Source organism: Bos mutus, chromosome 17 (assembly GCF_027580195.1).
Source record: "Bos mutus isolate GX-2022 chromosome 17, NWIPB_WYAK_1.1, whole genome shotgun sequence".
NCBI lineage: Eukaryota > Metazoa > Chordata > Mammalia > Artiodactyla > Bovidae > Bos > Bos mutus.
Window position 1 is genome coordinate 2,185,065 of NC_091633.1, and position 53,094 is coordinate 2,238,158.

General features: G+C 43.3%; 1 protein-coding gene, 1 non-coding gene, 1 pseudogene and 1 gene segment (V, D, J or C); 3 read left to right on the top strand and 1 right to left on the bottom strand.

The window, feature by feature from the left end:
• Positions 1-2,707: 2,707 nt before the first annotated feature.
• Positions 2,708-3,309, bottom strand: LOC102286622 (immunoglobulin lambda variable 5-45-like). The segment is given in 2 exon segments: positions 2,708-3,046; positions 3,229-3,309. Coding segments are annotated over 2 exon segments (420 nt in total).
• A 299-nt stretch (positions 3,310-3,608) lies between these two features.
• Positions 3,609-5,701, top strand: LOC102286915 (adenylosuccinate synthetase isozyme 2-like; annotated as a pseudogene).
• Positions 5,702-21,703: 16,002 nt separating this feature from the next.
• Positions 21,704-49,662, top strand: LOC102279891 (solute carrier family 5 member 4). 2 transcript variants are annotated; one of them, XM_005908503.3, is made up of 15 exons: positions 21,704-21,838; positions 22,551-22,622; positions 23,528-23,632; positions 25,831-25,890; positions 27,591-27,680; positions 29,724-29,829; positions 31,005-31,085; positions 33,243-33,463; positions 36,943-37,078; positions 40,485-40,592; positions 42,691-42,841; positions 45,513-45,685; positions 48,106-48,328; positions 49,097-49,179; positions 49,532-49,662. In XM_005908503.3, exons 1-15 carry the CDS (start codon positions 21,704-21,706, stop codon positions 49,660-49,662), a joined length of 1,875 nt encoding a protein of 624 aa, XP_005908565.3. The 2 variants fall into 2 exon arrangements, with proteins under 2 accessions (XP_005908565.3, XP_070241660.1); XM_070385559.1 differs by having other exon boundaries at positions 49,097-49,176.
• TRNAG-CCC (transfer RNA glycine (anticodon CCC)) lies at positions 42,901-42,973 on the top strand. Its single transcript has one exon. It is a non-coding gene; the product is annotated as a tRNA-Gly (tRNA).
• Positions 49,663-53,094: the final 3,432 nt, after the last annotated feature.

Here is a 53,094-nt window from a genome sequence, read left to right on the forward strand (position 1 = left end):
CTTTCTGCCACTTATAGCATATCCACTGGGGGATTTTTATTTCTGATTAGGAAGACGTGAAGACCTATAAGACCTTTTAGAACTAACACCCAAAAAAGATATCCTTTTCATTATAGAGGACTGGAATGCAAAAGTGTGAAGTCAAGAAACACCTGGAGTAACAGGCAAATTTAGCCTTGGAGTACAGAATGAAGCAGGGCAAAGGCTCATAGAGTTTTGCCAAGAGAACACACTGGTCATAGCAAACACCCTCTTCCAACAACACAAGAGAAGACTCTACACATGGACATCACCAGATGGTCAACACCGAAATCAGATTGATTATATTCTTTGAGCCAAAGATGGAGAAGCTCTATACACTCAGCAAAAACAAGACCGGGAGCTGACAGTGGTTCAGACCATGAACTCCTTATTGCCAAATTTAGACTTAAATTGAAGAAAGTAGGGAAAACCACTAGACCATTCAGGTATGACCTAAATCAAATCCCTTATGATTATAGAGTGGAAGTGAGAAATAGATTTAAGGAACTAGATCTGATAGACAGAGTGCCTGGTGAACTATGGACAGAGGCTCATGATGTTATACAGGAGACAGGGATCAAGACCATCCCCAAGAAAAGGAAATGCAAAAAAGCAAAATGGCTGCCTGAGGAGGCCTTACAAATAACTGTGAAAAGAAGAGAAGCCAAAAAAAAAGGAGAAAAGGAAAGATATCTCCATTTGAATACAGAGTTCCAAAGAATAGCAAGGAGACCTAAGAAAACCTTCCTCAGTGATCAATGCAAAGAAATAGAGGAAAACAATAGAATGGGAAAGACCAGATCTCTTCAAGAAAATCAGAGATACCAAAGGAACATTTCATGCAAAGATGGTTTCAATAAAAGACAGAAATGGTATGGACCTAACAGAAGCAGAAGATATTAAGAAGAGGCAAGAATACACAGAAGAACTATACAAAAAATATCTTCACATCCCAGATAATCACGATGGTGTGATCACTTACCCAGAGCCAGACATCCTTGAATGTGAAGTCAAGTGGGCCTTAGGAAGCATCACTACGAACAAAGCTAGTGGAGGTGATGGAATTCCAGTTGCGCTATTTCAAATCCTAAAAGATGATTCTGTGAAAGTGCTGCACTCGGTATGCCAGCAAATTTGGAAAACTCAGCAGTGGCTACAGGACTGGAAAAGGTCAGTTTTCATTCCAATCCCAAAGAAAGGCAATGCCAAAGAATGCTCAAACTACCACACAATTGCACTCATCTCACACGCCAGTAAAGTAATGCTCAAAATTCTCCAAGCCAGGCTTCAGCAATATGTGAACCATGAACTTCCTGATGTTCAAGCTGGTTTTAGAAAAGGCAGAGGAACCAGAGATCAAATTGCCAACACCCACTGGATCATTGAAAAAGCAAGAGACTTCCAGAAAAACATCTTATTTCTGCTTTATTGACTATGCCAAAGCCTTTGACTGTGTGGCTCACAATAAATTGTGGAAAATTCTGAAAGAGATGGGAATACCAGACCACCTGACCTGCCTCTTGAGAAACCTATATGCAGGTCAGGAAGCAACAGTTAGAACTGGACATGGAACAACAGACTGGTTCCAAATAGGGAAATGAGTACATCAAGGCTGCATATTGTCACCCTGCTTATTTAACTTATATGCAGAATACATCATGAGAAATGCTGGGCTGGAGGAAGCACAAGCTGGAATCAAGATTGCCAGGAGAAATATCAATAACCTGAGATATGCAGATGACACCACCCTTATGGCAGAAAGTGAAGAGGAACTAAAAAGCCTCTGATGAAAGTGAAAGAGGAGAGTGAAAAAGTTGGCTTAAAGTTCAACATTCAGAAAACTAAGCTCATGGCATCTGGTCCCATCACTTCATGGCAAGTAGATGGGGAAACAATGACAGACTTTATGTTTTCGGGTTCCAAAATCACTACAGATGGTGACTGCAGCCATGAAATTAATAGAGGCTTACTCTTTGGAAGGAAAGTTATGACCAACCTAGATAGCATATTCAAAAGCAGAGACATTACTTTGCCAACAAAGGTCCATTTAGTCAAGGCTATAGTTTTTCTGCTAGTCATTTATGAATGTCAGTGTTGGACTATAAAGAAAGCTGAGCACCGAAGAATTGATGCTTTTGAGCTGTGGTGTTGGAGGAGACTTTCGAAAGTTCCTTGGACTGTAAGGAGATCCAACCAGTCCATCCTAAAGGAGATCAGTCTTGAGTGTTCATTGGAAGGACTGATGCTGAAGCTGAAACTCCAATCCTCTGGCCACCTGATGCAAAGAACTGACTCATTTGGAAAAGACCCTGATGCTGGGAAAGATTGAAGGTGGGAGGAGAAGGGGAGGATAGAGGATGAGATGGTTGGATGGCATCACCAACTCAATGAATACGAGTTTGAGTAAACTCCAGGAATTGGTGATGGACAGGGAGGCCTGGCGTGCGGCAGTCCATGGGGTCGCAAAGAGTCGGGCACAACTGAGCGACTGGACTGAACTGAACCGAGGACAGTGTGTGTCACAACACGGCAGTCTGAGCTGTCAGAGCCGTGGGTGGGTCTCAGATCTGAGATGAGGGGCAGTACATGACAGGAGACTCAGAAGTGACCACAAGAGGTTAACCAGAGCGAGAGTGGAACAGCAGTGATGGGCATGGCAGGGAGGACACAGGGGCGCAGTGCCTGTTCAGCCTTGTGCAGTGCGAAGCACCTGGTAAATACCAGTGTTTTGGGGACAGTAGCAGTTATAATCAGCCTCATCCTGAGTCTGCAGCCCAGAGATGAGCAGGAGCCCTGTGTTGGCTGAGGCAGCCTTGGATCCAGAGAAGTGACTGGGGACCCCAGAGCCCTGGGGCTTATCCGAGTCTGACTTGAACATCAGGAGGTACCAGGGAGGGCTCCCTGCCTTCTGCTGGAAACAGGACATTTGGTAGCCACCAACACGGTACCCACTGCTCAGGGTGCAGGTGAGTCTGGCTGATGCTCCTGGATATGCAGAGGGGGATGCCGGCTGAGTCAGCACAGGCTGGGAGAGGGAACCCGCAGATACAGACACAGGGGATACGGGGCAAGAGCTGCAGGAAAGGTTCCCAGAGTCTGCGCCCCAGGGGCTGATGAGGCTGGGAACTGAGCCCTGCCCGGGGCCATCCCTACCTAAGCAGTGAGAGAGAAACACAAGAGGAGAGGAGTGCAGGCCATGGTGCTCACAGGACCCTGGTCCCCACAGTGGGGCTGGGCTGCCCCAGGCCTCCTTTTCTCCCCCTGACTCTGCCAGAGGAGGGGCGCCATGCAAATAGGGGTCCACCCAGGGCCCGCCCAGCCCATCTCTCAGCCCTAATGCTGGAGCTCAGCTCACAGCCCAGACTCAGAGGGTGCAGGGGAGTTGCCTCTTGGGAGCCCCTGGAGGAAGCACCTGCCAAGACCACACAGGTCCCTGCTCACGGGTCTCTGCACTCAGACAGGACACACTGCTGGGTACCCCCAGGAGCACAGGCTCTGCCCCCAGCCCAGCTCCTGGAGGGAGTAATGCTCCCTGAGCAGCTGTGCAGGGACCCCAGGGCAGTCCCACAGCGCCCCCTGCTGGTAACATGTGGGGAAAATTTGCAGAAAAAGGGAATGAAGTTCAGTTTTCTAAGAAGGTACATTTGTTGTAGTACAGAAAATAAGTAAACAGTGAAGATGCTTAGAAGAAACAGACTATTTTGTCATGAGATTACTCCACAAAAAGACATAATGTATCCTTATTTAGAATAAATATCTAGCAAACTTTAGGAGTTATATGCTTCCCATACATTGGATTTGTATTTGTTTAAGCATTGAAAAATATGTAAAATTTGTGGTTCTCTGAGAAAGCAGTTAAAGTGTTTTACATACAACCTATAAATAAAGCACATAAGAGAGGAATTTATAGGACTTCCCTTGTTTTCCTGTGTTTAAGGATCTGCCTGTCGATGGAGGGGACATGGTTGCAGTGCCAGAAGCAGGAAGCTCCCACATTCTGCAGAGCAACTCAGCAGGAAAGCCGAACTGCTGAAGCTCCATCCCCTGGAGCTGGTGCCCTGCAGCAAGAGAATCCACCCCAATGAGAAGCCAGTGCTCTGCAGTGAAGAGCGGCCGCGCCGCCCACAACCAGAGCCCAGGAGCAGTGAAGACCCCGCACAGCCATCCGTCAATCAACCAATAAAGTGTAAAAAACAACCTGACAACCAAACCAGTAGAAGGGGACATTGCAGACCACGGTCGTTAAACATCGATCCAAGTCCTCTTGACAAAATGAAACATTAGAAAAGTAGAAAAATCCTAATATCAGGTTAAGACACTGACAGTGTTACCAAATGTTATTTTTTTGAATATAAGTTATATTTTATATTAAGACTCTCAAACATAGATTTACAGAGCAATCCAGTTCACATGCTCCCAGCCGCCCCCGACCCCTTCGGGCTCTTCTCGTGTCTCTGGGGCCTGGGCGTTTGCCAAGACCAACCTGGGGGCATCCTCCTCGTCCAAGGTGACTGAGGCCGTCCCAGGGAGCAGCCTGGGGGGAACCTGGAGACCCTGGTTCTTGGCGGGCAGTGGGACCACGAAGCCAAGGGGAAGGTGCTGGGTCTGCTGGTGAGGACACCAGCACGCTGTGCCACCGCCAGGGAGGAAGTAATGCTGCCTGAACAGCTGCAGATTCTGTGGAGGGTGACTTTCGTCTTTTACCCAGTGGAATCATCACCCAGTGGAACAACTCAGGCTCCCAGTGGAGCCTGAATGTTACTGCATTCATTGGAAATGATGTGGTGATTCATCTAGCTGGATTGTGTGAGAAAGCAGAAAAAATGTTCAAAAAGGGAAAGGTCTGGAAGGCTGGACAAAGGCTTCTCATACGGGACAGATTGTGCTTGATTTTCATCAAACAGCTGATGGTATCCAGGAACAACAGAGAGGAGAACAAGCAAGAAAAAATTTGGGTACCACAAAAAGGGCATTTGCCCTGTTTGTTCTTCCCCAAAGGACCAGAGTGGACTTTAGGATATGCCATCTTATTTCCGACTTTGATGGCTTTTCTGAGAGGTTCCAAGTTCTGGCTAACCACTACAAATCTATAAACCCCACATCGGAAATAGACATTGAAGATGAATTCCAAAAATTCAAGGGTTATATACAAAGGATGAAACCAACTGCTAGATATATGGAGTTTATTTCCTCTTTCGAGCTTTCAAAGAAAGACCATCAAAGAAAATCTTGGTAGAAGGTGCAAATGCAGCACTGCTAGATATTCATTTTGAAAGTTATCCTTTCAAACCTCTTTGAACTGTACAGTTGGAGGTGTCTGTACTGGCTTGGGTATGCCCCCTTAAATGTTGGAGAAGTGTATGGAGTTGTGAAAGCTTATACAACTAGAGTTGGGATTGGTCCCTTTCCTACAGAGCAAGACAATGCAATTGGAGAATTATTACAAATAAGGGATAGAGAGTTTGGTGTAATTATAGGAAGGAAAAGAACATGTGTCTGGTTGGACATTGTTTTGATTAAATATGCTCATATGATTAATGGATTTACTGCATTGGTACTTAAAACTTTTGATATTTTGGACAAATTTATGGAAATCAGAGTTGAAGTTGCATACAAGTTAGATGGTGAGGTTATAACTCATTTCCCAGTAAACCAAGAACTCTTAAATAAATGGACTTAAATGTAAGACAAGGACATTTAAGGAACATTTAAGGACTTTTAAGGAACTACCTATTAATGCCCAGAATTGTTTGATTTATTGAAGATGAAGTTCAAATTCCAGTTAAATAGATTTGCTTAGATAAATCCAGAGTCTATGATTCAACTCTTTTAAGGATTTCCAGTGATACAAGAAGCATTCCTGGAGCGGTGGGGAAAGGACTTTCTTAAATATTTCATTTATGATCTACGAAATCTGAGAATAAAGACACTGAAATGAGGTTTAGTCCCAACAGTTGCTTCAAGTCTTTCAAGATGGATGACTGGTATGGAGATAACAGTCTGGCAATTTGTCAATTTCCATAGCTGGCATGATTGCCAAATCATTTGTTGCTCCTCCTGCTCATGGTGCCATATTTTCTTTTAATTTTAATAATAATATAATCAATGTTGTTTGAAATCTAAAATAGAATTACTTTCAAAAATGAAGTTTTCCTTCATTATTGTTGTGTGTTCATAGGTTTTATCTCTATTGAAAAGTAAGAATAATTAATGCAGTTTTGCACAAATATTTGTACATTCTGATCATTCAATTCTGTCACTGTAATCTTTGCTGTTCAAAAAATGATAAGAGGAATCCTGTAAATGTTTGTAGTGATATAAATTCTGTTTAAGTTTTGAACTGTTCATTTTCCTTTGAGACCGCTGCAAATTTGAACTTTGGTGGTAGGCATGCATTATACTCAAGGGTCCTTTAATTTGTACAAAACACAAAACGTGTTTCTCTCTTTGAATTATGTAACACATTGAACATTTAATTAAATGTTAAAAGGAAAAAACTGTCCCCTAGAATAACTATTGCAATGTTAAAAAAAAAAACTTAGTCATTAAAAGACTTGTTGTGATAAATAAATAAATATAACACCAATAATAGCAAAAACTACATCATATTGAAACACCTAGACATCTTAGTAACATCCTAGTATACGCTGAGCACGCACACCTAACTCCACACAGGTCACCCTACAGAGCCTCTGCCCACAGCTCTGTCTCCTCCTCTGCCCAGATGCTCCCAGGATCCACCCTCTCCTAGAGACACCTTCTGATTCTCAGCTTCCAGCAGCCCCTCCCCGACACAGACTCAGCTAAGACCTCACATGGACCAGGAGGTGGGAACCAAATCTGAACTATTGGGTACAGACCAGGAGTTCTGGGGGATGGGCCTCACGGGGATGAGGGTCCCCATCACGGAGGAAAGTTTCAGAGAGCCCTGAGTGGTTTCCCCACTGGTTGGCCCACCACCCATTCTGAGACTCAGCATTTTGGCCCGTGCTGGCCATGGGCACCTCCTCTAACCTCTGGGATATCCTAGCCCCCATTCAGAACGGCCCACTGTACAGCTGAGGGGCATTTCTAGGTCCACCCTGGGCACAGGGATATGCTTACATTGGGACTCTTGTCTCCTTGGAAACTGACCTTATTCCAAAATGTGCATCTCTGTTAGCTGTGGCCCCACAGTCCAGACCTGCCTGCAGTGCAAATCCTACGTGTATGTGAAAGGACAGTGAAAGAGAGCAGAACACTCGAGTGGTGACATGGGGTACTCTGTGAGCCATACGCTCAGGGTGAGGACAGGAGCTCAGGATTCAGGGTCACCTGCCATTGGTCTGAATTCCCCTGTGAGCAGCACGGCTGCCATCCCAGCTGAGCACAAACAGTCAGCCACATCCTCAGGCTGGAGCCCAGGGATGGTCAGGGGTCCTCACGGACCTGGAACCGGAGACCTTCTCTGAGATGATAAAGACTGCTTGTGACTCCTGTGGGTCAGGAGTTTGGGGACCTGGCCAGGGTATGGCTGCAGCCAAGATGCAGAAAATAACAGAAACTAGGACATACTGAGGCAAAATCTAAGAGAAAATAAAAAGAGTTTCTGAAGTAAAAATGTACAGAAAAAATTTAGTTTATGTGATAAAATCGGAAAGAGGTTCAGATGTAAAATCTCGAAGAAACTACAGGGTTCTGAGGAAAAACTCTGAAAGTAAGAGGATATGAGTTAAAATCTGTCAGTAAGAAACAGGGTCTGAGGAAAAATCTAACAGAAACTAGAGGGTACTGAGGTTAAATCTGAAAGAAATTAGGGTGTTCAGAGGTAAAATCTGACAGAAAGTAGGGGGTTAAGAGGAAAAATCTAACCCAAAACTAGGGGCTAGAGATAAAATTTGAGAAACTAGGGGGTTCAGGGGTATAATCTGAGAAACTACATAAAATTGACAGAAACTAGGGCATTCCAAGGTAAAATCTGACAGAAACAAGGGGGTTCTGAGGTAAAAACTCATAGAAACTAGGGGGTTCTGAGGTAAAATTTGACAGAAACGAAGGGATTCTGAGGTAATATCTGACTGAAACTAGGGACTACTGAGGTGAAATGTGACAGAAACTAGGGGCTTCTGAGGTGAAATCTGACAAAACCTAGGGTGTTCAGAGGTAAAATCTGACAGAAACTAGGGGATTCTGAGGAAAACTGATAGAATCTAGGGGGTTCTGAGGTGAAATCTGAGAAACAAGAAGGTTCTGAGGTAAAATCTGACAGATACTAGAGGATTCTGAATTAAAATCTGACAGAAAATCAGGAGATCTGAGGTAAAATCTTACAGAAACTCAGGGGAGTCAGAGGAAAAATTGGACAGAAACTAGAGGATTCTGAGGTAAAAATCTGAGTAACAAGAGGGCTCTCAGGTAAAATCTGACGGAAACTAAAGGGTTCTAAGTGAAATCTAACAGAAACCAGGGAGATCTGAGGTAAGATCTGACAGAAACTAGGGGATTGGAGGTGAAATCTGACAGAAATTAGGGATTACTGAGATCAAATCTGACAGAAACTAGGGGTTTCTGAGGTAGAACCTGAGAGAAACTAGGATTTCCTGAGGTGATAACTGACAGAAGCTATGAGCTTCTGAGGTGAAATCTGACAGAAGCCAGGGGGTTCTAAATAAAAATCTAACAGAAACTAGGGGGTTCTGTGGTAAAATCTGACAGAAACTAGGCAGTTCTGAGGGGAAATTTGACAGAAACTAGGGAATTCTGAGGTAAAATTTAACAGAAACTATAGTCATCTGAGGTTAAAATCTGGCAGAAGCTAGGGGGTTCTGTGATAAAATCTGACATAAACTAGGCGCTTCTGACATAAAATCTGACGTAAACTAGAGGCTTCTGATGTAAAATCTGACATAAACTAGGGCCTTCTGACGTAAAAATCTGACAAAAACTAGGAGGTTCTGACATAAAATCTGACAGAACCTAAGGGTTCTGAATAAAATCTAACAGAAACTAGGGGATTCTGAAGTGAGATTGACAGAAACTATGGTCTTCTGAGGTAAAAGCAGACAGAAAGTGGGATTCTGTTGTAAAGTCTGACAGAAATTAGGGTGTTTATGGTAAAATCTGACAGAAACTAGGGAGTTATGAGGTAAAATCTGACAGAATCTAAGAGGTTCTGTGGTAAAATCTGACAGAAAATAGGCATATCTGAGGTAAACTATGACAGAAACTACAGGGTTCTAGATGATATATGACAGAAGCTATGGAGTTCTGAGGTAAAATCAGACAGATCTAGGGGCTTCTGAGGTGAAATCTGATAGAGACTACAGGCTTCTGCGGTAAAATCTGACAGAAACCAGGGGGTACTGAGGTAAAATGTGACAGAAGCTAGAGGGTTCTGAGGTGAAATCTGACAGAAACTAGGTGGTTCTGACATAAAATCTTAAAGAAACTAGGGGCTTCTGAGGTAAAATCTGACAGAAACTATGATATTCTGAGGTGAAATCTGACAATCTATGGGGCTGTTAGGTAAAGTCTGACAGAAACTAGGGGTTTCTCAGATAAATTGTGACAGAAACTGGCAGGTTGTGAGATAAAATCTGAAAGACTTGGTGGTTCTTAATTAAAGTCCAATCGAAATAAGGAGATGGTCTGATATAAATCTGACAGACAAAAGTGATTCTGAGGTAAAAATTTACGGAAACAAGGAGTTTCTAGGTAAAATCTGACAGAAAGTAGGCAGTTCTGAAGTAAAATCTGACAGAAACGAGGGGGTCTGAGGTAATATCTGACAGAAACTGGGAAGTTCTGATTGGAAAACTAACAGAAAGAAGGAGGTTCTCAGCTAAAATCTTAGAGGACATACAGAGTCTTCCTGTGATCCGAAATGGCACAGGCCTATCAGGAAGCCACACGGCTGAGGACAGAGACTTCATGCCCCTCCCTTTGTGTGTAAAGTAAATTCATCATAGCAAGTGCTCTATCTGAACTATAAATGATCCCAGTGTTATTGAGTTGAAGCCCACTCTGCTCGTCAACTGACGGGCCAATGAATTGGAGGAGATGTTTTATGGCAAGGAATACGACTTGGAATGCTCGCTCATTGAGAAGATGACATGTGAATGTCTCAAAATAACCAACTCCTCAAGGTCAGAATGCCAGGTTCTTTTATATAACAAGAGGACAACATGGTGAGGAACTACAGTCAAAAGGCAGAATAGAGAGGGATAGGCTGTGAGGAAGCAAAGTAAATAGGGCCACCAGTCTTTAAAACATCTCGATGAAGGGCCAACCTTTGGAAGGACTGTGTTAATCTCTTCCTTTCACAGGTGAGCAAGGTCAGATTATCTCTCCGTGACCATAATAAAGGCACTGTAGTTTAACGATCAGTCAAAGGGGTAGGGTCTTCCAACTGTCACTTTTCAGTCAATAAATCATATCTGACTCTTTGTCCCCCAACAACTGCAGCACACCAGGCTTCCCTGTCCATCGCCAACTCACGGAGCTTGCTCAAACTCACGTCCTTCGAGTCGGTGAGGCCAACCAACCATCTCATCCTCTGTCACCCCCTTCTCCTGCCCTCAATCTTTCCCAGCATCAGGGTCTTTTTCAATGAGTTGGCTCTTTGCATCAGGTGGCCAAAGTATTGGAGACTCAGCTTCAGCATCAGTCCTTCCAATGAAGATTCAGGATTGATTTTCTTTAGGATTGACTGGTTTGATTTCCCCCAAGGGACTCTCAAGGGTCTTCTCCAACACCACAGTTCAAAAGTATTAATTCTTTGGCCCTCAGCCTTCTTTATGGCCCAAATCTCACATGAGTACATGACTACTGGAAGAAACATAGTTTGATTATAAGAAACTTTGTCAGCAAAGTGATGTCTCTGCTTTTTAATACGTTGTCTAGGTTGGTTATAGCTTTTCTTCCAAGGAGCAAGCTTCTTTTAATTTCCTGGCTGCAGTCACTGTCCACAGTGATTTTGGAGCTCAAGAAAATAAAATCTGCCACTGTTTTCACCTTTACCCCATCTGATTGCATGAAGTGATGGAACCAGATGCCATAATCTTGGTTTTCTGAATGTTGAGCTTTAAGCCAGGAAAAGGCTCTTTTCAAATGAGTCAGCTCTTTGCATCATGTGGCCCAAGTATTGGCGTTTCAGCTTCAACATCAGTCCTTCCAATGAACACCCAGGACTGATCTCCTTTAGGATGGACTGGTTGGATCTCCTTGCAGTCCAAGGGACTCTCAAGAGTCTTCTCCAACACCACAGTTCAAAAGCATCAATTCTTCGGCACTCAGCTTTCTTTATAGTCCAACTCTCACATCCATACATGACTACTGGAAAAACCATAGCCTTGACTAGACCGACCTTTGTTGACAAAGTAATATCTCTGCTTTTTAATATGCTGTCTAGGTTGTTATAACTTTACTTCCAAGGAGTAAGCCTCTTTTAATTTCATGGCTGCAGTCACCATCTGCAGTGATTTTGGAGCCCCCCAAAAATAAAGTCTGACACTGTTTCCACTGTTTCCCTATCTATTTGCCATGAAGTGATGGGACCGGATGCCATGATCTTAGTTTTCTGAATGTTGAGCTTTAAGCCAACTTTTTCACTCTCCTCTTTCACTTTCATCAAGAAGCTTTTTAGTTCCTCTTCATTTTCTGCAATAAGGGTGGTGTCATCTGCATATCTCAGGTTATTGATATTTCTCCTGGCAATCTTGATTCCAGCTTGTGCTTCCTCCAGCCCAGTGTTTCTCATGAGGTACTCTGCATATAAGTTAAATATGCAGGGTGACAATATGCAGCCTTGACATACTCCTTTTCCTATTTGGAACCAGACTGTTGTTCCATGTCCAGTTCTAACTGTTGCTTCCTGACCTGCATATCGGTTTCTCAAGAGGCAGGTCAGGTGGTCTGGTATTCCCATCTCTTTCAGAATTTTCCACAGTTTATTGTGAGCCACACAGTCAAAGGCTTTGGCATAGTCAATAAAGCAGAAGTAGATGTTTTTCTGGAACTCTCTTGCTTTTTTGATGATCCAGCAAATGTTGGCAATTTGATCTCTGGTTCCTCTGCCTTTTCTAAAACCAGCTTGGGAAAGATTATATAGAAGAGGATCTGACTCAAATCTGAAGCTACAGGACAGCCAGACCAAGGAGCTCGTGGTGGTGATAAGGAGGAATCGCAGGTGGAGAAAAGTCACACATCAGTGAGAACACAGTTTGCCCAAATCCCCTGGAGCAAGCTGAGTGGTTTGTCAGCCGTCTGGCACACCTGCAGTCTCAGGAACGGACGTCACACAGCACCCCCTGCTGGCCATCGGGGCTGCCCCCTCTGGCTGCTGTGATAACAGGACACGGAGCAGCGTTCTTTTTGTACTGCCATTTTTTCCTAATGTCACTGTCTCAGATTGCGTGAGTAGAGGCCTCAGAAGATCCACAGCTGGAATGCTGATGCTTTCACATCTGAAGTTTTATTTCGATAGAAGCATATTATTTTTTAACTGTCAATCTCTGTCAACTGTACCCCTACAGCTCCAACCTTGCCTGCTGTCTCCAGACACTGCACACGTATGTGAAAGGTCAGTTAAAGGGTACAACAGAAACACATGGGAAATTACCCTGTATGCATGTTTTTTTAAAAGACTTATATGGACCATTTTTAAAATTTTCATTGAATTTGTTACAACATTGCTCCTTTTATGTTTTTTAGGGGGTGGGTGGTTGGCACAGGGCATGTGGGGGTCCTAGCCTCCTCACCAGGGATCGAACCCATACTCCCTGAATTGGAAGGCAAAGTCCCAACCACTGGACCACAAGGGGAGTCCCCAGCCTGTGTGCATGTTGAGGGGCACAGGGAAGTTGGGCCAAAGAAGCCTCAAGCAATCTGATGCCTAGGTTTGGATCCGTAGGCTGTCAGGTGGTCTTCATGGCAGAGAGAAAGAAAGATCCCTGGAGTGAGCTGTCAGGCCAAGGGCAGGAAGAAGGCGACTGATGATCTTGGTGAATGGCCACTCAAGGTTAGAGAGGTGGACCCTCTGAGCACGTGACTCCAGCATCTCCCATTGGAACAGAAAAGAAAAATCTGGAAATAAGTCTATCCCCTTAGTTAAACCTTGTATTCCTTTTTACCAATTTTTACTCTGTGTAAATGTATATAACTTTAAGTTGCTGCAAATATATTCACAACGATAAGTATACACTTACCAATTGTGTAGGTCCAGTCACTTTTACTCATTATTTTCAATGCTCCTGAATAACACACACTCTTGTCAGTAGGAACTCACCTCTTGTCTTTTCATGGGCCAGTTAAACAGTGCTCTGTGAGTTTCCCCAGGTGACTGGTGAGGCTTGGGGAGCTCAGGGTTTGTGTCTCAATTCCCCCCTGGCCTGAAGCACTGTGTGAGCTCAGACTGCTGTTCCAGGCTTAGCAGGATTAACCAGCCTCCTCCTCCTCAGTTTGGAGCCCAGAGATGGTCAGGGAGGCCACCTGCCTGACCTGGAGCCAGAGAATCAGGCTGAGACCCCTATTATGTTCTAGTATACTGGGCTTCTCTGGTGGTCCAGTGGTTAAGAATCTGCTTGCCAATAGAGGGACATTCAACCTCTGATGCAGGAAGACTCCACATGCCGCAAAGCAATTAACCCCATGAACCACTACTGAGCCTGCTCACCGAAGAAACTGTGCTCCCCAACACAGGAAGCCATTGCGATAAGAAGCCCGGGCAGCCCAGCTAGAGAGTAGCCCTTGCTCTCCACAACTAGAGAAAACCCAGGCGCAGCCACGAAGATCCAGCACAGCCAGAAATAACTAACTAAATAAATTAAAATTTTTAATATATGCATAAAAATTATCACTTTCACTTTCATAGCCACTTTCCTAGTGGCTCAGATGGTAAAGAATCCACCTGCAATGTGGAGACCTGGGTTCAGTCCCTGGGTTGGGAAGATACCCTGGAGAAAAGAACGGCTACCCACTCCAGTATTTTTGCTTGGAGAATTCCATGGACAGTACTGTCCATGGGGTCACCACAGACTACATATTATAAATTGTATATCATATATAATATGATATGGTATAATGTAAATTATATATTGTATTATATATATAATACTATCCAATAATGATGCCCTTGGGGATCCAAAGAAATAAAATTCTGCACCACAGAAGACCACAGAACCAAGCTATTTATTTTAGAACAATAAATCTCAAGAAAAATTGAGTATGGCTCCCAGTCTTCTGCTGAATAATTCATAGATCATCACCTATGACTGATGTCCCTCCTCATGGGGACACAGTTGCAAAGTCCCCAGTGGGGAGCAAAAGTCTCCTGCCCTCAGGCTTGGGGTTTGTCCAGCTGGGAGCAGCTAAAAGCAGAGTATACACGATTAGTTCCACAGCACCCCCTGCTGGTTCAAGTTGAACTCCCTCTACCCACAGAGCTGGTAATCCTGGGACCTCTTGTTAAGGATGTTACTGATGCTGAAGCTCCAAAACTTTGGCCACCTAATGCTAAGAGCCACCTTCAGACCCTGATGCTGAGAAAGATTGTAGGCCAAAGGAGAAGAGGACAGCATAGGATGAGATGGTTGGGTAGCATCACCAACTTAATGGACATAAATCTGAGCAAACTCCAGGAGATAGTGAAGGACAGGGGAGCCTGCCATGCTGCAGTCCATGGGGTAGCAAACAGTCAGATACGACTTAGCAACTGAACAGCAATAATGAGACACTGCAGCTCACATCATTTTCATGACTCCAACAGATCAAGCAATGTCCTGGCCTTAATGTTGCAACAATAAATACATGACTCTTTATATGACTTTACATGACTCTGTTTGGTCTCCCAAAGGAGGAAGAACTTGTTCTAGTTCTAACAAGTTAGCAGAAAGAATGTTTTAAGGAGAGGAAATAGAAAGCATAAAGCCTCTGCTGCAGTTAAGGTCAAGGGACACCCAGGAGGTGGCAGAAGTCTGCGTTGTGTGCCATTTGCTGATGGTGGTAAGGGGGGGAAAGCCTAGGCAGATAAAGAAAGGAACAAGAGAGGCCTGTATGGGGGGAGGGAGGGGTGCTTTATGTGACAGGTAGCAGACAGAGGCATTGTGACTGCGGCAGTGAGGTGAGGACGCAGGGGGTGGAGGGAACCATTCCCAAGGACCAACCTAGACCCCTACATGCAAATGCAGGGCTTTTAATCGTTTGATTTGTTTATTTACTTTTGGCTGTGCTGGTCTTCATCATTGCACGGGCTTTCCTCTAGTTGCAGAGAGAGGGGGCTACTCTCTAGTTGCCGTGCACGGGCTTCCCATTGTGGTGGCTGCTCTTGTGGAGCATGGCCTCTCGGGTGGCCAGGCTTCAGTAGCTGCAGTGAGTGGGCTCAGTAGTTGCAGCTCCCAGGCTTTAGAGCACAGGCTTCGTAGTTGTAGCGCACGGGCTCAGTTGCTCCTCAGCACGTGGGATTTTCCCGGACCAAGGATCGTACCCATGTTTTCTGCACTGGCAGGAGGATTCTTTACCACCAGCCCACCAGGGAAGCCCCAAACAAACACAACTGTCAAGCCAACTCTTCTATATAGATCTCCCAGAGAAGGCAGGAGAACTCGCTTCTCTTCTAGGGTAATAAAGTAACAAAGTTCCTTTATTAATTTTTCAGACTGGTCAATGTTCAGGAACTGTAGACTCACAGGTCTCTGAGGTATCCTGGTTTCCAGACTCCTCCTCCTCCCTCCCCCTGGGCCTGAGATGAGAGAATGTGAGTGCACGGCTGCAGGAACTAGAGAGGCTGAAGCCAAACAGCTTCGAGAAGCAAGGGCTTCAGAAGGCCAGGATGTGGCACCTTGAGCCTCCGTCCTGCGCACAGGATGAGGTAGGAGCCCAGAAGGCAAAAACTCCAGGCCTGTAGGTGGAAGACAACGTGATGCCCAAGAGAAATTCCTTACTCAGAAAGAAAAATGATCCAAAGGAGACCTGCTGCTTGGTGGGTTTATTTATTTGGTGAAGGAAAGTTATAAACATGAGCTTTCCAAATCCTTTCCCGCATGCTGTATGAAGGTTTTAGACAGGTTCACCGGTCTCTAAAAAGCGACATTTTCTTACCTTACTCTAAGGTCAAAGTTTATTTTTTTTCCTAGTGAGATCCATCTTTTATGCTCAAAGTTTAGTTAACTTGCAACTTCTATGGTGGCCCAGTGGTTAAGGGTCCATCCCGCTAGCAGGGGGCATGGGTTTGATTCCTGGTCTGGAAACTAAGATTCCACATGCTTCAAGACAAAAAAAAAAAAAAACTATTTTTAAATAAATAAATAAAGTGATTAATTAAAGTGTGCAGTTTGATGAGCTTTTTTTTTTTTTTTAATATTTAGTTAACTTAGCTGTACTCCTATTTTCCTGTATGGGGGGCCCATTTGATTTCCCTCTTGGTTCCTACTGAGGCTTTTATTTCATCTGTGTTACTTCTTGACCTGCGTTTAAATGGTCAGAAATGCTGACAGATGTTGCAAAGGAAAGGACGGATACTTTACCCAGGATAGGGTTTCTGGGAGGGTGTGGGGGGTGATAGTAATGACCTGATGAGATGCCTCAGTCTACAGAACTCCACTATAATCATGAAATGGCCAGCAAAATGGTGGCCTAAGATATTGCAAGATTTCATTCCCCAACAGAAACATCAAAACAAACAAAGCAGAATGCTGTCTGAGCTCTGGAAAACAGTGAAAAGTTGACGGCAATCAAGCAAATGTTCCATCAAGAAAAAGTCATCTTTAAAATGGTACGGGGTTCATGAGGTGACATCAGCAAGACGATGGAACAGAAGCTCTCCAGCTAGTCTTCCCCCTCAGCAACAGAAATTCGGTATGGCTCCATGGGCAAACGTGCTTTTGGGAATCGTGTGACTCCCTGATGGAGTCCAGGACCAGGGAGGGGCACTTTTAGAAGGTGAGCCCACGCCAAGGTCATTGACTCACTGACTGGGGTCCCAGGTACAGACCTGAAAACAGATGCAGGAAAAGCATTTGACACCTTTTAATGATTAAAAACTCTCAACAAAACAGGTGCTGAAGGAACTTAACTCAACCCAACGAAAGCCATGTCTGACAAGCTCATAGCTAACATACTCAGTGGTGAAAAGCAGAAAGCTTTCCTTCTAAGATCAGGAATCAGACAAGGGTGCCCACTCTCACCACTCCTAGTCAACATAGTACTGGAGGTACTAACCAGAGCAATTAGGCAAGAAATCCTAAGAACTCCACACACACACACACACACAAAAGTTATTCAAACTAATAAACAAATTCAGTAAAGTTGTGGGATATAAAATCAACACACAAAAATCAGTTGCATTTTTAAACACCAACAATTAACTACCTGAAAAATAGATAAATGAAATAATCTCATTTACAATAGCAGCAAAAAGAATAAAATAGTAATAAATTTAACCAAGGAAGTGAAAGATCTGTATACTGAAAACTATAAAACCTTGATGAAAATAACTGAAGAAGATATAAATAAATGGGAAGATATCCCACATTCATGGACTGGAAGAATTAATATTGTCAAAATCTCATACTACCAAAGCAATCTAGAGATTCAATGAAATCCCCATTAAAATATCAGTGATATTTGTTCACAGAAATAGGAAAAAATATCCTGCCACTAAAGTTTTCAAATAGATAAAGAAATCTTGAGAAAGAAGAACAAAACTGGAGGCATGACACTCTGGGATTTCAAACTAAATTACAAATGTATAGTAATCAAAATAGTATAACATTGGGATAAAAAGAGATACATTGGCCAATGGACCAGAATCAACAGCCCATAAATAGACCCCAGAAAATGGTCAATTAGTCTTTGACAAGGATGCCAAGAACACAATGAAAAAGGATAGTCTCTTTAAGTGATCCTGGGAAACTGCATACCATATGCCAAAGAATTAAACTGGATCCCTATCTTTCAACACTGAAAATAAATAACTTGAAATGGATTAAAGATTTAAATATAAGACCTGAAACTATAAGTTTCTAGAAGAAAATATAGAGGGAAATCTCCTTGACCTTGGTGTTAGTAATAACTTTCCTGGATATGACATCAAAAACTCAGGCAAGAAAAGAAAAAAATAAATGTAAATGGGACTACATTAAACTAAAAGTTTTCTGCACAGCAAAGAGATCAATCGACAAATGAAAAGGCAACCTACAGAATGGAGAAAATATTTGCAAACCATATATCTGGTAAGGGGTTAATATCTACAGTATGCAAACATTCATCAACTCAAAAGCCAAACTAGGGACTTCCCTGGTGGCTCAGTGGTTAAGAATCTGCCTTGCAATGGAGATGCAGGTTTGATCCCTGGTCAGGGAACTAAGATCCCACATGCAGTGGAGCTACTGTGCCCTTGCACTCTTGAGCCTGTGTGCCACAACTAGAGTCCATGCACCACACTGAAACATCCAGCATGGCGAAGATCCTGAGTGCTGCAACCCAGATCCAGTGCAGCCAGATAAATATTTGTAAATGCTTTAAAAGAAAAAAAAGCAAAACCAAATAACCTGATTTTCAAATAGCCAAGGACTTGAATAGAATTTTTTCCAGAGAAGACATCAGATCAGATCAGTCGCTCAGTCGTGTCCAACTCTTTGCAACCCCATGAATCGCAGCACGCCAGTCCTCCCTGTCCATCACCAACTCCCGGAGTTCACTCACTCACGTCCATCGAGTCAGTGATGCCATCCAGCCATCTCATCCTCTGTCGTCCCCTTCTCCTCCTGCCCCCAATCCCTCCCAGCATCCAAGTCTTTTCCAATGAGTCAACTCTTTGCATGAGGTGGCCAAAGTGCTGGAGTTTCAGCTTCAGCATCATTCCCTCCAAAGAAATCCCAGGGCTGATCTCCTTCAGAATGGACTGGTTGGACCTCCTTGCAGTCCAAGGGACTCTCAAGAGTCTTCTCCAACACCACAGTTCAAAAGCATCAATTCTTCAGCGCTCAGCCTTCTTCACAGTCCAACTCTCACATCCATACATGACCACAGGAAAAACCATAGCCTTGACTAGACAGACCTTTGTTGGCAAAGTAATGTCTCTGCTTTTGAATATGCTATCTAGGTTGGTCATAACTTTCCTTCCAAGGAGTAAGCGTCTTTTCATTTCATGGCTGCAGTCACCATCTGCAGTGATTTTGGAGCCCCCAAAATAAAGTCTGACACTGTTTCACTGTTTCCCCAACTATTTCCCATGAAGTGGTGGGACCGGATGCCATGATCTTCGTTTTCCGAATGTTGAGCTTTAAGCCAACTTTTTCACTCTCCACTTTCACTTTCATCAAGAGGCTTTTGAGTTCCTCTTCACTTTCTGCTATAAGGGTGGTGTCATCTGCATATCTGAGGTTATTGATATTTCTCCCGGCAATCTTGATTCGTTTGTGTTTCTTCCAGTCCAGTGTTTCTCATGATGTACTCTGCATATAAGTTAAATAAACAGGGTGACAATATACAGCCTTGACCAACTCCTTTTCCTACTTGGAACCAGTCTGTTGTTCCATGTCCAGTTCTAACTGCTGCTTCCTGACCTGCATACAAATTTCTCAAGAGGCAGAAGACATACCAATTACCAAAAAAAGTATATGAAAAGGTGTTCAACATCACTAATTATTTGGTAAATGCAAATAAGCACCAAAGTGAGATATCACCTCATTCTTGTTAGTATGACTATTAAATCAAAAAGGCTATCCATTGACAGATGAATGGATAAGAAGTGGTGGTACATATACACGATGGAATATTACTCAGCCATAAAAAGGAACACATTTGAGTCAGTTCTAAACAGGTGGATGAACCTAGAACCTATTATACAGAGTAAAGTCAGTCAGAAAGAGAAAGATAAATATCATATTCTAATGCCTATATACGGAATCTAGAAAAATGGCACTGAAGAATTTACTTACAGGGAAGCAATGGAGAAACACACATAGAGAATAAACTTGTGGTCATGGGGAGAGAGGAGGAGAGGGTGAGATGTATGGAGAGAGTAACATGGAAACTTACATTACCATATGTAAAATAGATAGCCAATGGGAATTTGCTGTATGGCTCAGGAAACTCAGACAGGGGGCTCTGTGTTAACCTAGAGGGGTGGGATGGGGAGGGGATGGGAGGGAGGTTCAGGAGGGAAGGGATACATGTTTATCTATGGCTGATTCATGTTGAGGTTTGACAGAAAACAACAAAATTCTGTAAAGCAATTATCCTTCAATAAAAAATTAATTAATTAAAAAAATCAAAAAAGATTAGAACTTACAAGTTCTGGCAAATATCTGGAGAAAAGGGAACCCCTATGTACCATTGCTGGAGAAGGCAATGGCACCCCACTCCAGTACTTTTGCCTGGAAAATCCCATGGATGGAGGAGCCTGGTAGGGCAGTCCCTACCAGTCCATGGGGTCGCTAAGAGTCGGACACGACTGAGCGACTTCACTTTCACTTTTCACTTTCATGCATTGGAGAAGGAAATGGCAACCCACTCCAGTGTTCTTGCCTGGAGAATCCCAGGGACGGGGGAGCCTCATGGGCTGCCATCTATGGGGTCTCACAGAGTCGGACATGACTGAAGTGACAGCAGATGCACCATTGCTGCTGTTGTTTAGTTGCTAAGTCATGTCCAACTCTCTTGCGACCCCATAGACTGTAGCCTGCCAGGTGCCTCTGTCCATGGATTTCCTAGGCAAGAATATTGGAGTGGGTTGCCATTTCCTCCTCCAGAGGATCTTCCTAACCCAGGGATCAAACCCATGTTTCCTGCTTTGACAGGCAGATTCTTTACCACTGAGCCACTAGGGAAGCCCTTGTACACCATTGGTAGGGGATAAACTGATATAGTCATTAGGGCAAACAGTATGGAGGTTCCTCAAAAAGTTAAAAATAGAACTATCGTATGATCAAGCAATCCCACATCTTTATATGAGTCCTGAGAATCATTATCACGTACTTTTAGGTTGATATGCCCATTGTCAAAACCTCTGTCCCAACCCACTCCACACCCCTGCCCCGACCCCTCTGAATGCAGTTCTGGTAGAGCCACTTCCCCTTCTTGCATGGGCTGCCTCAGTCCTGATGTGTAATACAAAGCCTAACTCAAATTACCTGTTCCAGAGAAACATAGAGGAAACTAGGAAACACAAAATAACTTCACTTTCAAGGGATAAAATTTCTTGGCTGGGAATCTTATCTGCTCTACAAGGATCCCTCACCCCTTGTCCTCCTGATTCTTTTCTAGACCCTTCACCTCTTTCTTAGCCCTCTCTTTGTCCCCTTCATCTCTCCCTAATCCTCACCCAGACTATTCAAATCTTTTTTTTTTTTTTTTTAAGGATTTTAAATGAGATATTTATTCAGCATACCTCCTAGAGTAGAACCAAAGCTTTCGAATCAAAACACCTTCCCAGATACCATCTTTCCACATAATGAACAACCCTCTCTCCACCTCCAATTTTCACCCCGTTTCTCATCTCTCACCCCTCCTTCCCACACTCCACCCAGTCCAACATGCCTGCTGGAGGGCCAGGGTCTCAGAGCTTCAGAGGAAAGGTTTAAAGGTCCTCCTGCCCAGGAGATGGCTCTGATAGTGCTCTCCACTTGCCCGAGGCTGATCATTAACCTAGAGCACATATAAGAAAAGGGCTGTCCCTGGGATGGGGAAAGCAGTGCCTGCAACCATGGCCAGCACGCTGAGCCCCAGCGCTGTGACTGAGACCCCCAGCCCTCCTGAGACATCAGAGCGTATACAAAATGCTGCTGACATCTCCGTCATTGTCATCTATTTCGTGTTGGTGATGGCCGTTGGACTGTGGGTATGTAGGAGCTTAGTGGGATGTTCAGAGTGGACTCCAGGCTTGAGGCTGGGGGAAACGACTGAGGGAGGGAGAAGTCTCATGTGACAAAGCAGAGAGGACGTTCAATCAGCTGCCGCAGACGTCATCGTCCCTCCCTAAGCAGTCATTTTCTCACGTGTGAGTCAGCCACGCTTCCACTGATTAACTTTATCCTTCTAACAAGCCCGTCGTGTGAACAGGGCCAAGAGCGGGACTGCAGACCTATCCTATTTGGCATTTCCAGCACCTGACATCATGAATAAAGATGTTGTGTTATTATCTCGTTGATTTTATTTTCCTTTGCTCACTTTCTATCAATAACTTAGTTGATTTGGACGCTTAAGTCATTTGCGTTCATTCTCTCTTTTAAGCAATGAGCTGGAGGCTGCAAATTGCCTTCCAAGCACAGCTTTAAGGATAGATACCTCACATTGTATTCATCGATGAAAATAAACAGAGGAATTAGGACAGAAGTTGAGAAATATGACTTCTTAAAGTGCCTTGGTTTCTATGAAAGTGTGGTTTTGAAGTCCTTGAAAAATTGGTGCTGGATCACAGTTTTGAGGATAATGTTTCTTTTTAGGAGTGCTGGAAAAGAAGGTCATGTCTGTCAGCAGCCTAGCCAGAGATTCAGGGGCACCTCAGGGGCTCTTTCTGTGGCTTGACTCGTAAATGTCTTCCCTTCTCTCAGGCAATGCTGAGGACCAACCGGGGTACCGTTGGAGGCTTCTTTCTGGCTGGTCGAGATGTGACCTGGTGGCCGGTGAGTGAGTCAAAGCTTCCTGGCGATAAATTTCCAGTGTGTATGTTTAAGGACAAGCCAAGAAAACATGTAGAGTGCTGATCATGTCTGAGGTGCATTGCCTGCCTGCTCTCTGGTGTCTCTTTTCCTAAACCCTTGGCCTCAGAGCTCAGCCCTGTCGTTCTAATAAATAAGAATACATCACCAATTATGAGAGAAGGTATAGTGTGGCATTTGGAAAGAGCTGGTTTAGCTCTGATTCATATTTTTTTAATTTATTTTTAATTGGAGGATAACTGTTTGCAATATTGTATTAGTTTCTCCGTATGGCAATGTGAATCATCCGTAAGTATACATAAGCCCCCTCCCTCTGGAACCCCCCTCCCAGAGCACCAGGCTGAGCTCCCTGTGCGATCCAGCAGGTTCCCACTAGCAATCTATCTTACACATGGGAATGTATGTATGTCGATGCTGCTCTCTCAATTTTTAAAAAACCATTCAGGGACTTTCCTGGTGGCCCAGTGGTTGAGAACCCACCTTCCAATGCAGGGGACGTAGGTTTGATCCTAGTTGGGAACTAAGATCCCACATGCCAAAGGATAACTAAGCCCGAGTGCCACAACTAGAGAAGCCCACAAGCCACGACTACTGAGCCCACTCTAGAGCCCATGCCCCGAAACAAGGGAAGCCTGTGCACCAAAATGAAAAGACCCAGCACAGCCAAAAAATGATTCAAAAATACAAAAACAATCTTATATACCAACCGTGCAAAAACTGGTGACTGGCTAAATTCAGGCCCCAAGCTATAAGCTTGCTGACTCCTGCCATATGGAAAAGTAATGGAAACACTGCAACATTTACCTGCTTTCAGGAAGTCTAATTTGGGACTTTTAACTCTGACCCTAGTCTCTTCCCTTGGATTCCAGATGGGCGCCTCTCTCTTCGCCAGTAACATCGGCAGTGGCCACTTTGTGGGGCTGGCAGGGACCGGAGCGGCTTCAGGAATTGCCATTGCAGCATTTGAATGGAACGTAAGTGACATCACAGGCTTCTTCCTTTAAATCAAAACTCTAGTGTGTTTGTCTGGGCTACCCACTCCAGTGTTCTTGGGCTTCCCTTGTGGCTCAGCTGGTAAATAATCCATGTTCAATGCAGATCTGGGTTCGATCTCTGGGTTGGGAAGATCCCCTGGAGAAGGGAAAGGCTACCCACTCCAGTATTTTGGCCTGGAGAATTCCATGGACTGTACAGTCCATGGTGTCGCAAAGAGTTGGACACGGCTGAGCGACTTTCACTTGCACTTTTCTTTTCTGCATAGGACAAACCCCTCTTTGGTTTGACTTCTATTTCTCCTTCTTCTTGAACCTCAGGGCCTTCCCTGTGGGCCCATTTTGCCTGGGCCATACCCTACCTCTGAGATTTCACTAAAGCCATTATTCCCACCAGGGAAGTCATCTCTATATCATTTAACCCCACTTTTACTTGACCTCCTTGATCATTTTAGCTCTCATTTCTATCTCTCTCCTGCCCCGAGCTGTATTATACATTCAGTCTGAATTAGAAGCAAGAAATTTTAAAATGTACAGATAATGACCCCTTCTTTGAAAAGCTTATATCCCAGTGGGAGAGACAGATAAACATTCGCTACAGTGTAGAAAGTACAAGGAGAGAAGCATGCATGGAGCATTGAGAGATCTCAACAGAAGGAAACGGAAGGGGCATGGCTGGATGCAGAAGGGGCGTCCATCCTAGATGGTGGGTGGGACCAGGCCCATGTCCAGGGAACTTCCTGAGGCTGATGCCAGGCAGAGGAGTAGAAACTGGCCAAGGAAGTGACAACATAGTAAAGAGTAACTGATTTGGAGGAGTAGATAGAATCTCTAAGACTTGGTGACTGAGTTCCTAATTGCTCTACTGCCATCTCACCAGTGCAAGCTGTGTCTTCTAAATTAGACTCTAAGGTCTTTAAGGACAAGCGACCATCTCCTCTCGTGTCCCTCACACCACCCCATCATTCAGCATTTGACTGGGCACATGCTATAAACATTTCTTGAGTTGACTGGGTGTTTTCAGTTCTATTCTCTTATCCTTTCTAGTGTTTGCTTGTGCATGTATATGCCTATCAGTCAGAGGGAGATGCTTATGTGGAAGAAAGTTGGATCATTGTAAGATGATCCTGGATCATTTTACATTGAAACTATTTACATTTAAAACTATCCTGGATAGACTCAGCCAGGGACCTTGCATCGTCACAAGTAACCGTGCCCCACCCCTATTGAAGATTTTGCCCCTATAATTACTTTAGTAGTGTCAGAGACTCAGAATGGACCCAGCCTCCACGTGTGCCTTATGGTCTGGGTTTTGCTTTGATGGTGCCATGGAGTCGAGAAAGGAGCCAGCCTCCAGAAGCGTGGACAAAATGCCCTATGGCCCCAGGGAGTGTGATTATCAGCTTGCTGAGAGCCTGGCTCTTAGCCTGTGACCTTGGATTTCTTTCATCTCTGTGAGGTTCAGTTTACCCCTCCATAAAACAGGAGAATAACTGTGCTTATCGCAGCTGCCTAACCTGGTGCTGTGAGAACAGCGTGAGTGATAGAAGTGAAGACTTTTTCATAAACGTTAATATTCATGTAAGATTATACTATTATCATCATTATATTTGGCAAGGCTTGGGGGGCACTGGAAATATTCTTCTGCCTCTAAATTTCTCATTGGTTTGTCACTCTATATGATTCCTGACATTCAAGAATAATTCCTGGGGACTTCCCTGGTGGCTTAGTGGTTAAGAATCCACCTTCCTTTATAGGGGATAAGGGTTCTATCCATGGTGGGGGAACTAAGATCCCACAAGCTGCAGGGCAACAAGCCCATTCGCCACACAGAAAGATTCCATGTGCTGCAAGGAAGACTCGACACAGCTAAATAAATTTTTTCTTAAGAATAATTCCTTTTGGTAAAGATTGTATGACCTTCTAGTTGTCCAGCTGGGCTCAGATCTCTAACTGTCCATTTTTCACCACATATCTTTGCCACATCCTAAGCCCCAGGAAATGGTGATCTCTGGATCATGGAAGCAGAAGAAATGGACCCACAGCTGTCTTGGGATCATAACTGTTTGAGCGGGACAGGATCGAAGCAAATGTTTTATTTTCAGACTTGGAGGTTGTGAAGCGAAAAGGCCCATGAGCCAAACCTCTCTAACTTCCACTCTGTCCTTGGTTTCTTGTAGGCCTTGCTGCTGTTGCTCGTTCTAGGGTGGTTCTTTGTCCCCATTTACATCAAGGCAGGGGTGAGTATCCACAGGTGTTCTCCGGTACACATGTCAGGCATTCATTTATTCCCTCATTTTTTTCTGCTCAGCTATGAAACCTGAGTAACATTATTCGTCCCAGAATTTCTGAGTTTATGTTTACATAAGATCACTAACTACTGGACTTCCCTGGCGGTCCAGTGGTAAGGAATCTGCCTGCCAGTGCAGGAGACGTGGGTTTGATCCCTGGTCCAGGAAGATCCCACACGTCACTGGACAACTCAGCCCGCGTGTCACACTGCTGAGCCCACGTGCTGCCCACAAAACTACTGAAACCAGCTCCTAGAGCCAGTGCTCTGAGACAGGAAAAAGCCACTGCAATGAGAAGTCCACGCACCGCCAACAAGGAGCAGGCCCCACTCTCTGCAACTAGAGAAAGCCCGCAGGCAGCAACAAATACCTAGCACAGCCAAAAAATAATGCAAATCATAAAAGAATTTTTAAAAATTAAAAAGACCACGAAGTGCTGCAGGATTGCTCTTAAAAATGGCTGCAGTCGGCTATCCTCTTGCTGATCACTGTTGCGGGGACTCCATTTTTCTGACATTCTTGCCAATACATAATATTTTCCTTTATTCTAATTTTTGTTATTCTGATGTTTGGAAGGTAGCTTTTTTTTTTAATGAGGGGTAGGAAGTACCATGCTCTGGTGGCTCCCCTTCAAATTGGGTGTTGCCAACCAACTGGGGCATTGCTGTGCCTCTTGGAGCCTAACTGCCATACTCATTCCTTCTGCAGCTGAGGGGTGCTGTGTCCTGGGCTAATTCCTGGGATGGGGCTCCAGGGGGCCAAGCTTTACTGTCTACTGCCTCTGCATGTCACTGTATAGCCCTTTGCTCATCCCGAGCCCCTTCCCATTCCAGGCTGAGCAAGCTCTGCTCTCTTTGGTGCAAGGATCCACAGCACATAACATGCATGTGTTCTTAGACATGGCTTACCATCCTTGAGGTGGTTCTGCACAGTTTCTGAGCCCCAGGAGTTCCCCTTCTTGCTTTTGCTAATATTATATAAATGTTTAAGATTCTTTTATATTGGAGGAGATGAAACCATGCGCTTGGTCTGCTATGAAGAAACCAGAAAAATGAACCCTTTAAACTGATCACATAGCAGACCTAATATTTCGATAATGATAACCTCAGCTTTTTCTCTACATAGGATTTAATGTAACTCTTCTTTTCAATAAAGATAATCACGTGACTGTACATACAGAAGTGTATTTGCAGTTTACTCAATTATCCATTTATCACGTAACCATAATTGCAGTCCATCAGTTATGCTGTTTTTGCTAGACTGCAACATTATCAGCGAGAATAATGAATATTACCTCTCGAGCATCACCATTCATTTGGTGTTGTGGTGGGTATTTTACACCTACTTCCATATTAAAGCCCCACATTACAGGTGAGAAAAGAGGTTCAGAGAGACTGCCATTTGCCAAAGGTCACAATCCGGGAACAGATCCCAGGAATGCTTGAGTCCAAAGCCCATGTTCATTCCGGACTCACAGTTTCCCAAGGGGCTGTGCCTTCTCACTCACGTCTCCCCCCTTTGGGGGGTGTTACCCACCCTGAGGGTGACTGCCACACACCGTTACCTGTCCACAGGGGCTTAATCCATGTCAGATCATCTGAGTGTGTGGGACCCTGAGGATGAACCCCTGCTGGTGTCTGTCTCTGCAGGTGACGACCATGCCGGAATACCTGAGGAAGCGGCTCCAGGTCTACCTCTCCATCCTCTCCCTGTTCATCTGTGTGGCTCTGAGAATCTCAGTGAGTTCAGTGCCCTCCTGGCGTTTTAGCTTCATGAGGGACAAGAGTGCCAAGGTCAGAGAACTTCATGGGTCAAGCCATATACGGATGTTTTAAAACTACCTGGGGTCTCTCTGAACATGTTAATCGCTCGGTTGTGTCTGACTCTTTGTGACCCCATGGACCATAGCCCAGCAGGCTCCTCTGTCCATGGAATTCTCCAGGCAAGAATTCTCGAGTGGGTAGCAATTTCCTTCTCCAGGGGATCTTCCCAATCCAAGGATCAAACCCAGGTCTCCTGCACTGCAAGGCAGATTCTTTACAATCTGAGCCACCAGGGGGTCTCTCTACCAAGAGTTTATGCCAAAAAAGAAAAAGGAGCTTCAGAAACCCTGCATTCATAGAGTGAAAGAATTCTGAGTCACAGGAGCCTCCAGAGTACAAACCCATCCTTTCATTAAGACTATGAAAAAAATAATGGATGTACAGAAAGCGAGAAAGTCTCATTCAAGTAGCACAACAATTCAGTAGCAGAAGCTAAGGACTCTCTAGCTCCCACCTCCCCCTGCACAATAACCTTTTCATTCTCATTGTCAAGGCCACTCCAGGTTTACATTTTCCTTTTCAGCTTGACTATCTAACATGAAGACCAGAAGGGAAAGTGTTTTGTGTTATTATACTGACTTTGCTTAAATGTACCCTATTTTATCTGAGATTGCCTGTACGAAACGAATATCACAAACAAGTGTTAAAAGAATTCTAAAGTTTTTTTTAAGTTAAGTCTCTTGGAGATAATTATTAAGGAAAGAAGAAATTTGAAGATTCAGCAGTACATGTAGAAACCAAAGAAAAATCTCATGTATCAGTGGCTAGGGACATAATCTCCTGCAAGTTTATAGTCCAGGCAGTTCACTAGAGCAGAAGTTCACTCTGCTTAATGATCCTCTGTTGAGCCAAATCATGATTGGAAGTAAACCAGCTGCTTAGATTAGATGGCCCGAGCCTTCCTAATGCAACACGAGCATTTCCCAGTACTTATTATAAATTGCTGAGCTCCATGTTAGGGCAAGAAGATTCCTGTTCACTAGCAGTTCACCACGTCGTTAAGGGTATAAGAATTTTACATGTGAAATAGCGTTTTATGACATTAAATGCAAATATAGTAAACTAAGAGCTGGACTAGAGTGTGTGGATAAGTACAGGAAATATGCTTCAGGCCAGGAAAGAGGATGGCAGTCAATGCTGGGTGGAATTGGAGGTCATCCTCATTGGTGAGGGCTGGGAGCACTTAAGTCCCAGGACAGGAAGGTGAGGAGAGCCCAAGGGAGGTGGAGGAGCCTGCAGGTGTCCGGGGCTTCATGCTTACATGCTCCTCTGGTGGGAGCTGGTGATCTCCGTTCTCCTCTGGCTCTGACATCTAGAGCTTTATGATGCTAGAGTATGAACAAGGTGCTGGAGCAGAATGACAGGTACCAAAGGGAGCCCCAAGGGAGGCAGCCTCCTGAGGTGGTTGGTTCCTGCTGGTGTGGAGTGGGTGGAAGGTTGGGGAGCTGAATCGAGCAGCACAGAGGCCCAGAGCGTGTGTGTGACTGTTCACGGTCTGGCAGGTCGACTGGAAAGATTCTGTAGCAGGAGTCCATTCTTAAGTGGTATCAATAATCCTAGACATGACATTTTGTGTACATTTTGTTATCATACAGTGATAACAGCTTCTGTCCTGGTTACTTATTAAACAGATCAACAACTTTCACAGCCTTCCCCTGCCCCAGGATAGAACTGGCATCTCTTAGGTCTCCTGCATTGGCAGGCAGATTCTTTCCTTCTAGCACTACCTGGTAAGCCCCAAAGGATGGTATGGTCTCACTAGGGTTGTTGGTAGGCGGCAAGCAGAGAGAAAAGACAGGATTTTCCTGACTGGGAATCGAACCTGGGCCGAGGCTGGGAGAGTGCTGAATCCTAACCACTAGGGCACCAGGGAGCATCAAACATTAGTGGGAAGACATCAGTGAAGAGCTGAGCGACGCACTGCGTGTTTCCATTCCACCCTGACTGTTCTCTCTCTAGTCAGACATATTTTCTGGAGCCATATTCATCACCCTGGCCTTGGGATTGGACCTGTACCTGGCGATCTTCATCCTCTTGGCTCTCACTGCTATTTACACAATCACTGGTGAGCCCACGCTACCTTTTGCTGACCTCACTCCAAGCTGCCGTTAGCATCGTCACTGCCGTGTAAGGATACCCTTTTATTTCCATTGTGAGGTTCACGCACGGGTGGAGAAACATAACTAGAGCAAAGAAAACAGAATCTTCAGTATGAGGTGTGAGCACCTGGTGACGTGGTAAACGGGATGGGAAAATGGTGACCTGGCTCGCTACGCGTCCAGTACGCAGATCGGCGTTTGGAATCCAGCGTAACGTACACATGGGAAGTCTGGATGAAATAGTGGCTCAGACCTGACACTGGCAACACCGAGGCAGGGTCCGAGTGAATACATGCCAGGGCACGGGGTAGGACTATGAGCCGCAGAATCAGGGAAGGAAAACTGGAGCAGTGGGCTGGCGGTGGGAGGAAAGGTGTGGTGAATAGCTCAAGCGGGCCTTCATGAGCCAGATACACCAGTGTTCTCCCTCATGCACACTAACATGAAAATCAAACCACACCAGCTCAATTGGAAAAATAAAGAAAAAGTATAGCTGGGACAATAAAGACAGTCCTGAAGCCATTTTTATACATCAAGTACATGTCTCAGAATAAGTGACAGATAAGGGCATAAATCTCCTATTTTCAGTATCCATCTTGTTTCCCTCCCATAAAGGGAGTATCTCATTAACTGAGAGTCTGTGAGTCCAGAGCTCAAAGGGAAGTTTTTGTTGTTCGAACAACACTGCAGCGAAACACAGCTCATCAAATGTATCTGGTTCTCCACTAATGAAACAATAATGCATTCCAACAGGACAGTGAAAATGGCCTTGCCCAGTTTTTTGAGAGCGAGTGTAATTGTGCTAAATGGAGCAAACTGAGGGATCAGTGAGGGAAAATCTATGGTATTAAAACTTTGCCTTTATTTCTATTTAATATTCAAAAATTCACACAAAGGTGGAACTCCACTCTAATTCATAGAAACTAAGTCAAGGCAAGGCAAGGCGGACAAGAGGACCAAGGAGAGGCATAACTACCAAGGCGACAAAGATGCCGAGAGGGGCTTGTAGTCCATCCAGGAGCATTTGATATGTTTCTGCGGAGTTATTTCTAGAGTTTGGGTAGAGGAGAACACAGAGGTGACAGCAGATAGATGAGGGCGCATGAGTAAAAGGTCCTGATTCCTTTCTTTCTCTTCACAGGGGGCTTGGCCTCAGTTATTTACACAGACACCCTCCAAACGGCCATCATGCTGATAGGTTCTTTTATTCTCATGGGGTTCGGTAAGTGATAAAGGTGTGAGCAATGCCCTGCGGTCAGAAATCCTGGGACTTGCGTCTGTTCAGTCTGACTGCTCTTGACCGCTGCCTCCCTTCTATTTGGTCACATTTTCCAATCATGCGTATAATTCTGCGAACTTCTTTCTTTCGCGTACTCCTTACACAGAAAGGAGTGTCTGCGAACTTCTTTCTTACTGTACTATCTCAGCATGAAGAAGTAAGGGAGAACTTTGCCTCCTTTGGGGCTCCCTGCTAGCTCAGACGGTAAAGAGTCTGCCTGCAGTGCGGGAGACCTGGGCTCGATCCCTGGGTGGGGAAGATCCCCTGGAGAAGGAAATGGCAACCCACTCCAATATTCTTGCCTGGAGAATCCCATGGACGGAGGAGCCTGGCAGGTTGTGGTCCATGGGGTCGCAAAGAGTCGGACATGACTGAGTGACTTCAATTTCACTTTTCACTTTTACCTCCTTTGAAAAACTATTGCTTAGATAAATTATTTTGTTTAACCTTAATATTCTTGTGTTCAGAATGGACAAAATCAGTACCATTGAGTTGACACTTTATGAAAATATTGGTGCATTGGATCCAATGCACAGTAACCTTTCATTTACATAAAATCCTCATTAAATGAAGGATTAAATATTAGGAAAAATTTAGGTACTGAATATTAACTTCATTATGACTGATGGAAACTATTAAAGTATATTCCTTACTCTATTATTATATAAGTAACAAATATAGTTTGTATTTTCCTTTATGACTCTCACTTATCAGTACCATCAGTTATTCATTCTTTTAAGTCGTGCCAGATCACTATTGATGAATCTGATTTACAGCTTGCTAATTTTTGGCTTCTTTTATTATAGTTTTTGCTTTTGTTTGCCTAGAAAATCCATGCATAAAGTGAAAAAGGATATAGGGTGAAAACAAATCCTTTTCATCCCTCCCTTGTCCGGCAGTCACCCTGCTCCAACACCCACTCAGGCTGCACTGAATGCGACATTCCTGAACACGCAGGCACCTAATCAGAGCCTAAGATACGAGGCAGACACTGATCGAACTACAGAGACAACAAATTCATAATGATGACTGAGGATTTCGTCAGAACATGGTTGCCATTAACCGCATGCGGCCATTTAAACTTAAGCTAATTAAAAATTCAGTTCCTCACTTGCTTAGCCATATTTCAAGCACTCAATACATGGCAGTGTCCTGCACTCAGCTGCCCAGTCATGTCCAAGTCTCTATGACCCCATGGACTGTAGCCCACCAAGCTCCTCTGTCCGTGGGATTTTTCAGGCAAAAATACTGGAGTGGGTTGCCATTTTGGTCCTCCAGGGGATCTTCCCGACCCAGGGATGCACCCACATCTCCCGTGTCTCCTGCGTTGCAGATTCTTTACCCACTGAGCCATTAGGGAAGCCCCAATATATGGCCAGTAGTTACCCCATTGGACAGCACAGATATGTAACAGTTCCATCATTGTAGGAAGTTCTATTGCACAACGCTACTCCTGAAGCAACTGCTACTACCAATTCCTTGTGAACTTGCTACTTAGCCAGAATTTCTGTTTTTCTCATTCACACTCCTTTGATTTCTGGCCTCAGTGGTGTATGCCCTGGCATCAGCTTCTCTAAGACTCACTTATCCTATCCTATGGGTAGATTCTCACCTCCTAGGTCCTCCATGTATTTTTGCTACAAACCGTATTTCCTTTATCAGAACAATTTCCTTGTATTGTCTGCATCTTCCCTTAGGTTGAGTTCATTTTGCACATAATCCCACCACAGTATTTGGTACACACAAACGTGTTAGTGCTAAATTAAATAATGAATAAAAAAGTAAACTGTCAGACTCAACTGTACAACTGTAGTATCTACCACTCTAAAATTTACTCTGATGAATTTTGTGTCATCTGAACCTTTATAAGTTGTCCCAAATGTCTGGGCTCATCTTTCTAAGGTTTCCATCCATTGTGGTTCTTTCCTATACCTGAGTAGCTTTTCCAGACCCTCCCAGTGGGGTAAGTTTCCCTATGTCCCCTCACCACACATAATCTGATTGGAGGTGTTTGAGCACCTCCACGACAAAGGAGTGATTATTAACTCTTTAGATGTCTAAGATTTGACAGAAATTTCATTTTATCCAATTCCTTTTCAGCTTTTGCCGAAGTCGGAGGCTACGAGAATTTTACAGAGAAGTACATGAATGCCATCCCAACCATAGTGGAGGGGGACAACCTGACAATCAAATCCAAGTGTTACACCCCTCAGGGAGACTCCTTCCATATTTTTCGAGATGCTGTCACTGGGGATATTCCATGGCCAGGAACAATATTCGGAATGACCGTTGTAGCTGCATGGTATTGGTGTACAGATCAGGTAAAGTGTGTGTGTGTGTGTGTGTGTGTGTGTGTGTGTGTCTGTGTGTGTGTGTGAGAGAGAGAGAGAGAGATGAATATGTTTATGTTGTTCTTTTTCTACTCATAGAAAAACATCTAGTTTCTATTTCATACACACACATCATTTAAAGAGCCAAACACTTCTATTAATACGATGCTTATTATGAAAAATGAAAAGAAAATGGACCCTTTCCTGGTGGCTCAGATGGTAAGGAGTCTGCCTGCAAAGCAGGAGACCTGGGTTCGATCCCTAGGTCAGAAAGAACCCCTGGAGAAGGGCATGACAACCCACTCCAGTATCCTTGCTTGGAGAATTCCATGGACAGAGAAGTCTGGCAGGCTACAGTCCATGGGTTCACAAAGAATCAGACATGACTGAGTGACTAATACTGTTATGAAAAATAGCTCTCTGGTGTCCAACTTTCTACCTATTTCTCATCTCCCAAAGGCAAACAATTTCAGCTTCCTCAGTTAAATATTTTGGTATGTATTTTTATTCTCTAAATCCTGTACTCACTGTATAGTTTGTGAACGACTGGCATGGATATTACCTTAGAGTTTATTAGACATGAATGCTCTTAGATGCTACCCACACCCATTGAATCAGAATTTTCTCATAAACCTGATTCCCAGGAGATTCAAATAAATCCTTGTATTGCGCCCTCTTAGTTTTCCAGTTTTAGAGTTTTCTATTGGCTTCCCATAAAGAGAGATGAGAGTTTAGCTTTTTCAGTTTTCCACTCTCAATCCCCTACAGGCACACCTCCTTTCATTCATCTTCCTAATAGATCCAGTTCACAGTTTTGGTGAGATGTGCATTCAATGCAGCAATTTTTGTGACTACATAAATGTAACTCACAACCAAGCTACATAATATTCTCTGATTGACTTTTCTTTAGCTTTTTCTTTTCCCTAAAATGAATAACTCTAAATACTTTTGTTTTAAATTTTCTTGGTGATTATTACTCATTCAATAACAAACCCTCAGCAAATTGCCTGAATCTCCTCTCATTTCGTGCAAGCACATCAAGTATTCTATGAGCTCCTTCTTTTCTCTTAGAGCCTTTCATCTCTCACCAACTCTTGGGTTGTCCACTGTACCTGGCTCTCATCCTAACTCAGAACTCCCTTCACTACTATATTTGGCATCCCCTTTGCTTCATTCTTGGCTTGTATTTCCTATCCCCAATATTCTACATCATCATCTTTCTTTGTTTAATCCTGCTTTTTGAGGCAATGAATTATCCAGTTAGTTGCTGATAAAGAAGGGAGATAGATTTGCTGTGAATTTGCATGTTTCAAAATGTCTTCACTCCAACTCTTAGTAAATTGATCTCTGGCTCTGTGCAGATTTGTAGGTTGGAAATAATCTTCCCAGAGTCATAGATTCATTGTATTTTGACTTCCACCATCACAGGTGAGAAGTCTGAAGTTATTCTTGATCTTTTGGGTGCGACTCTGCTGGGGAAAAAATTGAAGGCAGAAGTAGAAGAGGGTGATAGAGTATGAGATGGTTGGATGGCATCACTGATTCAAGGGACATGAACTTGGGCAAACTCCTGGAGTTAGTGAGGGACAGGGAGGCCTGGTGTGCTGCAGTCCACGGGGTCACAAAGAGTCAGACATGACTGAGTGACTGAACAACTGCTTTTTCTCTCTGGAAACTTGCCTTTCCTTTGGCCTCAAAATTTTGAAATTTCACCACAATGTACTATTGTGTGTGGGTCTATTTTTATCCATTATGACAGGCCGCTGTGAACTTCTGTGATCAGGTAACTGATCTCTTGACTGATTTGGGGAGATTCTTTCTTTGCTGCCTTCCATTTTGTTTCCTCGTATCTGGAACTCTACTTTTGGGTGTTGGTCTTCCTCAGCTGGTTCTCTAATGTTTTTACTTCTTCTCTCCATCATCCGTCTCTTGGTCTTTTGCTCTACTTAATAGGAGACTTTCTTAATTTTATCCTCCAGTTTTTCTGCCTTTGTATTTAAAGCTTCTAAGATCTTATTTTTTTGTTTTCTGGGTGCTCCTTTTTATAGCAAATGAGTTTGTTTTTATTTTGGTGGGTTTTTTTTTTTTTGAAGTTTTCTTCTTCCTAAATAGTCTCTGTCAACTTAAACCTACAATTTCACAATTTTAACTCACTTTAAATCAATGGCCATACATAATGTCAGTGTCAGTTCTCTTTTTCTCTATATAGTAAACTGATTTCCTCAACATATCTATCAAAGAATGCATCCTTACACCACTGATTTGTGGGACCATCTTTATTACTTATATTTGCCTCTGACTGACTTACTTCCTATAAGTGACCTCACATCCTTCTTAGATGTAGGGGCTGAACCTGCTTGTTTGCTGACAGGGCTCTCTCCTCACCTTTAATTTGTGTTGCCCCTCCAACCATCAGCTTCCAGGCCTTTGTCCAAAAATATCGCCTGCTCCCTCAGCACTAAATAACACTGTCCCTAACAGATCTGTCTCCCCAAAGACAGTTAAGCAGAAAAAGACATCTTTGTTTCACAACATTCCTTGAGAAGAAAAAGTGACATCAAAATGTTATTATGGTTAGAAGTTCTGCTTTGCTACGAAATTTATTAGTCAAGAAATTGTACAACTTAAGTAGGAATTATGAAATTATATACATTCGTTTTCCCAGGACCATCATATTTGATTCATAACTCAGTGTGGTCTGAAGAAATCTAGAGATGAATATCTCAGAATTCTATTCTGATGGCTGCCTGACTCTGAGGTTTCCAGTTCAGTGAGCTCGCTTTCCCTTCGGGATAATTGCCTAACAATAGTTGAGAGAAACCAATGAGTATGAGACTTATTTAGTCACATACTTAGTAGAATATCAAAGACTTCCCAGGTGACACAGTGGTAAACAGTCTGCCTTTCAATGCAGGAGACAGGTTCCATCCCTAGGTCAGGAAGATCCCCTGGAGTAGGAAATGGCAAGCTGCTCCAGGATTCTTGCCTGGAAAATTCCACCTGGTGGGCTACGGTCCATGAGGTCACGAAGAGTCAGACATGACTGAGGGGCTGAGAGCGTGCACACACACACACATCAAAGGCACAACTTGTGGCAAAAGTCAATAGTGACAGCTTTGTACCTGGAAAAGCACATGGCCCTTGTTGCAGTTTAGCCTGGGAGCTGTAAACATGTTTTAATAGTAGTGATAGGTACTGATTTAAATGTAACGAGTCTTACAAACATACCAAGTATTCAGGATGCCCTACAAGAGATAACCCTATTTAGAGATGAAAAAACTGAGACTCACAGAAGTCAAATATTCATGTAAGAGGAGCAAGGATTCAAGTTCCAATTTTACTCTGAAGCCCATTATTTTGCACTACCATGACTCTCTTCTTCACTATAACATTAATTCTGAAGAGAGGCACTCCCCTTCACTGAAGTCACCCTCCGGTTTTCTCGTGACTACGTCATGTTTCCCTGGCAGGTCACTGTGCAGCGCTGCCTGTCAGGCAAGGACATGTCCCACGTGAAGGCCGCCTGCATCATGTGTGGGTACCTGAAGCTGCTGCCCATGTTCCTCATGGTGATGCCAGGGATGATCAGCCGCATCCTGTTCACAGGTGAGTCTTGAATCCATAGATCCTTTTTTTTTTTTTATTACACGTGAATTCTGAGTAGTGGTTTCAAGATAGATAAAAACTTCGATAAACTAGAAAACCCATTACATACGTCAGTAAAAGCAGAATCCCAAGTGGCGAGAACAGCCTGTGCAGAGGCTTAGAAGCAGGAAATGTTGGCACACTTGACATTCTGTTCTCTTATTTCTTTTGTACTGTACGCCTGTCTCCTTGCAGACATTTGAGCTTGCGAGCCTGTTTTCATGAGTGGCTTGGATTTAAGCTAGTCTAGAAGATAATGCAGGAGGATGAGATAAACTGGAAAATGTGAGCTGAGTGAGCTGTGATGGTTGAGTCCAAGACATCTTTGACTGAGAAAGTCTTCAAGATTCACTGTCACTTCTTGGTCCTTCCAAGATGGTTGGAGACTGGACTGGGCTTTGGAATTGGGTTGTACGGGTACTTTAACTTTTGAGCTGAAAGTAGCTGCTAATGTTAAAAATCCTCCTTAAAAAGTCAACTCTTCCTTTGTTACGAAGGGCACAGGAAATACATTCAGCTAAGCAAGGCGTCTGGTTCTAGTGGGGCAATCCATCAGACAACACTGAATCCACATCGTATTTTCTCAACTGGGCATCAGTTTATTTAGCTAAAATCTTGTTACAAAGAAAATCACCTTTTTCCCCCCAAAATGATCCATTTTATTGTAAATATCTCCTTATAGGCATTGCTTGTGCTTCAATTCCCACTCTCCTTTATTTTTTTGTCTTAAATTTTTTTAATGATGTTTATTTCAAGACTACTGTTTCCTTGGGGGTGTGGTGTCATGTTAAAATGATTCCCCTACACAGCAAGTTAGAATGTTTCTTTGTTCTTCTTGCTGCAACATTATAGTGCTGTTGAAAATATCCAACAAGTAAAGAATGGTCGAAGAAATTACTATATCCCTCTTCATAGAAAATTGCACACAAGGGGCTGAAGACTATCTCAAAAGTCAGGAAAATGCTGAAGTTATTATGTTAAATGTAAAAAGCAGATTACAAAATATTACCTCAACAATTACCATAGCAATGCAAATATATGTATATATATATACATATATATATGTATATATATCTCTAATACAATATATATGTATATATATCTCTAATACAATATATATGTATATATATCTCTAATACAATATATATGTATATATATCTCTAATACAATATATATGTATATATATCTAATACAATATATATGTATATATATCTCTAATACATATATATATGTATATATATCTCTAATCCTTTCCTTGGTGGAAAAGGATTAGAGAAGACTATTGAAAAAACGAAAGAAGTTAAAGTGCTAAGGTATTAGCATTCAGGGTGGGTTTTGTTTTGTTTTGTTTTACTTTACAATATTGTATTGGTTTTGCCATACATCAACATGCATCCACCACAGGTGTACACGTGTTCCCCATCCTGAACCCCCTTCCCTCCCCATACCATCCCTCTGGGTCATCCCATTGCACCAGCCCCAGGCTTCCTGTATCCTGCATCGAACCTGGACTGGCGATTCGTTTCTTATATGATATTATACATGTTTTAATGCCATTCTCCCAAATCATCCCCCCCCTCTCCCACAGAGTCCAAAAGACTGTTCTATACATCTGGATCTCTTTTGCTGTCTCACATACAGAGTTGTCATTACCATCTTTCTAAATTCCATATATATGTGTTAGTATACTGTATTGGTGTTTTTCTTTCTGGCTTACTTCACTCTGTATAACAGGCTCCAGTTTCACCCACCTCATTAGAACTGATTCAAATGTATTCTTTTTAATGGCTGAGTAATACTCCATTGTGTATATGTACCACAGCTTTCTTATCCATCTGTCTGCTGATGGACATCTAGGTTGCTTCCATGTCCTGGCTATTATAAACAGTGCTGCGATGAACATTGGGGTACACGTGCTCTTTCAATTCTGGTTTCCTCGGCGTGTATGGCCAGCAGTGGGATTGCTGGGTCGTATGGCAGTTCTATTTCCAGTTTTTTAAGGGATCTCCACACTGTTCTCCATAGTGGCTGTACTAGTTTGCATTCCTACCAACAGTGTAAGAGGGTTCCCTTTTCTCCCCACCCTCTCCAGCATTTATTGCTTTGGATCGCAAGCCATTCTGACCGGCGTGAAATGGTACCTCATAGTGGTTTTGATTTGCATTTCTCTGATAATGAGTGATGTTGAGCATCTTTTCATGTGTTTGTTAACCATCTGTATGTCTTCTTTGGAGAAATGTCTATTTAGTTCTTTGGCCCATTTTTTGATTGGGTCATTTATTTTTCTGGAATTGAGCTGCAGGAGTTGCTTGTATATTTCTGAGATTAGTTGTTTGTCAGTTGCTTCATTTGCTATTATTTTCTCCCATTCTGAAGGCTGCCTTTTCACCTTGCTTATAGTTTCTTTTGTTGTGCAGAAGCTTTTAATTTTAAATAGATCCCATTTGTTTATTTTTGCTTTTATTTCCAATATTCTGGGAGGTGGGTCATAGAGGATCCTGCTGTGATGTATGTCGGAGAGTGTTTTGTCTATGTTCTCCTCTGGGGGTTTTATAGTTTCTGGTCTTATGTTTAGATGTTTAATCCATTTTGAGTTTATTTTTGTGTATGGTGTTAGAAAGTGTTCTAGTTTCATTCTTTTACAAGTGGTTGACTAGTTTTCCCAGCACCACTTGTTAAAGAGATTGTCTTTTCTCCATTGTATATTCTTACCTCCTTTGTCAAAGAAAAGGTGTCCATAGGTGCATGGGTTTATCTCTGGGCTTTCTGTTTTGTTCCATTGATCTATGGGTGGGTTTTTTTTAATCAAGTTTTGCTGTCTGTTGTCATTGTTTAAGGGAAAAAAAAAGATATTGTGCAAATGCCACGGTGAAGTAAGATATCATCCCACATGGGGCAGGCACTCCAACAACCAGCACAGGTGATGCTTCTTAGACACAGGTGGTAAAAGACCGGGCTAAGTGGTCAGACAAGGCTAACTTCCCGGGTGATGTGGTGGGGGGGTGCTGGGGTGGGAGTAGGGGTGCGGTTGGCTTTGTCTCTGCGGTTCTGTGCTCCTCAGAGCAGTTGCACTGTCGCAGCTTTGTTGGAGGATGGAGCAGCTCCCTCTGTTTGCTGTACTGCTCGCACCCAGCCACATCCCCAAGAAGAGCCCTGCCCCTTAGGTCAGTGCACAGGGAAGCTATAGGCACGAGACACTTAGGAGGTCGTATTCTGGGCAAAAAGGGAGCAGGTTCAGAGTGCGGAGTTCAAAGTTGAATCTCTAATTTCCATGCATGGAAATTCGTCTCTATGTCCAATGGTTGTAGATCTTACCTGTTTGACCCCACTCACTGAACCCACTTTTCTGAATCCGCCCCCCGCTCAGAGAAGGTGGCCTGTGTTGTACCTTCAGAATGTGTGAAGCACTGTGGAGTTAAAGTCGGCTGCTCCAACTCTGCTTACCCAATGCTGGTGATGGAACTGATGCCCAATGGTAAGAAAACATCCATGCTCAGATGACTGGATGGAGAAAATGTGACGCTCAGTAGAGATAGATGGATGGATGAATGATAGAGAGAGAGAGAGAGAGGTGTTGATAAGTGAACAGTATTCAGCTGTAGGGCTTCCCCAACAGATCAATGGTAAAGAATCTGCCTGCAGTGCGGATGCCACAAGTTGCCCTGGGTTGGGAAGATCCCATGAAGGAGGAAATGGCAACCCACTCCAGTTCTTCCCTGGAGAATCCCGTAGACAGAGGAGCCTGGCAGACTACAGTCCATAGGGTCACAAAGATTCAGACACCTCTGAGCAATTGAGCATGCATACATGCTGCTGCTGCTGCTGCTAAGTCGTCTCAGTCGTGTCCGACTCTGTGCGACCCCACAGACGGCAGCCCACCAGGCTCCCCCATCCGTGGGATTCTCCAGGCAAGAACACTGGAGTGGGTTGCCATTTCCTTCTGCATTCAGCCTTAAAAAAAAGAAGGAAATCCTGCCACTTGCAACAACACAGATGAAGCTGGAGGACATTATGCTGAGTGAAACAAGTCAAGCACCTGAAGACAAATACTGCATGACATCACTTATATGTGGAATCTAAAGAAATCAAACTCCAAGAAGCAGAGAGTAGAGGGTGATCATCAGCGGCTAGGGTGGAGAGGGGCAGTCATGGGAAGATGTTGATCAAAGGGTATAAACTTTCTGTTATAAGATGAATAAGTTCTAGAGACCTAATGTATATATATTAACTATATATATATACACACATATATGTGTATATATATTAACTATAGTTAATAATAATACATTACTAATGCTTAAAACTAAGAGAATAGATCTCAAGTATAATCATCACAAAACCAGAATATGGTAACCATGTGAGTGATGGATATGTTAATTAGCCTGACTGTGGTAACCATGTCACATCAAGTTGTACACCTTAATACTACAATTGATATCTATCAATCATACCTTGATAAATCTTTGTGCTGGGACTGCCTCAGAGGCCAGGTCTGTAGATGGGCCATGAGAAAGGGTTATGGCATAATCCTTAATCATTCTTACTTCCATTAATTCTGTTGTTTTCATCGAACCTCTCTTGAACACCTTCCATAGGCTACCAGCCCTGTTCTTGGCCTGGGGAATACAGAAATTAACCAGATATAATTCTTATTAGAAGAATTCTTACTCCTCTGAATTCAAAACTATCAAGGCAATCAGGGGCATTTAAAAGATTGATTTATCAATAAAAGAGTTTCATAGCAATAAACTTAGAAGTTCAGAGGACTAGAGGTTAAATATTCATTCTGCTTTCTTTACAGCAGTGGTACCCAAATAATATACCTCAATCTATTTAATTTGCAACTGTTTATTGAGTGCCTACTATGTGCCAGACACTGCCTGGTGCTCAGAAAACATCAGTGAAGTAGGCACAAAATCCCCTATTAAAATTCACATTCCAGTTTGGTGAGATAAAAAACAAACCACACATTATGTGAAATAAGAAAGTTATTAGGATACTGGATGGTGAGCAGGGTAAGGGGCTCAGTAGTGAGCAGGCGATCCTGTGCCTTAGGCTCATTGAAGGTTGGCTGACACTTTTGCGACCTTTCTCCTCCCCGACCCACATGAGCATTGTCAAGAGGAAGGGAGCAGGACCCGCAGGTGACCCCATCCACCCTCTTTCACACTTTGGGAAGCCTACATGGCATTACTAATAAGCAGAGGGAACTGAAGGGTAAAGTTGCCACAATTTTTCAAAACTCTGCTTTGCCCACCAAAGATGTCTTCAAGAGAACCTCCCACCAGGCTTTTCCCTCTCCGGTTCCCTAACCTTCAGGAAGCCAAGAATTCCTCCCCAAAGAAAGGTGGCAGAACCCGGTTTCCTGTCTTTCAAATGGTCTCTAAGTTTATATATACAACCAAAATTATATGCTGGACTATTATCAAGGCACCAGGAAACGTGCAGGAAGTGCCATATGATAAGCCATGTCGACAGGCACACCAGTCAGTGACTATTCCAGGTTTGGCAAGGTCCTCATAGACCATGGTGTTCAGCTCCTAACCAGTGGCTGCGCCCTCTCCCGGCCCCAGGACTGCGAGGCCTGATGATGTCGGTCATGCTGGCCTCTCTCATGAGCTCCCTGACGTCCATCTTCAACAGCGCCAGTGCCCTCTTCACCATCGATCTGTACACCAAGATCCGGAAGAGAGCATCTGAGAAAGAGCTCCTCATAGCTGGACGGTGAGACACTCCTGGTTTCTGTCTAAAATTTCTCTGCAAAAAAAGCAGACATAGGGACTTCCCTGGTGGTCTAGTGGCTAAGACTTTGCACTCCCGATGCAGGGGGCCTGGGTTCGATCCCTGGTTGGGGAACTAAGACTGGGTACAACCAAATAAATTTTTTTAAAAAGAAAGAAAGAAAAAGGCAGATAAATGAGCTAGAACCTCCTCAACTTTGGGTTTAGGAAACTAACCATAGCATTCTAGAGTAGGAGGAAGAGACCTTTATGCTTAGTCGCTAAGCTGTGTCCGACTCCTTTGAAACCCCATGGACTGTAGCCCTCCAGGCTCCTCCATCCATGGGATTTCCCTGGCAAGAATACTGGAGTGGGTTGCCATTTCCTACTCCAGATGATCTTCTGACCCAGGGATCTAACCCTTGTCTGCTGTGTCTCCTGCATTGGCAGACAGATTTGGAAGAGACGTTAGAGGACATTTAATTCAACTTCATCCTTCTAGCTACAAAACTGGGGGCCACATTTTAAGTGAAATAGTTGCTTTGTCCAGACTTTCAAATGCCTCTGTTTCTTATTTCTTCCTCTCCTCACACCATCTCCCAACCACATCATCATGATACTCCTTCCATGCTTTCCTGGGGGTGCACATGTCCCACTTACTCTGATAGACTAAATGCACTGTCTCTAGAAGCTTCCATGTGTATTAAACCATCCACACACTACTACAGAGGAGTTTATCAACTACATTCATTAAGAAATGAGGTATTAAGAGAAACTGCCCACCTGTCTAAACAGTCATGCGTTATTGAATACAGTTACAGTTGCTTTAGTAAATTAAGCGCCTAGAGGCGAAAATTCCAAGGGCTCACTTGTCCAGATCTTGACTCTGGACAAAGGACAGGAAGAAAAATAAGACACCTGTGCTTTCGTGGTGGGGACAGTGTCGGACTAGAATTCAGCAGGTCCCGAGAGGCAGCGGTCACACTAAGAGGTATGTACTCTTAGGCATCATTCTACATTAAGTCCCAATGATCAACTAATGAGCTTTTCTTTTTATCTCTCTTATTAAATGTCTACTACATCTCAGAATACAAATATGAAAAAAGGATATATATATGACACGCAGTTTCCTGCTTTGTGGGATTTATGCCCTTGTGAGAAAAGCAAACAATAAATGTACTTTATACCTGGCTTCCCAGGTGGCTCAGTGGTAAAGAATCCACCTGCCAATGAAGGAGACACAAGGGACACGAGTTCGACCCCTGGGTCGGGAAGATCCTCTAGAGGAGGAAATGGAAACCATTCCAGTATTCTTGCCTGGGAAGCCTCATGGACAGAGGAGCCTGATGGGCTACAGTTCTTGAGGATGCAAAGAGTCAGACATGACTGAGCGTCTGTGTGCACACACACACACACTCAAACACATTGTATACCTGATAACAAAAAATGTTAGATAGACAAGCAAAACAGGATTAAAGACTGGTGGCTACTGAAGACGGGTGCTCAGGGAGTCCTCCCTTGAGGGCGTAACGTTTGAGCACAACCCTGAAGGAAGTAGAGGAGTGAGTCCCATGGCTCAGTGTGGACAGAACAGTCAGTGCTGCGTGCTTTCAAGAGTCATATGTCATGCGTGTGAGGACCACAGGGGTGAGGCTGGCACATGAGGAGCAGCTGGGAGGGAGATAGGAAGCACAGTCAGAGAGGTAAAGGGAGGTAAGGGCACACAGGGCCGTTTAAGCCGTAACAAGACTTTGGATTTCATTCCACGTATGTTAGAAATCAGTCAAAGATAAGAGCAAGGGAGGTGTGTGATTTGCTTTCCAATGAAGATAACAACTAGGATAGCGGGTGTTATCTGCCGAATTTATACTGTGTTCTAGGCGCCGTGCTCAGACTTGCCATGGTTTATCACATTTACTTATTGCAAAGTTGCAGAGGTTTTGTAAAGATTAAATGAGACGCTTGTGCCTCAGTCTCCTGCCCAGACGCTTGCCCCTCCCGTCTCTCAATCTTCAGGTCTCTATTCCAGGTGAGCACAGGGCGGTGATAACCTTCTACAGAAAGTCCAGTAAACTGCTCTTGTTTGTTTACTTATACAACAAGCATAACTGGAGTTTAGAAGAGTGAATCAGCCATGTCCCCGGACCCCAGGAGCCTCTAGTAGGTTTTTACTGTTTATCAATATTTTAGCCGACTTTCTCTACCTGTCAAAGTACTCAAGTAGCAAAACGCACAAATCAGCATTTCCGGCCACTTCAGTCCGCGTATCTGTTTTAATTCCCACCTGTACAAACCGACTTAGTTTCTCTCAAGCTACGATAAAAGACCACCATGGGAGTCTGCTTTCTTTATCTGCAAATAATTGCTTCTTAATAGAAATAGTGTGCTGTCGTTTCAACTGACATATCGCATAAACCACAGTACAGATTAATCAATTGCTGACATTTGAGTATTTAATCTCATTGTTGAAGATATTATGACTAATTATAGATAAGCAATTGCTTTATTAGAATTTTACTAACAGACAATCACTAGGCACAGTGTGGCTCCATGTGAGGTCAAGGAGCTTGATTTTATTTGGAAAATCAATGAATGGCCTCAGAATGAATTAAAACATAATGCAAGCACCAATAAGGCTTTTGTTTAATATTGAAATCATCCTATTTTCTTCCCAGGTTATTTATCATTCTCTTAATTGCCATCAGCATTGTGTGGGTGCCTCTAGTACAGGTTGCTCAAAATGGACAACTGTTCCATTACATAGGATCTATTTCTAGCTACCTCGGGCCTCCAATTGCAGCTGTCTTCCTGCTTGCCATCTTCTGTAAAAGAGTCAACGAACAGGTAAGTGAAGATCGGGAAACTTCTCCCCTGCTGGAGTGAGAAAAAGGTATTTCATTCACTGGTAGAAAAATGCGTTCTTCCCACCCTATTTATACAATTCAAGGCCCCTCTCAATTTCAACTGTGCTCAGCTACAATTCCTAATTCTAACTAGAGTGTATAGAAACATGGTGCGCACTCAGAGTACAGTCTTTATATTTCTTACAAAATAGTATCTACATCCTCGTCACAGAGCTGAGGAACACAAGGTCTGGAGTAAGACCACCAGGGTCCAGTCCTGGCTCTACCACTGAGTATCACTGTGATCTTAATCAGACCATTTGACTCTGTAAAATTAAGACAATCACAGTGCCTACCTTAAAAGATTGATGTAAGAAAATTTAAAAGATGTTTAAAACATGAAGTACTTAGAAAAAAATCTACTACATTCATAAAGATTTTTAAAATGTTTATGTTATGATGTATGTAATTGATTATTAGGGGCCTTGAACATTTAATTGCTTTTTTGTTCCCAGGTATTAGCCTTATTATAATAATTTTCAGATGAGGAACAGATGCGGAGAGATTAATATGTATGTTCTTTCCATATGTTACTTAACGTTAGTAAGTGGGATCTTGAGATACAGACTAAGGTCTTCCTCCATCTTAAGCTCACAGTCTTAATCCGTACGTAATACTGTTTTTCCTAAATATAACATTTTGATCGGGCTTCTCTAGTGGCTCAGTGGAAAAGAATCCACCTGCAATGCAGGAGATGTGGGTTCAATCTCTGGATTGGGAAGATCCCCTGGAGAAGAAAATGGCAATCCACCCCAGTATTCTTGCTTGAGAAATCCCATGCACAGAGGAGCCTGGCGAGCTATAGTCCGTGGGGTTGCAAAAGGGTCAGACACAACTTAGCAACTAAACAACAACAAATTGTTGATCAGGGGAACAGGGATACATGTTTCTACTCCCACCAACTTCACAGATAAAATAAATGCTTTTAATTGTCAAAAGTTTAATAAAGTTGTCAAACTACCTAATATCAATTCTTTAAATTGTATAACCTAAGGCATGAAAAAGATGGGAATACCAGACCACCTGACCTGCCTCTTGAGAAACCTCTATGCAGGTCAGGAAGCAACAGTTAGAACTGGACATGGAACAACAGACTGGTTCCAAATAGGAAAAGGAGTACGTCAAGGCTGCATATTGTCACCCTGCTTATTTAACTTATATGCAGAGTACATCATGAGAAACGCTGGACTGGAAGAAACACAAACTGGAATCAAGATTTCCTGGAGAAATCTCAATAACCTCAGATATGCAGATGACACCACCCTTATGGCAGAAAGTGAAGAGGAACTCAAAAGCCTCTTGATGAAAGTGAAAGTGGAGAGTGAAAAAGTTGGCTTAAAGCTCAACATTCAGAAAATGAAGATCATGGCATCCAGTCCCATCACTTCATGGGAAATAGATGGGGAAACAGTGGAAACAGTGTCAGACTTTATTTTGGGGGGCTCCAAAATCACTGCAGATAGTGACTGCAGCCATGAAATTAAAAGACTCTTACTCCTTGGAAGGAAAGTTATGACCAACCTAGATAGCATATTCAAAAGCAGAGACATTACTTTGCCAACAAAGGTCCGTCTAGTCAAGGCTATGGTTTTTCCTGTGGTCATGTATGGATGTGAGAGTTGGACTGTGAAGAAGGCTGATCGCCGAAGAATTGATGCTTTTGACGTGTGGTGTTGGAGAAGACTCTTGAGAGTCCCTTGGACTGCAAGGAGATCCAACCAGTCCATTCTGAAGGAGATCAGCCCTGGGATTTCTTTGGAGGGAATGATGCTGAAGCTGAAACTCCAGTACTTTGGCCACCTCATGTAAAGAGTTGACTCATTGGAAAAGACTCTGATGCTGGGAGGGATTGGGGGCAGGAGGAGAAGGGGATGACAGAGGATGAGATGGCTGGATGGCATCACTGACTCGATGGATGTGGGTCTGGGTGAACTCCGGGAGTTGATGATAGACAGGGAGGCCTGGCGTGCTGCGATTCACGGGGTCGAAAAGAGTCGGACACGACTGAGCGACTGAACTGAACTGAAGGCATAGTTATGTTTATTCACCAAAATGTCACAAGTTTTAACATATATATATATTTATAAAGTCAAACACAAAGAAAACTTGAGTTTTTGTCAGGGTAGGCAGTAGTGTCCTGGAGTTGGAGAACCAACAGTGGAATGATCTTTCAGAACCACAGAGAGCAACAGCCCCCTGGGAGTGCAGGTATTTCATTTTCCCCCTGCTTTGACGACCTTGTGGTCAAGGTGAGCCATTTGTTGGTCCTGAGTGGAGAAAACAGGATGATAATTATGACTTTCTTGAATGAGTGTGTTGTCTTTTCTAAATACACAAATTTTACTCTTGTTTCTTTCTCGGGGAGCCTTCTGGGGTCTGATTGTTGGATTTGTGATTGGCCTCATCCGTATGATCGCAGAGTTTGTCTATGGAACGGGGAGTTGTTTGGCCGCCAGTAACTGCCCCCAAGTGATCTGTGGAGTGCACTATCTGTACTTTGCCCTCATTCTCTTTTTTGTTTCCATACTGATCACCCTGGGAATTTCCCTGTTAACAAAACCCATTCCTGATGTACATGTGAGTAATGAGTAATAGATATGCTCATTTTCAAAGGATTCTTTGCCTTTTAAAGCTTCAACTCGTGTGTGAGTCCCATACAGTGGGACCTGGAAATAAGGGTTTTAAACATATTACTGATGATTTTTTAATAACTACCAGAAAACAGAAATATTATCAAAACCATAAATAACTTTATTTTTTTAATTTTTTTAATTTTATTTTTAAACTTTATATAATTGTATTAGTTTTGCCAAATATCAAAATGAATCCGCCACAGGTATACATGTGTTCCCCATCCTGAACCCTCCTCCCTCCTCCCTCCCCATACCATCCCTCTGGGTCGTCCCAGTGCACTAGCCCCAAGCATCCAGTATCGTGCATTGAACCTGGACTGGCATCTCGTTTCATACATGATATTATACATGTTTCAATGCCATTCTCCCAAATCTTCCCACCCTCTCCCTCTCCCATACAGTCCGTAAGACTGTTCTATACATCAGTGTCTCTTTTGCTGTCTTGTACACAGGGTTATTGTTACCATCTTTCTAAATTCCATATATATGCGTTAGTATACTGTATTGGTGTTTTTCCTTCTGGCTTACTTCACTCTGTATAATGCAGAAATCATTTTAAATGATAAATGTTTTTGTGGGTGAGAGTGGGGGAAGATCTCTTCTTTGTGGTCTGTAGTTTCCCAGGCTGTTTGATTTTTTTGCGCTGTACAATAAACCAATGTATCATTGCATTATTGTAAACACTTGCTATCACTAATATGTTTGTCTCTGGTCTCTGGTTAGCTGTATCAATAGTACAGAGGAACGAATTGATTTAGACACAGAAGAGGAAAGGCACGAAGAAGCCCATGATGGTGTTGACAGTGGTAATACCTGGTTTACATTTGGTTTTCGTATATAAACTCTATGTAACTGTCTTTGTTTCTTTTTTTTTTTTAATGCCATGAAATTCAGTTTTGGAAAAAGCTCTTAAGTTTATGGCAAACTTAGACTTTAAAATCTTACCTTCCCAACAACCAAGACAATTTGCTGCATGTGAAGTCCATCCCTACATCCACGTGTCCGTCAGCCTGTCTGTCCATCCATCCACCATCTATCCTTGTGTGCCAGGGATTTCTGTAACACTCAGCAGCTATAATCTCCCTTTACAATCACCTGTACTCCATTGACAGGGTTTGTATTTCCCGTGTTCTGTGATCATTTATTTCTTCATTTCAGATAATCCTGAGGAAACTCGTGGATGTCTCAGGAAGGCTTACGACTTGCTCTGCGGTTTGCAGAGGAAAGGCCCCAAACTGAGCGAAGAGGAGGAAGAAGCCCGGAGGAAGAAGCCCGGAAGAAGTAGCTGACAGACACGTCTGAGAAGCCCTTATGGAGGACAGTAGTGAACATCAACGCCATCATCCTCCTGGCAGTGGCAGTCTTTGTCCATGGCTACTTTGCCTGAACTCTGAGCTACTAGAGTATTTATTGAGCAAAGGATAAGTTTATTGATTTTTCACTTGTGTAACTTTTTTGTGTTGCAAAGGCAGATAAGCATTTTATCGCATGAGATGACCATACACCTGGATTTTAGCTTCTGTTGTTCCTTTGTGTCAATAAAGAGAAAGAAAGAGTTGATAAGTTGAAAGTCAGTGAGTTGACTCAAGGTGTACATAAACTGGAAGCGCTGGGTCTCAATTTTTTTATAGCTCAACAGGCAGATTGCCTAACTTACATTCACTTTCTGCAATTTCCAGAGGTTTCCACTTAGAAGGAATGCCTCCCCCAGCTCTGCCTCACGTAATAACCTCTTCATCTGTCAAAGTGAACTTCTCTTGTCTTCCCTGCATTGCTCTCAAGGATTTCAAAAATAGAAATATTTCCTAATAGTTAAGAGGAGATGAGTTGAAAATACCAGCTGTAAATATATTTGTGAATTTATCATTAGCTTATATCTCAAATAAAGCCACCCCCTACTAAATGTTAGCATATCAAGCCATTGATTTTTAGACTTCTTTTTTATTTTAATTTGGCCATGCCCTGTGGCTATAGGATCTTAGTTCCTCAACCAGGGATTAAACTTGAGCCCTGGCTGTGAAAGCGCTGAGTCCCAGCCACTGAACCGCCAGAGAATTTGCATGATTTTTAGACTACTTTTTAAAATAGTTTGACTCTATTTTTATCGATTTTTAGGCTACTTTTTTAAAATGGTTCACATAATTCATCTATTTAAAGTGTACAATTAAGTTTATTTTAGAATAGTCAGAGTTGTGCAATAATTACCAAATCTAATTTTCTATATTAACATTAATTCTTTATTTGCTTTGTTACCGGACTATGTCTTTCTCTGTATTTGTTTTATTTTGACATTGTGTGTTGTTCTGTGACTGACTTTTCAATATAAAATTTATCTTGGAGCCCTTCCCCTATTAGTACATATAGGTACCCCTCATTCTTTTTAGTAGCACATTATTCCATAAAATCATTTACCATAATCTGACCATTTTTCTACTGAGAAACATTCACATTTGTTTCAATTACTTGGTATTATCTACAGTCTTTGACTAATATGTGCGTGCTAAGTCACTTCAGTTGTGTTCAGCTCTTTGTGACTGTAGCCTCCCAGGCTCCTTTGTCCATGGGAATTTTCAGGCAGGAATATTGGAGCGGGTTGGCATTTCCTCCTCCGGGGGTCTTCCCCCTGGTAACCATAGGATTGTATCTACATCTGTTTCTGTTTTGTAAATAAGTTCGTTTGTACCATTGTTTAAGATTCCACGTATGAGCAACATCACATGATATTTGTTTCTTTCTGGCTTACTTCACTCAATTCGACAATCTCTAGGTCCATCCAGGTCAGTGCAAATGGCATTATTTTGTTTTTATTGGTGAGTAATATTCCACTGTATACATGCACCACACCTTCTTTATCCTTTCATCCATTATGGATATTTAGGTTGTCTCTTGTCCTGGCTACTGTAAATAGTGCTGCAATGAGCAGTGGGTTGCGTGATCTTTTCAAATTATGGTTTTCTCTGGAGTGGGATGCCCTGGAGTGGGATTGCTGGATCATATGGTAGCTCTATTTTTGGATTTTTGAGGAACCTTCATACTGTTCTCCATACATGCTATACCAGTTGACATTTCCATCAACAGTGTAGATAGGTTCCTTTTTCTCCACACCATCTTCAGTATTTATTGTTTGCAGATTTTTTGATGATGGCCATTCTGACTGGTGTGAGGTGATACCTTCATTGTAGTTTTGATTTGCATTTCCCTAATAATTAGTGATGTTGAGCTACTTTTCCTGTGCTTTTGGCCACCTGAATGCCTCCTTTGGAGAAATATCTATTTAGATCTTCCACCCATTTTTTGATCAGCTTGTTTGATATTGAGCTGCATGAGCTGTTTGTATATTTTATTCGTTGTTTAATGGTGTACAAGTCCGTTTGTTTAGTGACTTTCCCAGACTATTGTAGCAATGCCCATATTCTTTATCGATGTGGCCATGGAAGTCTTTGTTCCTTAGCTTCTGTTCAGTTGTTTTGATAGATATTTCCTTGAATTCCAGGAGTTCTCCCAATTTTCCAGACTGACTGTTCTGAGGTCCTTCTTCAGCTCCTAACTAGGCTCGTACTGGATCTGACCAAGATGAAAGCTGAGGGTCTTCTCAGGCCTTTTCTAAGCATGTGTCTTACCCTGGTCTTTCTAAATATGGCTTTCTAAATTCCCCAGTATGTATAGTTGCTTTTGGATGTCTTAATTTCCCAATGACATTTCCCCAAGATTTTGCGTTAAGCAGTCTATGCTATACTTTCTATTTTTAGGCCATGCTGCATGGCACGTGTGATCTTAGTTCCCAGACCAGGGATGGAACCCACGCCCCTTGCCTTGGAAGCACGGAGTCTTAACCACTGGACCACCAGGGAACTCCCTGTTGTATGTTTTGAAATAACAGGCCTCTGCGGCTGTTTCGGAGAAGGCAATGGCACCCCACTCCAGTATTCTTGCCTGGAGAATGCCAGGGACGGGGGAGCCTGGTGGGCTGCCGTCTATTGGGTCGCACAGAGTCGGACACGATTGAAGCGACTTAGCAGCAGCAGCAGCGGCTGGTTCGTTTGGCTTGCTGAGTTTTCAAGCCTTCTCGCTCTTGAGTCCAGTGAGGTGAAACAGAGCGCCACCTAGTGTCAGTCCGTCAGGTAGCCACCCAGGGAGGAAAGAACAGGCTTACACAGAAATGTGTGAACATGGTCTGCTCTGCCCTCTCTGGACGTAGGCAAGTGGTTCCACACTGGGAGCATGGGCTGCCCCTCTTCTGAGACTGGTGCCGCTTAATGACAGGTGCTGCTCTGAGACTGCCACCACAGAGAGAGAGGGTGAGGGAAAGCAGTAAGAGTACCACAGAGCCTTCCAACCATTCTGTAGTGACTTTTTCTTGCTTCCATGCTTGCTTGTTTGCTATCAACTTTTATAAACCACTTTCCAGAATTCTCACAAAACTGGTTCTGACAGTTTCTGTTCAATTTTCAATGTTTTTATTGGAGGATGAGAGCATGGAGTGGCCTCCTCCACCATACTGCAGTTATCACCATTTTTTTTTTTAATGTTTATTTATTTATTTTTGGCTGTGCTGAGTCTTCGTTGCTGTGGGGGCTTTTCTCTAGTTGCGCCAAGCGGGTGCTACTCTCTAATGGGCTTCTCATTGCGGTGGCTTCTCTTGTCGTGGCGCACAAGTTCTGGGACGCCCGCAATTCAGAAATTGTGGCCTGTGGGCTCAATTGTTTCAGCTCCCCGGCCCT

Excerpts from the sequence above, each read along its gene's own strand:
- LOC102279891 (XM_005908503.3), top strand. The coding sequence starts at position 21,704 with ATGGCCAGCACGCTGAGCCCCAGCGCTGTGACTGAGACCCCCAGCCCT. Across the intron at positions 27,681-29,723 it reads GTGTGGCTCTGAGAATCTCA|TCAGACATATTTTCTGGAGC; the intron begins GTGAGTTCAGTG and ends TTCTCTCTCTAG. Across the intron at positions 37,079-40,484 it reads CAGCCGCATCCTGTTCACAG|AGAAGGTGGCCTGTGTTGTA; the intron begins GTGAGTCTTGAA and ends CCCCCCGCTCAG.